General features: G+C 40.4%; 2 protein-coding genes across 2 annotated transcripts in view; one reads left to right on the top strand and one right to left on the bottom strand.

The window, feature by feature from the left end:
• Positions 1-11,930: 11,930 nt before the first annotated feature.
• Positions 11,931-40,937, bottom strand: SLC15A5 (solute carrier family 15 member 5). The gene is made up of 9 exons (XM_038154864.1): positions 40,574-40,937; positions 38,716-38,938; positions 34,575-34,744; positions 32,514-32,734; positions 29,593-29,779; positions 25,825-26,013; positions 21,413-21,544; positions 13,505-13,613; positions 11,931-12,349 (listed from the first exon to the last, which is right to left on the bottom strand). The coding sequence occupies exons 1-9, from the start codon at positions 40,935-40,937 to the stop codon at positions 12,205-12,207; spliced, it is 1,740 nt and encodes a 579-aa protein (XP_038010792.1). The 3' UTR covers positions 11,931-12,204.
• A 28,268-nt stretch (positions 40,938-69,205) lies between these two features.
• Positions 69,206-72,089, top strand: part of MGST1 (microsomal glutathione S-transferase 1) — a 6,987-nt gene continuing 4,103 nt past the window's right edge. The window contains exons 1-2 of the mRNA XM_038155140.1: positions 69,206-69,363; positions 71,471-71,620. Of these exons, the coding sequence (XP_038011068.1) occupies positions 71,495-71,620 (126 nt within the window). The 5' untranslated portion in view covers positions 69,206-69,363; positions 71,471-71,494. The remainder of the gene's footprint in view (positions 69,364-71,470; positions 71,621-72,089) is intronic.

A 72,089-nucleotide genomic window follows, 5' to 3' on the forward strand; every position in this document is an offset into this window, starting at 1 on the left:
ATTGGATAGTTTAGTCTGAAAAGCCCTTGGAACAAGAGATTGTTGGCCATTTTGTGCCTTCTAATGCAAAGCTGCTGAACTCACAGCAGTGAGACTGTTTCACTGATAAGAAATAATAAACACCTGAGTCTGAACATGAATTACTGACTCGAGTGCCTTCAATCCAGACCCAGAGAAACTGAAAACTGGGACCCTCACGCCACGCTTCCCTTTGGCAGGGCTGGAAATGCAGAGTCCTGAGGGTTGTTGGGAGACATGAAGCAGGAGCAGCAGCAGAAGGAAGTGGAGGAGGAAGCAGGTGAGCTGCCAGTGCTCTGCTCCGTGGCTGATTAATGGGCTGCTGCACAGGATGTGCAGCTTTCCTGACACCCCCTCGAATGTCCAGAATCCCAGTTTATTTTAAGGAAATGATAACAGTCTCCACTGCAGCGTCAGCAGCATGGAGAGGCTGCGTGCGTAATGTTTATTCAGAGCTGTGAAATGCGTTTCTTTCACAACTCGGAACAATTCGCCTTTTCCACCAGACAGTGAAAGGCACAGGGCTCTGGCCTAAAGACAGAGTGGTTTTTAAGAACTAGGCTTCGTAAATGCTCACTTCTGACATCAATTCAGTCACACACATCATTTAGCTTATGATGTTCATCCGTACTGAAGATGAATTTGCATGGGAAAATACCAGCAGGAAGAGGAGAAAAGGAGAGAGCACCACGGCTTTTCCAGTCTGGTATTCCCACCATCTCCATCACCCAGGAAAAGTTAGGGATTTGTTGAAATTTAACCACCACGGTACACTGGAAAAAGCCAGTTATTTCACAAATAAAGTGGAGGTAAATCAATATAATTTTCTTGAATATAAAATGCATTTTAGGTACTTTTTTTTCCCTTTATATAAGTTTGCCTTGTTGAAGTTGCCTTGTTTACTCTTCCGCAGAGGTAAAATTTAAAATCCATTACTTCTTTCCTGCTTCATTTTTGCATCACATTTTTTCCAAATGATCATTTTGGCTGGTCACTGCCACCGTGGTACCACATGCAAACCTGGGGAAAAGAATTGCTCTACCAATGTTGCAGTGCTCCTTCAAAAGGCTTTGTTCCAGAGCTTTTCCAGGAGGAATTATCACACTGCACTCCATTAAAAGATCATAAAACTTTTAAAGGCATTTTATGATTAGGCCAGTGACCTTTACTAGAATTTCTCTCGTGGCTTCCACAAATATTGTCTCATCATGGAAATGGTAAACAGCAGAGGAACAATCATATTGTTTAACTTAATTTGTAATTTGACAACAAAATAAAGGCAGTCTTTCTTGTATTGGATGGGCTAACAGAAATGTAGTAATATTGCACAAAATTATAATAAATTAATTTAAAAATAAGTTAGGATCTTTATGTGCTCTCTCAATCCCTGGAGGGTTCATACCCTTTTTTAATATTTCTAAAAAAAATGAGGGAGCAGATTTGACCACGCTGATGCAGAACAAAAAGACATTTTGCTGTTCTGATGCCAAGGTGAATTTATGCCATTTTTGGAGTCACCAAGAGAGCAAAAGATGGTTGGATCTTCTGCATAACTATACAACAAATTAAATATATATATATATATTCAATTAATTTAAATTGACTCAATTTAACAAATTAAATATATATATACACACATGTAGTACAAATTTAGCAGGACTGGATAAGAATCATCTCCCATCCTCTGATGGAAAGGTCTGGAATTCACAGTTATGCTATATTGTGACAACCACAGAACAGGTCTATTTTTATTTGTATATTTTAAAAATCTATCTTGTTCAGAATCATTCCAGAAAAAAAAAAAAACACTCAGTGGGGAAAATGGGAGGCTCTGCTTCCACGGTGAGCAGGGACTGAGTCTGATCACTGCCAAGTTCAGAAAAGGGAAGGAGACAGCTCCTCTCAGCCTCATTACAGACGCCAGATGAACCAAGGTGCACATGCATTATGCATGAGGTAATTTGAAAAAGTTGTATAAAAAGTTTAAGCTGTGATTATTTGTCATCACTTTAAAAAAAAAAACTCCCTGTCACCACTAGCAATAACATTTATTTACCAGTTATTCCGGTGTTGTGCATTCAAAAGAATAGCTCATATTTTCTTTACTCTTTCTTCCAAATCCTCAGTTTGAAAAGCAATTAAAAGATATCCCCAGATATTTGTCTGCGAGAGACTCAACTTCCTGATTTCTGTTGCTGATAGATACGAAGCAACATCACATAAGGGGAAGAAAAAGACGAGAGAAAACAAGTCATCCCAACCTTCTGTCAGGCGCTTTACAGCATAATGAGCTATGATGAAAAACAAGTCAAACGCTGGGAAAACAAGAAAGCTTGGAAATTTGATCTCCCTGACGGGATCGGGAGTAATTAATTATAACCCATGTGACCACTGGATGTCCCCACTGTTCCTGGAATGCAGCAATTCCCTGGCAGCTCCAAAACAGGGGCACCTGGCAGAGAGCTGTGAGTGTGCAAGGACACACGGACACGGGCATGGTGATGATTCCTACAGATTCCAACCAGATTCCTACAGAAATCCAATTCCCAACGCACTCAGGGGAGCAGAGCAGGGACCAGGGGAGCAGCAGGGCACACTCAGAAACACTCTTTGAATTCAGCCTCCTCCAGGTTCACTCGGTGTCTGCCTGATGGTTAATAATGCAGCAGCGAGTGGGGCTGGGTGACAGATCCTCAGAGGGAGCCAGGAAAGCAGAATTATTTCTGAGGAGATGTGAAGGAAGCCTGGATTAGAGCACGGGGCAGACAAAAAAGACCCTTGTGCCATAACAGGTGAGAGAAAAGGTGAGCAGGAGCAGGGATGCCAGCACAGGGCTGCTGAGAGCTGCCTGTCAAAAGCAGCCAAAAGAGCTGAAAAAACAAGGAGAACATCTGTAACACCCTGGGGTGCTCTTCGTATCAAAGCTTTGAGGGCATCGGTGGATGAAAGCTGGAGAAGGTAAAGGAAAACAAAAACAACCCCCAAAATACCCAGGAAGAGTATTGTGCACATCCTTCTTTGGAGGTCAGGCCATGGAAGGTTTAAGTTCATGTGAAGCTGTAGAAGCCAAGGTGTTAGCATCGACTCATTGCTGTTTATTTCCAAATGTGACAAAAAGCCAGACCTGGTTCTTCCATCAGAGAAGACCCAAGTGCCTTGCTCACTGTGATGGAGAGGAAAGATCTCATCCTGTTTGTAAAGGAAGGAACTTCCTACAAATAAATTCTACAGCTAACTTCAAATTAACCACGTGTCTGTTTTGTGGACTTAGAAAACTCAAGCTCCGGCAGCTTATGATTTATTTTGTTCTTGTAATGAGAAGTTACACCACAAAAAGCACCAGATCTCTCCCCACCTCCTGTCATTAGCACAGCTCCCTGATGTACTACAAAGCTATGGGAAGGGCAGCTGTGGCTCAGGCAAAATAATATTTGAAGAGTGTGCACTCTGAGAAGGTGATGTGCAGGTTTATTCTCCCTCCTCCCAAAATCCCCTTCCTACTACACATGGAAGCCTGACCAGGGAAGTGTCTGGCCCACAGCTGGTTTCACCTTGGACTTCACAAAGCAAGGCATAAAAACCCCACGAGCAGAAGTACTGGCAGAAAGATACAAAAGCCAAATGTAAACTGAAGGCAAGTACCTGAATTGAACATTAAACCAGAGCGTACCAAACTGGTAATTTGGATTTCGTTTAGCTATTGTTTGTATTCTGATTGGTTACAGAAGTTTTTGGGACAGCAGAAACACAGAAGTAAAAGGATCTCTTTCAGCCTGGGTTCCTCAAAGGGTTTACTCGGAAGGCTTTTGTGTTTTGTGCTTTATTTTTCCCCCCTCAGTAAAAGGATGAGTGGTCTGACACACTGTGGAAACTCTTTGTTCAGATTTCAGATGTTCACAAAACAGCTGCTCTGAAAAGGCAGGGGTTTTTAGGGGGAGAGCCCTGGGGGAGGGAAGTACATGAATATATTTGAATAATAAACTAATTTGAGGATTTAATGGTTTGCAATTAAATTAATTAGGCACTCGGAGTTACTGGACAGTGTCTTCAAGCTTGTTCCATTTGTTTTGAAGTGATGCATATGTACCAATGTGCCAGAAAACCTCCATAGCTTTTGTTCCCTCCCCTTGATCTCATCTGTACTTTCAGATCAGTGACTGACCACAATACAGACACTTCATATGGAGAATAAAATGGATAAAGTGATTTGCTGGGATTTCACAATAATAGCAGTAAAAAATGTTGTTACCTGTTAGGCTGACTCCTGGTAGTCACCACTCTCTTTTGCAGCATGTTGCCTGACAGACAGAATTCATTCTGTACACTTCAGCCTCCCAAAAAGTGGAGCTGCTATCGTGGCTCTTCATCCAGAGATCTGAGATTGCATGAAAATATCAGGGATGCTTTATGACAGCTGCTCAAACTCGGAGCAGTTTCTTTAGAGCTTTTGGCTCTCAGAGAGGATAAGTAACATATCTAATCCTGAGACCTGATTACCTTCCCAGGTGTGAAAGGGAGACTGTGCACTCTCCTTTTCAGACTCCCTGTTGGAAAGCTGGCACCTCCTCCACTCTCAAAACATCACAGCTCCACTTGACTCCAAGTTGAAGTCAAGTAAGAGGGCCCAGCACTCTTCAGTGCTCAGTTTTTGCATCTCAATCAGCTGCTGCAATTGCATGGGCCTTAATTATGGCTAACTTGTAAATTTAGCAGAAAATAGTAGCAAAAGCTTAATTGCAACAAACAGTTGAAATCCCTTGAGCCGAATATTTGGGACACAAGAGTTCAAGATCACATCCAGCCTCTTGGGCCTACAGCCCAGAGAAGGAAGAGTTTAATTGCACTCGTGTAAGCAAAACAGGGATTATTAAGGCATTGCTAAGGATCCTCTCCAGTGCCTCCACAGGAGAGGTTTTGCCCATGCAAGCCAAAGACAACTGAATGGAAAAGTATGAAAAGATGTCCACAAAAGACAATAAAGACAATATTTTGGCCAAGTTTTGTCATACCTGTATTCTGTGGCATTTTTTCTCCGTCAGTCATTAATTTAGCAGAGAAAAATTTGGTCCGGAGTTGCTACATGACTGATGCTGAATGCTCTGATGAATGTTTTAGCTAATCATCTGTGATATCTATAATTTGTGTCTGAAATGTAATCCAGCCTCAAACACTCACACTGCCTTCCTAGAGCCCTGATAAACCAGAACAAGGCTGCACAGTAAATCCTGTCTTGCACTAAGGAGTCTCACAAATTCAGTTTTGATTTTTATAAACAGATTGCTCCTTGAGTTGTTATTATTAGTGTGAGCTGGACAGCTTGAATTAGAGAATAATTTATTCCCTGTGCATTTCTAATTACAGAAAAGAGGTTCACTCACTGACACACTTGTCCATCTTGTTTTTTCCTGTCTTTCAGGCATGGCTGATTGCAGCTAAATAGACAGACCAGCACAAACTGCACGAGAAACACAACTCTGTCAAAAAAGGACTGAAGTGTTACCATTAATTATTCTGGACCATGTGCTCATTTACAACAGATCTAACACGAGAAATATTCTCAGAAGTGTCAAACAGCCTCAGTTTCATAGGTGCATGGGGGTAGCACTGACTAAATGTTTGACTGACTGGTAGGATGTGACCTGCCAGAGACCCTTGAAGCTTGGGGATTTCATGTGCAATTTGTGTTTCAGCATTCGATAGATAATTTAAATTGGGCCGCTCTCTCTCTGAGCATTTCTGAAGGATCTACATGCCTGAGCCTGTGTCAGAACTGCACAAATATCTAAAAAAAAACCCCCAATAACCCCCCCTGAAAAGCAAACAAACAAACAAACCCACCCCAAAACACTCATGAACATCTGTGCAAGTGATAGTTTGGAGCTCGCTGCATCTCAAAAAGGCTTGAAGAAAGTGAAAATGCCATTTACTAAAGAATGTTGAAAGGTAGGTGCAACAATCACTGGGTGCACAGGAAGAAAGCTTGAAAATGCCAGCTGGGGGAAAAGAACAAACCCCAAATCACCTTGCTTTAGTTAACCCCTGCTACAGCAGAGGCTGTTTTAAATAATTGAACAGAGAATAATTCATTTCTGCCACTGATCAGATAACAAACTTTGCAAAGGCAAGAATCCATTGGCTGCCAATTCACACTTGAACTGTCAGGAGAAGCAGCACTGGATTTTCTAAGTTAAACCCTTCAGCTACTTGAGCCAGAACTGCAAAAGCAGCATTTTCTGGCAATTTTAAAAATAATAATAATAAACAAACAGATACTTTAGGTGTGCCCTTACTGCCACTGTATTCAGATTTTTTAACACCTGTGCAATCTTACAGACAAGACGTTCCTCCACTCTCACAGATTCTCATAAACATGAATTTCCTACCCCAAGGAGCAGCAATCAAAAGCTTCAAGGAATAAAGTAACACCATTTTCAAATGGCTAATAATCACCTCCTTCCCCTCTTCATGCAGTTTGCTGTTCTCTGTTCTTGAAACTGTTTGCTTATTTTTGCAAGGCCTGCATAATTTCTGTACTTGTATCCCTGCGATGAAATTTCTTCCTTAGAGTCACAGACATTCCCCAGTTCTTTTTTTACAGAATGTTTAAGGCTGCATAATATTTTTGCTGTTAAGGTTTTACACAATATTCTCGCCTTTAAAGTTTAGTTTACAAACAGCTTAAGTTTAAAGAGCGTTCCCATTAAATGACAGCTCTTTATAACCAGTGGCACAGCTTGTTGAGGGGGTTATCATCTGTCAGCATGATGTTAAAATCTCTCAGGTTTTTTCCCCTGAACACTTTAAAAGGGAACAATTTCAAGACAACAGCAAAACTCTGCGAACTGAGGTGAAGAAATTCAGAATTGCATGTAATGCTGGATTTGCTTTCAAGCAGCATCCTCTTGCAACCTTGGGTTTACTATTCAGCATTAGTTTTGAATTAACAATTTGGCTTGTTATCAAAGATTGCCCCATCCTGCCAGCTGAACAGGCAGCATCTTCACATCACAGCCATTGACCATGCAAAAAAATGAAACTGAGAAAACTCACTGTGCCTTTTCATCCAGTGCTACTGTGACTACTACCCCCAACCTCATGGCAACCTTGCTTCTGAAGTTCACACAACAAGACAATAAAAGCATTTGGGATCTGCTTTCAAAAGATGCTTTTTACCAGGCTACAAAGCAGGTAGGACAAACATCCTCTGCTTTAAGGTTTGTTTTTCTGTGCATGTCCCCACTGATTCCTCCTGGGTGATTGGGTTTTTCGGATTGTTTGCTAAGAGTTTCAGCTTTCAAAACATTTCCTCTGATCCCAAAGGAAAAAAGAAAAAATATTTTTAAATAATAAAAGGAGAATCTAGAAAATATGCATGACCTGCATTCAGCTCCAACTGGTCAGCACACTCTGCTGGGTATTCAAAAGGAAAATTCAGTTTCAAAACCTCTGCTCAAAGCTGAGCTGTGACAGTGCAACCACTCCAACAGGAGTTTCCCACATTAACAGGAAAGAGGCTTAACCCACAAAAATGCAAAGCTGATATCTGCAGTATTTCCTAGACTTGGGCATTTTCTCAGAAGCAAGATAGGAACGAGAACATTTTGGCTCTACATAAAATTGTGGTGATGGTAAGGTCATGGACTACCCCCAAGTCAACTGTAGATGCACAGACTCCTATTCCTTTATTTAGCTAAGGAGAACAAACAAACAAAAATTCAGCCTCAAAAGAAACAAACAAAATCAAACTAGGAAAATATGTTGGTCATGCAGTATTTTTAAAAAAGCTTCTGCCAATTTTATTTTTGAAATAAAAAAAAAAAATCATAGACTGTATTTACAACTTGGTGCAATATCCAGTACTCTAGAGATGAAATATCTTTAAAACACTGAAAAATCCCCATCAGAGCAGTTTCTTTCACTCTTATTACCACCGAGTATTAGACCTGATTAACTTTAAAGAGCCATCACCAATACTAGTAGATTTCAGAAGGTTTAGATGCCAACCTTCTCTGATTCATGGAAATCTATATTTAAAGTTACAGACAGAGATTGAAACTAGAATAATTTAAATTACCACATCACCAGAACATGACTTCTATGGTGACACTTTCTAGAGACCAGGTAGATAGAAAGGAAAAGGTAATTTTTATTCTATTAAGAGCAGAGAAATCATGAGGAGACTTGTGAATTTCCTTTTCCAGATGAAAAAAAAAAAAAAGCAGACTTTCAAAGCATCCTCTGGAAGGCAGCTGCCTTGCCCTCGCCAAGACAAATCTAATACCTGTTATAGCAAACAGACTCCAAGCTTAAGTTAAAAGCTGTAGTTCTGCTCTGCAGTTCTCCTCTGTAATGCCACAGGGAAGGGATTCTCCTACCTGACCTTTCCAACTCACAGCTCCCGCAGGAACTGAACAAGACTGGTTTTCATGTCTAGTGGATCATGCACCCCTTTCCTCCATCCCTGGCAGCAAACAAGTGACTCTAGAAAATTTACAAGAATTTTCAAGGTGCTTCAAGCATTTTCAAGTAGCTCCCACTAAAGGAAGGGAAAAGAAATCCAACATAGAACAAGACATCTCAGTTTAGTGCTGTAAAATTACCTCCAGGGTACTTTGATCAGACATTCTCAGAGGTCTTCACAAAAAAAAAAATAATTAAAAATTACAAATGTTATTCTGTTTTTCCTGTTTTAGGGAAACTGATTGAAACGAATGAAGTAAGTTGCACAAGGATATTCAAAGCCTGTGTATAATTGTCTAATCTGGGTTTTGCCTTCTGACTACCACTGCTGAGCCTTAACAACTCCCTCTTTCCTCCACAAAGCTGCAGGCTTCAGCAAACAAAGCATTCCTTATAGCTAATTGGTATTGCACAGAAACTCAACTGCTCTTATTTACAAAACTACAGATTTATGTCAAGCAAAGGCAATTATGCTTAATGTTTAAACTATTGCAGGTGCTCAATGACATTGTGCTAGGCAGTGGAAGTGAAATTGCTCTTTTAATGCATCTCGTTCCAACTGGGAGCATGTGTTTTTTAATCAGTGCAAACTTAACAGATGGAGATCTTAATCCTCTCCATCAAGTTTTTCTTTAACCCCCCCACCCAAAAAAAAAAAAAAGTGTCCCATGCATTTAGACTTAACTGAGGTGGTCTATGAATTGTCTGGGACAGAACTTGCATTTTTTTGTGTGTGTGTCCATGAATACAGTACAAAACACACATTTAACCATTAAAAAGACACCCCCAAAATGTTCCAGCAGTAATGAGGAATCCATCTGGCTATGCAAGGCTAGTAATGACCTCTGATGAGCACAGCACCTACTCAGTTAAAACCAGGCTTGTACAAAAGCAGCTTCTTCCCAAGTCAGGTCTGAATCTGGAGTCCTTCACATTAATTCCAAGAGAGAACAATTAGAAAACTTAGGCAGTAATCAAAGAGAAAACTGAACTGGGATCTTTTTGGCCACTCCTAATCTCATCTAGGAGGCAACTTTTTCCACAATGTGTTTCAGAACTACAAAGCTTTATGGGGAGGATTAAAACACGAGTATCCTAAATTTACTTTGTGCAAAGCAATCCAGAATGGCAACAGGTGACCTCAAACACAAGCAGTCAGATCTGAGTGCTTGGTGAAAACTGCCACAGATCAACAAAAGGCTGAACAAAAGCAGGCTTTCCTCACGTTTTCCTGCTGTTTATTGCATCATTTTGTATGCATACACAAACATCCTTATTTTTTTCTGTCCTCCAACATTTTTTACTGTAAAAAATCACTCAATTTTTTCAGAAGTGAAAAGCAGCTTCCTTCAAAGACCAAACCTTTAGAATCTTTTACACTGATTTCACTGTGTGCTGGCACAAGATTTATATAATTTAGGCAGTGCCCTGGATGCACAAAGGATTCCATCAGCTTTGAATGGAGTCCTGGATGCTGCAGTTCAAGAAAAATTCCTGTCTGTTGGTTTTGAGTGCTAAATTGCTCTGTCATAACTGCGAGATTGATTGATTGATAGATTTTTGCATGTAGATTCCTCTGCTCCACCAACTGAACTAAGGCCAAATTCAGCATCCACTGCCCCCTTTTCTTCTGCCATCCATCTGAAAGCCAAACTCTTCATTAAACCTGATGGAAAAGGCATTTCTCCTCTGCATGTGAGTATACTCAATATTCAACTCTTCATCCCAAAGCCCATTCTAAGGAAGTCCTATCCAGGGAGTTAACTAATCCTCTTTTTTCTTGCAGAATTCTCTTCATCAGACAATTCAACTCAAAAGGCTGCATTCTGTAATGTGCTGTCATCTATTCTCATGTTTCAATTTCTGAGGAAATAAAAAAAGAAGAAAGAGGTCTTGGGAAGTGTGAGGCCATTCAGCCTGAGAATGCAGCAGGCTAAATATTTTACCTTAAAATAGGGTTAAGTTTCTTGTCCTCTTGTTCTTGGTGTAAATGGTTCCAAACTTCTGTTACTTTTGCAGTTAAAAAAAATTAATTAACTTTAGTTAATAAAACATCTGCAGCCCAATCATATTCATCTGCCCAAAATTTAAACTTTAACCTTCTGTTACAGAGTTTTTCTCCTTTTGTGCATAACTCAAATGCATTGAGAGCAATCACATCCCTCCTGTCAGCAGGCTCCAACCACCATTTTTGAAGCTTTTCTGTGCAAGGACAGAGGTCAAGTATTCAAGAATTTCTCAGGAAAGAAACTAATATTTTTCATGGCTTCAACCTGGGTCTATTGCAGTACAAGCACAATTTAGAAAATAACACCTTCCAAGCTAATAACTGTCAGGTGTCATGGATAAATTCACCCAAATATGTGGAAATTAGCTTGTCTCACACTTTCCAGTGCCCTCAGAGAAGAGATCCTTCAGCCTTTTGCTGCCTCTCCTCTCACAGCCCCATCTCATGCAGCCACTTTTGGGGAAATAATCTGTTCCTTGCTGGGAAGGGGTGCATCCACTGCATTTTTCTCCCACTCCCACAATGCCCACCCTAAAGTTACAGCCTCAAGTGTGGTTATTGGTGCAGAAGAGATTTCCTTTACCAGCTCTTGCACAGTTTCAGCTCACAAACTGTGCCACTTCAGTGAATTCCATCCTTTTAGGGGAGCTTCTCCTGTGCTAGAGCAGTCCTCATATCTAGCAAGCATTCTGACTTCACCGCTCCTTCCATCACGAACACCTTGATATCAAAGTGCTCCTCCAGTTCTTTTGGGTTTGATGTTCCTTTATCACATAAAGACCCCACTTCTCTCATCACCTTTTTAGTTCTATGACTTTTAAATAGAAATGTTAAGGGTTAGATGAACTCTCACAATAATTAAATCAGCCCATTTTGGGAGTGTTTAACACTGTGTAGATCTTTCAACCGGAAAGCATTTCACTTATAATTATTTCCCCACATCTCCAGCTGCATCTACCCTTTCCCAATCTTCTTTTCCTGATTCCCTTCACCCCCCTTCAGCCGGGCTGCAGTTAGTAATTTTGGTGCTAATATTTCCAGTCTCCCATTCTCCCACTAGCAATTCTCTTCAGATCATCCTCAGCAATGACAAATCTCCCAGTGGTGCTGCCAAGTGAGACTGGATGCCCCAGCATCCACGTTTCATGGCACACCTTATGGACTGATGGCTGGTCTCTGGGGTCCAGTTTTTAGTTTTATTTTTGGTAGATCTCAAAGCAATTTGCAAGGAATGCTTGTGTCCATTTCACTGAGAGAGAAACTAAAGAGCCAAGAGCAGTGCACAAGACTCCCACCACTGCAAACATCAAGCAGCCAACAGCAGATTCCAAAATCTCCTGTAAATTATACTGCCACAAAGTAATTTGCTAAACAAAAAAAAAAAAATTAGCATGTTTATTAATTTCTGACCACTCCTAAATACAAATAAATGTGGCTACCTATTTCCATATAAAGATTAAAAGCCTCTCTCCAACTGTGGCAAGCAGTGAGCTCCCCTTGGCCTCCATGTGAATTATGACAGTGCAGCCTCCTTCAAGGCCAAATCCTATGAAGAATGCTGTGTTGTTACCTTCTAAATAATATTATTATTCACCAGATAATTCATAAATACCAGAACATAGTTCCACTTAAGTGTGCTGGGTAATTTATCCTTAGAGAGCTGGTGGATAAAAATCTGCCAAAATGTAGGGGTGAAATTTTATCAGGGTGAAATTTTATCAGGTTTTCTCCACAGGAGACAAAATGGGAGAACTTTCCAGGACAGAATTATAATGCTTGATGGCTTTTTGGTGCTTCAAAAGTTTTTCTCCAGGAAGACTTCCTCTGAACCCATTGGTGCAATCCTCATGCAGATTGTTGTATCTGGGAGAGATCGAGAAGGAAAATAAAATAATCATCATTTAAGATATTAGCTTCACCTGTTGTCTTTATATCACTTTTTATATAATATATAAATACCTATATGATACTTTTTAAGTGACAGTGCCTTCCAAGTCCTGGACTTCAAGGCAACCAAAAAAATAGGAAAATGCAAGTATGCATTTTCCTAGAGCCTTTCAGAACTTCAGGATGAGAAATATCAAACTGGGTGCAGATGTTAATAATACCTGCACTGTGTCCTTAAAAAAAAAAAAAAAAAAAGAGCTTTGTTCCCACAGAGAAATTTTAGTGTATTTTTCCTTATTCCCAGTTTTAAAGTCTGTTTTCCCCCTCTGCCTAAATCAGTGTTTATCTGCATAGTCTTAACTCTTTTTCCTCTCTGAATAGTCTTAACTCTTTTTCCTCCCTGCTCAGAGAATTCTTATTCTTCAAAAAAAGAAATAATTACAATTGATTTCAAAAAGACATATTTCTAGTAAGTCAAAACTTGTATTATTGGAAAATGAGGCACCTCAATTCTGAAGTGAACTGCTGGTTTGAAACAAACTTTTTAAAATATTTTGTTTTATATTTTTAGAAGGATTAGAGATCAAAAAAATTCTTCATAAAAATGTTAAGCTGCAGCAGAATTTTTTTTTAGTTTAAACCAATTTTACGTTCACATTTTGACAACCAAACCCTCGTAGTTTTCAGCAGTAAATGCCAGAGATGAAAATTTCAATTTATAGTAGAATAAAATCTCATATGAGGAGTACAAAGTCCACTCAGGGGAAATGTTTTTGGTCGTGGCACAGTTCACATTAAAAAAAAAGAGAATCACATTGGAATAATCAACAAGATTAAACTTTGGTTCCATGGCCAGCATAGCTTTGTGTTCCCATCTGAACTCCCTGCCAAAAAATTAACACCCTTCTAGAAAGAGTGTGATGCTCTTCTTTCTTTAGGGCTTTTTACATTAATAAGACCCTTTAACTATTCAAAGGTTCATTACATCAGTTTGGTTTAGGATTTTTCTTTACCTCTCCACATGTGATCTCTCACTACCAGTTCTTTATTACACACTGGCCCACAGATTTTAGTAGAATTTCTACCTGCACCTACAAGCAAAACACCAAGTGTTCATTTTCTCACACGTACCTGTGTGCAATGGCCCAGAACCCCAGCGTGTTCACCATCATTAAGGAAGCCAAGAAGAAGAAGAACCTCTCCAATTTACCTTCATGCAGCAAGTGTGGGAACCAGATGCCTGGTGAAGGAGACATTTGCAGCAGAATTAGGTTTCTTTTTAGCAGAATTAGCCTTGCAGCACGAGATGTGGCTCGTGTGGAAGACACGAGGGCGGCTCAAGTGAAACCAAATCCCCACAGGTGCTCTGACCCCCCCTGTGGCTGTTTTCACTCTCACAGCATCCATGGGGGTTTTTGAGTCTACTCTTGCTTTGCAGACAGGCAGTAGAGACCTAAAGGGACTAAAGAACTTCCCTAATAAACCTGGAGTGTACTGGAGAACCTAATCCTGCACAGCTGTAGTGACTGGAGCATCTTCCACCTGCAGCATCCTGTTCCCCAGCTAAACCTAAGGCAGCTGTGAAAATCTTAGCAAGAGCTACAATTAAGGCAGGCTGTAGAAATCCTCACTTGTATCCCTCATGCTTATAATAGTCTCTTTTTAATAGAAAGAAATGAAGAAATAGTTTTAAAAATCAAAATATTAAAAGCATTCACTTGGATGGTGCTCCATTTCCAAGGTGCCACCTGACATTTTACTTTGCCTTTCTTTACAGCTGCCTTTACCCATGAGCCTGTAAGGTGTCCTTTTCTTCCACTCAGTGTTTATTTGAACAAATCAGACCTTTTCCAGCCAAGGTTTTGGAGCAATGTCTGGGCCATTTTGGCACTCCTTTCAGCAGAGGACAGCACATGCACACAGATTTCCCTGCCTGTGCATTCCTGTGCACCCCAGTTTGTGGCTGTATTGCTTTCAGTGTTGTTCACTGCAACCAGTCTGCAAACAAGCTCAGTTGGCAAATAGCTCTAGAAATCAAAATTTAAAGAAAAAACCAGCCCCAGTGAGTCTGCAACTGAAGGCAATCATTACCTGAAGTGCCAGAATCAACTGCAGCAAAACCATCGAACCAAGGTGAAAAAAAAAGTCCAGTAGAAGCTGAAGTTACAGAATATCAGAGACCTGCACAGTGCTGTAATGACCGTGCACTTTATTTGGGAATACAGGATATTTATTGCCTTTGAGGAAGGCAGAAAGACTGTCTTCATTAGCAGTTAATGAAGGAATGCAGAGTGTGAAAGTGCTGGTGCTGAGAATGTGACGTCCACACCCTCCACAGCTCAGGGGGGTTCACATCAGAGCAGTTCCCATTAACAGCTGGAACATATCAGACATGAGCTTGTTATTTTGTTGTTTAGTTCCCTCTAAAGAGAATTCAGTTGCTTTCATGCTCCAAGATCATTCTGTGATGCAAATCAGAGATTATTGGGAGACTGAGATTAAGAGCATACCCCTGATCTGAACCACACCTGCACCAGTGTGCCAAAGTCACCTTTCCCCTGCATGAGAGTCTGGTAGCAGATCCTGCCCATCTCAATAATGGGGCTATCCACCCCTTGAATGAGCTGATGGGGAATGAAGGGAAAGCAGACTTCTTACCACAGCTATATTGTAAAAACCTGGTGGCCTTAACAGATCTTTTGGCCACTAATGCCACTTTTACACATTGATTGCCATCCTCAGATTGTAAATATTGTTCTAATCAGAGACAAAGAGCAGTTCCACAGCATGGGAGAGACACCAGTCAAAGGATTACACCCTGCCAAACGTGCATTCATATATTTACATTTTTCTCTTCCCTTCACATCTTAGAGCTATAAACACATTTCTTTCCGGAGCTCTTGCCTTTAGCTCTCCTGGGACTGACAGAGAACAAGTGCCATCAGTTTTCCTAAGCTCCCGCACAGTTCTCTCCATGCCACGTTCCCTTTCTGCTCATCACAGAGCAGCACAACCACACCTCTGCCTGCTCCCTTCCTTTCACAGCATTATCTCAGAGCCAGTTTTAAAAACCTATCATCCAACGCTGCAAATGACTGAGCTCCTAGGTGCTGTAACTTCCATTTTAGTAGCTTATAAACTTTTACTGTCATCATTCACAATCAGGTAGTTTTTCATTTTGCATCATTTTGCATCCCCCCCAGGGGCCGATGGAAGGCAGAGACAGAGCATGGGGATGGGATGAAAGAGAAATCATGCTTGGGGGGTCTGCACTGCAGCTTGTCAAAGCAGAGTTCACCCTCTCTGCTGGGTTATTCACCTTGGCTAAGCTAACTGCAGGAGCAGCAGGAGCTTCCTCGTGGGATGGCATTTCCAGTGGAACCTGAACAGAAAACATACTTAAAAATTAATAAAAACAATCCATTTGCACCATTCTCTGTGTTATCACTATAAAGGCACCAGAGGAAAAGCACTGAAACTGGGGCTGCTTGGTCCTGGGAGGGCAGGATGGCAGCCTGGCCAGCAGATCTGGATTCCACTCCCACTTCTCTTTGGTCAAAGATCCTTGCTCTGTCTCCTCCCTGATTCTTTTAGGAGTTGCCAGTGTTCAAACAGTGAGGCCAGGATAATGACAGAGAGCCTTTGGAAAATCCAAATGACCAACAGCATGGGCAGGGACAAAATCAGGCAGGATATGGAGAGGCTTCAGCTGCTGTACAGCACACTTTTTCTCTCTAGTTTCCTGCTCTGTCCAAAGCAAGAGCTGGGATCAAGGCTTTCTTTTCCTCTCAGAGAGGGACAAACAAGGCTTGTTGTCTCTTCCTTTACAGAGGAGCAAGGATGGCAGCAGCCCAAAGGATATGCAGACTATAATCCTTCCAGTATACATTTTCATCATTGGATGCAGCAAAAATTAATAAAACCCTTTTCTACTTACAGCCAAAAAAAAGTTACTTCTCACTCTTTTTTCTTTCATTATTTTTTCCTTTTAATTTTTTTTCTCCCCATGAAATAGGGGATAAACCTGGACTATATTTACATCTACTTATAGTCACTCCAGAGAGAATCCTCTCCTCTGCTTGGTGGTAGTCTTGAGAGAAAAGTCATCAGTGCTAGGACTTCACCCACGTGTTTCAGGCACCAAAACTCCCTTCAGATGCTCTCACCTCTGACCCCACTAACATCTCCCCCAAGCTGTCTGCAGGCTCCAGCACCCTCCACTGACTGCCTTTGGGCTTCACACTCTCAGGATTTCACTCTCAGCCATCAACATCAGGGACTCCCTGGGCCAGTTTTTGGTTTTGCTGGAATTAGGCACCCTGGGCACTGCTGGGATTGACGAGCCCAGCACTTTCCCACCCTTGCCTCAGCACGCAACATGCTAACGATTCACTTTTCCCCAAAAGGTACTGCCTGTGGGCTCTGTGCATCTTTTTCTTTTCTGTGGAGATTGCCAAGAGAAGTGGCAATTACAAGGTTGGCTTGTCACACAGATAATTGCTCACTGGGAATTAACTTTCTGCAACAAGCTCCTGATTTCCATTTTTATTCCAACAATAGAAATACTTAGTAGCATGAATCACCACAAAGAAACAGAAGTTTCCTTCAGGTGCATTATTTTAAATAGACTTTCTCTACTGGTTAGAGGTGAATCGCTTATGAGTTTTAAGGCAAATTTAGAACAAGTTAGGAAATGAAGCCTAGGCAGAGTCTGTTCCTCAAGTCTGCTCTGCAATCATGGAAATAAAGCACCTGGTAAACTTGCACTGACATTTTGGAGTCCTTTTGTATCAATTTTGCATCAAAAATCGCTCAGTTAGTCCAAGAAGAAGGAATAATTTACAATACCAAGAGGAAACAACTGATCCTACCAAAGCTGGCGGAGGTGGAGGTGAAGCAGAGATTAGGACATGGACAAACTTTCCCGGGCTGTTTCTGGTGGGTGACTGACAGCAAGGAGCTGCTGGCAACACCAGCCCTTGAACAGAACCTGAAAAGGGCCAGGCTTTGATAAATATTAGTGCACACAACATTTCTGCTCAGAGAGCTCAAGGGAAAGAGGCACAGGGGGCATCCAGGATTTTTGGCACTACCCTATTTGATTATGGGGAAAACCTTGAAGAAAAAACAAATGCCAGAAGTTACTCTATCCCATACCATTGCTGCATTTTTGCAACTATCCTGCAACCTATGCCGTGATTATAAAAAAATTAATTCATATTTTAAAAAGGTTTGTACTGCCTCCCTTCATTTCATCAACTTAGTGGGCATGTATTTAGTGTTTGATCATATCCAAATTAAAGTCTCACTCTGCCTCTAATCCCTATTAGCTAAGTAGGCACCAGTGGCCACCACCATCTGGACTGCAAGAAATATCCTTTAGCTTTATAATTTTTGGTATTTAGAATCACACAAGACTGAAATGATAAAAAGAACCAAAAAAGCCTGAACTCAAACCACAAACCCTCCCCCCAGTGATTCTCTAAATACAAGCAGGAAAACTCTGTCTGGGACAGTTTCCTTCCTTCGACCTTTTTTATTTTTATTTCTTACATATTTATATTAATATTTTTAGAGAAATATATTCTGAAATGATTGGCATAAGAGGACAGGTTTTGTCTTGCATCTTCTTCCGTTAAAATGTTAGGAGAGGTAAGAGATCCAAAAGAAAGCAGTTTCCCAGCTTGTACTGAAAATATCACTGTCACCCATCATCTGTTTGCACTCGTCAGATTTTTTAAAAAAAGTCTTATTTTATCATATTCACACCATCCTCCATGGATGCGTTAAAAATGATTAATGCAGCTTTGACTGTGACTGATATCCGATCAACTCTGCCAATAAAAACCCAAATAAAATCCTAAACTAGTGGCATAAAATAGGACATAAAAATGTTTAAATTTTGTCAACACCCTCTGTGCTTCAACACTTCAAAATACACAGTGGAGGATCTACTTCCCTGCAGGAACATGGAAAAACATGGGCTCAGTGCTTCGAGATGGGAGAACCAGAAATAGTCTTGGCTCAGGTTTCAGTGAAACAAGAATCATGGGACAAGACAAAAGCATTCATAGCCCAGGAGTCACTCACTCAGCCTTGTTAAATCTCACAGAACCATTTCATTAACACTGTCTTCTCTTGCTGCAAAAGAGAAAGAACTTGCTCTTCCAATATAAATAAATTAGTAAATTAGCTGAGCCTTTTTTTTTAGGAAGAAAAAAAAAAAGAGTTCTGGTTGGTTTGCTTTACTCCCAGTTTCATAAATTGTCCAGATACTGAATATTTACAAGCTCTTTAAACACATCTGAAAAAAAAATCTTAATTTGTGTCATTGGAATTTAATTTGACTTAGGAGAGGCCACAAATTCTTTCCCTACAGCAGTCATCTTTAGTGGGTTCATTAGGCAACCACTAGGTTTTAATAAATTAAAAAAAAAATATTATTTTGCTGATTGTAATGAGCACCAAAGTCCACTGTGAGAAGCTGCCCACTGTAAAAATTGTGTGTATAACATTTCCCACCAAACGAAGAGAAAACCAAAAGGGAGTCTAAAATTCATTTTTTTGTTTTGCTATAGTCTATCCCCACCTCCAAAATTCTGATCCTAAACCTACTCTGATCCAGGACAACAGCCTGGGACGAGCAGAGGAGGGTTACAACACAAATGAACTCCCAGAACCATCACCATTTGCAAGCTGTGAATTGTGTGGTAACTTGGAATTATTAATCTTACTCAAGCAAGAGATACCCAGCGAGATCCTAATTATTTTTAAAAATAAAAAGTGAGAGCCCAGTAATATGTTGTTTACATATTAATAGGGCAAGTAATCTCCAACACTCTCCTAACTAGAGCAACAGAGCAATCACTTAGCATTTTTCACTTGATTTTCCCTGAAGCTTTTCAAGTACTGCAGAGGACTTTTCCTGCTTAGCAGTAGTTATTCCCATCACAGCATCTTAATCTGAACGCAGAGTGTCACCGATTCCCTTGGAAATTCCAGAGTGGCTTTTGCTCAGGATAATGGTGCAGTCAATTCCACCTACAGGAACAGCAGGTCTGACAAAGTTAAACAAAGACAGCTTTGGAAAAAGAAAAAGAAAAAAAAAAAAGAAGAAAAGAAAAGCTTAGTTGAGAAGTTTGCCACCCAACTTCCTAAGAGTGAGGAATATTTGAGCCAGGAAACTTTTCAGTTTGCTCAAGAATCCTGAGCAAAAGGGGTTAGAATGTGACAACTGCAGCCTGTGGAGAATTTGGAGTTCAGCCTTGCTCTCACACAGGATAAAAACTCACAATCTCTGTTAAAACAGTTTTCTGGCAAGGAAAAAACTTTTTATGAATCAATTAAATGATTTCATAAAGACTCACAAAAAAAGGATGAATCACCTTGATAGAAAACCAGACAAACCTACTGAATTACAAATCAAATGCCAAAATTGGTTTCCTCTACTGCAGAATACAGAAATACTCAGAAAAGAAATTAATTACATAATAGTGACACAAAATGGGCAAAATATTTTGGTGTTGCCATTATGCTTGATTATTTTGCAATTGTTTAATTATTTCCAAAGTCAAACTGCAGTAAAATGTCAGTTTTACTAAATATTTCAGTCTCATAAAAAAATAATAGTTTCCATATTTTGGAGGGGGGGAGAGAAAGAAAAAAAAATCAGCAACATAGTCTGTCTTAAACTGTTTAGTTAACCCATATTACACTGAACTCACAATAATGAAAAACAACCTTTTCCACCAGGGGATATTCAAGGAGCTCAGTTCTCCACAGTGGATGGCTTGGGGCTTAATAGTTCTTTGCCTGCTTTGTTTGTGCAAATATTCCTGGTTTTTACCCATCTCCAGGTGATGTTTTATACCTTGTAATAAAATTTTAAATGGATTTTTAACTTAAAAACAGGTCTGCGTGTCAAAGCATCATTTGTTTGTTCAGATCTTCTGAGTAGGAATAAAAAAAAATCCTGTCACACTTTCAAAACACCCACTTCTGCTCAGTTTTAAATTACACGATTCCTTATGCAGGAAAGAGAAGAACCCAAAACTTTAACCCTAAACAGTTACAAAATCCTGCACCAGTTGCAGTGGTGTCATGCATTAGGGCCAGCAGTTGTGGTCTCTGATGAACAGTTCTCTGTAACTGTTCCACCAGAGCTTGGCAAGGGCATCTTCAGAAATACTCCTTCAGCAAGTGGGACCGTTCCAAATTTGTGAACAAATTTGGGATGCCTGTCCCTCAGTTCAAGAACTCGAGTGATCTGCTTGTTAAATTTACTTGTGAAAAAAGTCTTTTCTGAATTGAACAAAGATTCAGCAGCAAAGGAAAAACGACTTTAAGAAATTCCTGGCTTATTTTGAAAGTCATTAACCCAGGAACAACTGCAGTTCAGAGCTCCCACTAAATACACCTCCACAAGCTGAACCTGCAGTAACTCCTTTTGAAACAGGAAGTTTTCTGGGAATTGCAGCATTCATCTGCAAAAGGAGAAGCCCAGAGTGAGACAGCATTGTCATGGAATCTGGCTGTTCCAAAAGCTGGGCAAAGTCAGAGGAGTGGGTCCAGGAGAGTGAGCCCCACAGACAGCTTTGGAACCCTCAGCCCTGAAAGCTCAATCCTGTCCCACACTGGGACAGACAGGAAGGAAAATTCCCCATTCTTTACATCTGAGATCTTGCTCTCAAGGCCAGAGGCTTCCATGTCAGTGTGAATAACATGAATGTACTTCTTCATGAACACAAAAAGGTGCTTCCTCGCCAATTTATTTTCAGTCTTCCAGAACAGAAGTACAGATATTGGACAGGAGGACTTCCTGCAAGATGCCATCCTCTAATTACTCTGACTATCAAAACTAAGATGACTCATTAAAATTGGATGAATACAGCTGGAAGGCTATTTCCTATCTTAATTCCATCTTAATTGTGAGAGCAAATCAATAAAACTTTGGCATCCCTTTTAATTCTGCTGCCTGATTCTCCAAATCAATAATATTAGAAAACTGCTCAGGAGCACCCATCATGAGCATACTCTTACCTTGAGTGCCTGTGTGGGCTGTCTGAACAAAGAGAGCTCCCATAAAGCAGCCAGCTCCATTAAAGAGAGCTAAAAAATGCATGGAAATCCCTCTCATTCTTTCAGGCACAAGCCAGAATGAAAGTAAGGAACCTTAGGAAGGAAGCAGATACAGTTACAAGTTAAAAAAAACAAAAAACAAACAAACAACAAAAAAAACCAAACAAAAAACCAAACCCCAAACAAACAAAAAAAATCCCCAACAACCAACCAACCAAAAAAAAAAAAAAACCCAAAAAACCAAAACCAACAACAACAAAAAAAAACCAAAAAAACAAAAACACAGTTAAATGATAGTAGGACATAGACAAAAAAATTTCAAAGCATCTCTATTAGGGAATTTCCATATTTTTTTGCAGAGAATTACTTGCTGCAGAGGGGCAATCAGACGTACCCTATAACATGTTAATATGTTCCCTGTAGCAAAGCATTAGCTAAAACTGCTTAAATGAATATCTGTAATAAACTACCCACACACAGCTCTCCATATTCCACAAGCACAGGAAGATCTTTCACCCGGACATTTGCTTGCACCTTTTAAAACCTCAGGCATGAGCAAGAGCAGAGAAACACCACCACAGCCAGTAAGCATAAAGACAAAGGATGAGATATTTAACTGCGGAAGAGCAGGACCTCCCATCTCAGAGCCAGTGCAGCACAGCCACCAGTAAATACTTCCAAAATCTAGAGCTCTGCCTTAATTTGGGCAGTTAGCTTGCTTTACCTTAAGGCTGGACAGTTTCCCTGTTCCCTGGGGTGCAGTCCCCAAACTCACTGGCTCATTTTTAAGACCTCATTCCTCACTTTCCTGCCAGAAGGCTGAACCAGAAGCAGCAACAGCTTTGGTGGAGAGGGGAAGCTGTAGCATGCTGCTGGAGCATGGATGCCTATAAATAATCCCACCAGCTGTAATTTGGCTGTAACAGCAAGACTTTATGATAGCTGTGCTTTTTGTGCAATTTTCACTGATCACCAAAAACTTTTCTTTCCTAATTTCACTCCTTGAGTTCTCCTCCACACTTATTTTCTCCCAACCCCAGAGTGCCCCCACCTGCTTTATTTGTTGAATTAGAATGACCTCCAGCTTGAGCAGAGGGTCCTGTTTGGATGCTGAGTTGCCTGAAGCGCCTCTGAATACAAGTGAAACTTTGCAATCACCATCTTTTACCATTCTTAATTGGGATGTCCAAATGAGAGCTTTGAAAACATATGAAAGAAAAAAAAGTACCACAGGCAGTGTTTTCTTCCTCCCTCACAATAGGAACAAGAAGCCTGAGGGCAGGAGAAAGCAGGTGAGCCTGGGTCACCATCTGTAGGTGCAACAGCCTGAAGCATTGTACAGCTAACTGGAGACTCGAAAATACTTAAATACTTAAAAGTTTCTGGTTGTTCCTCCCTTCTAAAAGCAAGGTGCAAAACATGCATCTTGGTCAAATTCAGCCTGGATAATTGCATCCTACTTACCTAAATTACCCCTGCTGTTTCAATAGCCTGCTCCACTCCTGCCTTTCCCCACAGTGCTGCTGGGAGCTGTTAAACAGCTGCTGCATTTCCCCCTGGAGACCATTGCAATTTATTGGTGGGCAAAGCCATCCCCAATATATCCTCTAACTAACAGAGCTGTAGCTTCCTGCTTTAAACCAAGCTGGGGTTACAAATTCAGCCTGTCAAAGGCCCGTGAGAACTTTGTAGCACTGTTGAGGAGAGCAATGCCATTGTTTGATTTTATTTTGATTTTATTTTTCAGATTTCCTTAGTGGCATATATTATTCCAAGAGATGCTTGTGCCACCCGAAGCAGATTATTCAAAACTCCTATCAACAAGATAATGAAAAATATTGTATAAATAAATATAAGTATCAGGGACCAAATTATAGAATAGCTTGGGTTGGGAGGGACTTTAAAGGTCCTCCAGTTCCAACCCCACTGCTATGGGCAAGGACACCTTCCACTCAACAGGGCTACTGAGAGCCCAGCCTGGCCTTGAGCACTGCCAGGGATGGGAGAGTCACAGCTTCTCTGGGTGACCTGTGCCAGAGCCTCAGCACCCTCACAGTAAAGAATTTCCTCCCGATATCTAATCTGAGCCTGCTCTCAGTCTGAAGCTGCTCCCCTTTGTCCTGTCTCTACATGCCCTTGTAAATAATTTCTCTCTCTCTCATAGGTTCTTGTCAAGTACTGAAATGACACAATTAAGTCACCTTAAAGCCTTCACTTTTCCAGGCTGAACAACCTCAATAAGAGAGGTCCTAATGAAAATAAAGAGTTCAGTGTGCCAAACCTAACATCTTTAACCAATCTCCTTTCCTCCCTCTGCTTCAGAGAGTGAACCTCTCCCTCCTCAGCTTGGATCATGGACTTTGAGGTCCAGTGAATTATTGTAATGACTGAATTTGACCTTCTGCCTAAGAAAGGCAGTGAAATGTCAGGAAAGGTGAGACAGCTCTGTAAGGGTCTAGGCTGTCACTGACATCCACAGAGAGTCACGGAACGGTTCCTGAACAGCAATTCAGTTCAAACTGAAGTGGAAGGCCAGAGCTCAGCTCAGAAGCCTGAATGCAGAGGCTGGAGACGATTGAGTGGACCTCAGCCAGTGCAAGACCTGGGGGAAAACCAGGCTCCTCTCCAGCAGCAGCTGGAAGTGCCAGACTGCAGAGAGCTGGCTTGCCCTGCCTGCACAGCCAGGACATCCGTGACAAACAGGGCCAGGCACCAATTTTTACCACGAATGCAGACCTTCTTCCCCATCAGCTACAGCAACATCTTAGTTTAGGCTCCTCCCTTTAGCTTTTTATCTGCAAGTCTTTAGATTTAGTGGTTCTTAAGTCTCACCTCTCACTGCAGCCCTCAGCACAATGCTTAATCCCTATTTAAATGGGGAAGGACAGCTTTTCTTCCTGAGAAATTATAACCACAATCCTTCAAAAAGGTCTTAAATAAAAAAAAAAAAAAAGGAAGACAATCCCTAAGATGGAGTTTTATTTCTTTTCTAAAGGCTAATGTAATCTTCCAGTCACTGGACACCAGTTGTGTCCCAATGTGCTAGATTAAAAGGCCTTATTCTACCAGCAATATTCTTCTCCTGCTTTCGCATGAGAAGACTGTAAGCAAGTCACCTCCTAACCTTTTTTTTTGTTAAGCTAAACAGAGAAGGTCACAGTTTTCAGTTACACTTAGCCTGTAACCTAGAAACCAAATTACCTGCCTAGAAACCTGTCTCAGTTAAGTACTTGAGAGCTATCAGATGAAGAGGCATTATGAAAGTGCTAAGTATTTAAAACTAGGGAAAATTACCTTTTTAATGACAGACTGTGACCCATAGCTCTGATAGTCTCGGAGTATAAGAATGAAGCTGAGACACTAAAGTTATTTCCTGCTCTTAAACAAAAACCTGAACATTTCTGGGGTTGTACTGGAACAAGAGACACTCAACCCAGAGAATTAAATGCCTGCAGAGATCAGCCAGTCAATTACTTTACCTGTGTCTCTAAGTGAATATTACTTAGATTATTTTTACAATACTAACTTTTTTTTTTTTTTAAGCTCTACAAGGTAAAACACTGGTAAGCACTCTGCATGCTCCTCAGAAGAAAACAAGCCTCAAAAATGTCAGTGCAGACACAGAAAAGTAAATTATGGAAAGCAGAAAAGGTTCAGACTCACAATCAAGAGTATGACTACATAATGTGTGGATGGCAGGCACAAGCTGAGCTCTGAAAAACAGAGGTGTTTATCTCTGGCTCCATGTCACAAGCTAAGACATGATGATCTGGGGAGGCATGTTCTCATGCCTCCTGATTGGAGCACTAACAAAAGCCTTGCAGCTGCCTACACCCTTCTCCAGGTTAACCTGTCCCTTTTACCCGCCCACATACGCTCGGTGCCAGTGAAAAAACATGTCATAATTCCATTAGCTGGGCCCAAAAATCAAAACTGCTTCACCTTACTCTGGCTGAGGCCTTTATGGTAGTCCCAGAGCATAACCACAGCTAAGCTCTCACGTGTGTTTTTATTCCATCTCAACAAAACCATCACAGGAGACTCCAGCTCAGGAGGGGCCTCGGCTAGTCCAGTCCAGCCCCTGCCTGAAGCAGGTTCAGCTTCAAGACCAAACAGGGGACTGTGCCTCCCAGGGACCCCCCTGGGCTGTGCTCCCTTCTCATTGATCTGGAACATCGCTGCTCATCCTGAGCTACAGCCAGCAAGGCAAATTATGCTTCTCTGAAGCAGGTAAAGCACAGATCTGCTCATTAAGCCCGTGGAAGAGAGCCAGGGATAAAATATCAGATGACAGTAATTATTTTTAGGAAGCTGATACAGTTCTCTGAGAATCAGGACACCCTTCCTCTTTTAGCCTATTTGACTTTACTTACAGGAGGGGGTCACCAAGGCTTCAGCCACTCCAAGCAGGATGTACTGAGGAGCCAAGTGGAAGCAAGGCATGGAGGAGACCAGGAGAAGCTCCTCGGAGAGAGTCTGCTCCACCTGCGGGAAGCGCTTGCGGTGGATTTCGGAGAAGCCAGCAGCCATCACGGAAAGAGCAGCAGAGAAGTGACCTACAACTGGGTGAAGAGCACAGAGCATTCACCAAGGCCACGCTCACGGGATCATCCTGTGTTTAAAGCGCAGCAAACTCCTAAGAAATGCAAAAAGAAGCTTCCCACCCCCACCCCAAATCATTTTTTCTGGACACCTCAACACGAACAAAGAGTGCTTGCTATGTATATATGGCAAAAGCACCAGCTCAGCACACACACAATTTCAGAGTTCAGAATAAATGAGAGAGGAAAAACTTAAAACTTCTCTGAAGACCAAAGTCACAAAGAAGAAGATTTTTGAAGATTGAGGGAGAAAAGGAAGGAGAAAAGAAAGAAGAGGCAAAGGATTATCTGTCCTTCCAGATAATCCAACAGAAAGGGTCGAAACAAAACCAACAGGTTACTAGGTTAACCTTCCAAAACTCAGATGTAATACAACTACCCCACACTTCACCCATTGCTTAGAGGATACTATTAAAACATATTATTGTATTTCTTGATCTTGGCAGTGTGAAAAGGTTGTATCCTCTCACAAAAGAAAAACACAAAGAGAGCAAGGTTTCCAAGTCTCTGAACCTGAATTATCTATAATTCTTGTGGTTTGAGCTCCCAGTGATTTTTGACTAAATTTCTGATTTGCCAGCATTTGTAAGCTATGATGTGAGGAGAACTTGGTTGCTTTTGACAGTTTTAGCTCAAAAGCTTAGACTATGTTTTTCTTATCAAGTCTTCATGACTGGCAACGGCTACACTTATTAGATTGGACACCAAAAGCTTTTGTTTCATATCATATTTATAGAATATATACACTTTGTCTTTTTTAGTGCCACTGTTTTTCAGCAGAGATGAAAAACTCAAATAGCTGAGTGGCCTTAGCCTTGTTGTGTTCTTGCAGGCCTCTGTGTTTCTTCCCTCAGCACCAAACTCTCACAGTCTTCTCCCAGCGCACTTTTCCTGTATGTTCACAGCTTTAAATATCCCACCCCCCCTGCCTAACCTGAGCCTTGGAAGCTGTTTAGGCTCCTCTAGTGCTTCATGAGAATATCAGTGAATTATTGCTCGAAAATTGATGATAGGAGGGAATTCAACAACATTTTCTGGCCAATGCCCCTTATTAAAGCCAGGTATGAAGCCCTCAAGGAGTTTCTTGTAGTCATCCAAAGCAAGAGTTCTCCTAGTGAAAAATTATGTTGGTACTGAAGAAACCTCCAGCAGTTCAGTATTCCTAACAGTGCAACAAACTTGAAGCATTTTCCTTTGCTGAAAGCCAATACATTTCAAAAAAAGGAGCTGCTGGGTGCCCAAAAATTTTGGCTTTTTTTTTCTCAAGACTTTTTGTGGCAAAGGAAGAAACCAAGAGGTACGGTTTTCATCTGTACTCTTCTTCTTTCAGTCCTCTTTAAAATGAGAGGCTTGGAATGACTCGTCTGAGGTTTTGGTTTTACAGGAGAACAAGCTGCTTTAGTAATATTTAGGGGTGATTCTGGGACAAGGTTCTTTATATTATCTAGAAACTGTACTGGACCTTTATAAATAAACCAACAACTATAGAGAGAGTAACAGATTACAGTTTTCATGTAGACCCTTAATACAGAGCAACCAGGTATTTCAGTTGTCTATGTGGTTCATCCTTGAAAACTGCTATTCTTAACATGCTGAAAATTTCCAGAAAACTATTTAAATTTCTCCTTCTTACAAGAGTTGAATTAAAAATATAGTTATAGGCTGGCTTAACACCAACTGCCTATTTATACTTCCAATTTTGTTGCTGAAAATAATTGAGAACCTAATTAACTGTTGGCAAAAATATTGGCACTTAGAGGTCTGCCATACTTGCAGGTGCAATCATATACTTGGATATCTAAAGCCATTGCCTGTACTCACAGGTATTTTTATGCCTCAGGTAGTTTATCACCCCTAACAGGAGGCTATTTTGATAAATGAACCTATTAAGAACAAACCACTGCATATATTCTACTGCTGTTCAACATAACAGGATAGAGCATTAATACTAACTTGAAATTTCCATGGTTTAAGGGAAAATGATTATCTGAATGTGCTTTTTGTGTTTTAATGCAGATGTTATTTTAAAAACTAGGCTAATTGCAACCTGCTGCGTTATATGCTTCTGGTTTGTATAAAACTTAATAACACTCTTAATTAGGCTAATTTAGTCAGATTAATACCTCTGTGTGTGTCAGTACTCACTGTGCTGCCTGCCATGGGGCACTGAATTAATAGCAGCACACTGCGAAAATAGCGGTTTATAAATATTTTCATCTGAGGTTTGCAATGCAGACTGAAAGATAAAAAATGCAGGAAGTTTAATGAGAGTATCTATGAAAGGGAATAGTTTTAAGTGAATGCAGAATGGAAGCTGCTTTACTGCTGGTACTACAAGTAGCTGACATCTGAAGAGTGTAGCAGAGGATCCCTCCAGATCCTAGAACTTAAGAGGTTTGGGAGTTATTAAAAAACAAATAAATAAAAGAAACCACATCAGTGTCAAGAGAAGGCAGCCCAACTCTTATTAAAGTTATCATTGCTTCTAGGCTGAGAATTTCTCTGGAATAAATGTCAATCTACAACAGAGAAGACTTCCTTTTACCACTTCTGTGAGAAAGAGGTAACACTTCACCTTTGAAGATCCCTTCATGCTGTGACTGGGGGTACAATAAGGATTTTAATAATGAAAATACAAAACACTTGAACATTTGCCTCATATTAGACATTCTAATGAAAGCTAATTCTAATTAAAATGCTGGGGAGGAAGGCTGTACCTTTCCAGGTAACCTCCACCTGTGAAATATTCAGCCTGTTCAAAGGGAACAGTAGACAGTTGTCGCACACATTTATTTTGCATGGCATTCTGCATGTTTTCTTTTGCTCATCCATTCTAAACCAAAAGCTTTTGCACATACAGAATTAGCCTAGATACTTTTATTTCATTCATGATGCAGAGTCTGGAAGAAACTGTTCTAATGGTAATACAATTTCCCTCTCATGAGCTGCAGTCCTAACAATAATGCACTTAGAGCATAAAAACCACAGGAAAACAGAGCCTTGATTCCTTACAGAGTTATCTGAATCCAAACTCATCAATCTGGGCAACACATTTCTCCAGTATCAGAGAGCAACTAACTGAAGGGATTTTTAACTTCTGAAAAAGACTCGGATTGTAAGTTAACTTTCCAAAAGCTAATGGATAAAGAAACATATAGAAGAACCAAGTCAAAGTAACTCTCAGGCATAAATAGTTAAAACTGCTTCTCTCCAATACCAATTCCACAGGATGACCCCTAGTTATTTGTGAGCGTGCCTCAAAATTTTTATCTTTTAGAGAGGTCTGTCCTACACAAAACCTATACTTTTTTTTTTACTGTCTTGTAAGTGTTTCAGAACTGTTTTTTTGGTTTTTTTTCCCAACAATTCCCTTGAAGCATTTTTACTTCTGAGAATCATTCCCAAACAAATCCATGTTAACATTTCTGGTCAGATATAATTGTCTGGGACCATCCATCACACTGAAATTTCTCTTTCAAAACCAGAAAACATATTAAAGCTGTATAAAATCATGTTTGTTTGTTTTTTTTTTTTACATACCAATGTAAATTGTTGGAGAATGTCCAGTGTCCTTGGAGCTAAAGAGCCAGGAGTTAATGCACTCCAAAATAGGAACAAGAATCAGTAGGGGGACAATGCTTATCACGTTCATTGCTGCAACTGGCAAGACAAATCCACCAAAGTGCAGGTTGGAATTCATGGTTTGGAGATAATATCCTGAAGGAATCTGTATTGAAGGATAAAACCACAATCCATGGATAAGATTTTCATTATATTTGGAACCTTCTCCAAGTTTTTTCCTTCTGAAGAAGTCACATTAAACCAAATACCTGCTGGCAAAAAAGGAATGAGCATTCATGAAGAAAGCCTTTCAGATAATGACAAGATCATTCTCTGCCAGAACATAACATTTCCCTTTTATAAGATTTTTCTCTGACATTTAACAAATTAAGCAACAGTCTAAAAGTTTGTTTGATCACCCCTATTCAGAGCAATCAGCCAACATACTAGATAATTCCACCCAAAACTTCAGTCACTTCACCCAGACAGTGTTTAACAGATCAGAAGCTTGAAATAGCAAAATGCAGAGTGATTTAATTTTAGAATTGCAAGGCACAGGGTGATTTTGGACTTGTGATTGTGTGCTCAAGGTAGGAGCACTTGAAAAGCTACAAGGAATGAAAATCTTGGTACAGCCTTAGAACCAGCTTGATGCAACTCAGGGCACCTATAGGGGATTTCCTTTTACCAGGGGAAACTGAAAACCAGAGACAAAGATGAGGAACCCAGTGGCAGTCAACTGGGTACACAATTAAGTAAGACTGTCTCACTACAAAAACAAATAATTCCTCCTGCTTGTGTGAGGCTATACAGAAGAGCTGTTGAGTTTATAAAGAAGTGTAAAATCACAATACTGATGGCTTCTACCAACAGATTTACAGATTTTTTTTCAGTGGGGTTTTTTGTTTGTTTGGGATTTTTTGTAGGAAGCTCGATTAACTCAATTCATGTGCAGCAGGGAGCTATAATCCACTGTATTTTATAGACTGGGAAACTCCAACTTGAGCAATTCACAGAGTACAGTCATGACAGAACTCAACCTAGAACTGGTTTCTTTACTCTGTTTCTACTGAGCTCTGGATTCCTGCACACTCTTCACTATGATCACTGATTTCAAACCCAGGGAGAATATTGCTGCTTTACAGCAGTCTGAAAATCAATGTATAGTTGTTAACTAAGCTCATGTAGGGTTTCTTCTCAATGGTTAGAGTCAACCCTACCCACCTTGAGTCTGTTCAGGGCTCAAGAATTACTCAAATCCTAGCTCTTCAAGCTCTTCACAAAAATCTTTTTCACCTACATTCTACCTCCAAAAGGACATATAAATTGTAAAAGAGAATAAATAGTAACAGAACTATGTATGTTTAGAACTGAGTCAAATTTTGTTGGTTCCATTTTTCCAATGCCTGTTGCAAATAAGAATTCACTTCTTAATAGGAATTAAAATATCATCAACATGAATCGCAGGCACTGAAATCTGTTAACTTAATAATATGAAGAAAATACTATTAATCTTTACAAAAAAAGATACTGATCTATCTCTGAGTTTAAGAAAGAGCCTTAAACTTCTTGGAAATTCTGCCAAAGGATTAACTTCTTTCAGCAGGGAAAAGAAATCTGTATTTTCTAGATAAATACTTTATAATCAACTGGATAAATTATAATATCTCTTTGATTTTCATGTGATCACTAATGCATAACTTGGGTCATGTATGTGATTTTGTTGGTTTTGAATTTTTTTATTTCATTTGCTTGGGATTTCTTTTGCTTTTGCATTGGGACACACAAGGCAGATGATGGACTTTGGACCTGGTTAGCATAAGAGATTTGATAACAGGAAGTCTTGTCAAGAACAAACAGCTTTGAAGATTGCAGGAAGATTCAATCAGACTGACTTACCAGAAAAAGAAAAATTACACCAACCTCTGACAAGCAAGAGATGTTGCAATATGTATCAGTTTGTTCATGTGATAATTAACCCAATCATGTAATAAAACATTACTAGCCTTCCTAAAATACTAAATAAGCGTTTGTACTCCATAATAAATTTGGATTCTTTGACCATCTCAAAGTCTTCCTTGTCTCTCCAATTGTGGTACTTTTGGGGGGAAGGGAGGAACTGGGGAGGAAAGAGGAAAAAAGAATGAGGCAGATGGATGGGACACGGAATGATGGCATGAGGAAGTGTCAGTGAAGCAGTGTATGCCACGTTATCTGTAAGAATTTCCTTAAACAGCATTTTAACACCAATGAATAAAAATGAATTTCTGAGCCGGCTCATAAACTCGTCATCCCAGTTGCCACCAACCCCAGGATCATCCAGAAAGGAATCTGAAGGAATTGTGTCATCTTAAGGAGCTGCTTGACATTTTACATTTACATCACACACACCTGCTCAGGGCAGCCTGACAGAGGGGCTGTGAAAGGATTGGAAACTCACCCACTCCCAGTGTAGGTACAGCAGCCACACAAGCCTGTCAAAACTGTAGGAGAAATGTGCAACCAAAACAGCAAATAAAGATTTGCTATCTGCCCCCAAAAGTGAGGGAACACATTGGAAAATGGCATTTTTCAAGAGCACTGAGCCTGAGTCTCAGTGTTGGTAACCGTGCCACGGCATCACAACGAGAGCAGGACTCGCCCACAAGATGGTTCAGCCAGAGAAAAGGTTCCAAGACAGCAGCAAGCACGCACACAAGCTTCTTAATCAGTCTTGACCAAGTCAATTCTCATTACTTGAGGGGATCAGAAGCTAGAGCAAGGTATATTCTTAGGCAATTAGAGCTGCTTTGCAAGGCTGCTCAGCTGGCAAAGCAACAGTTAGAAAAACACACCTGGAGAAATGGTGCTAAACACACGTCAGAGCTTCAAAGATTTTTGTTCAAAAGCTGTGTACCCACCTGCATGATGCACGCTCTGTAGAGAATCTGGAAAGTGAACAAGGGGAAGAGTCTGGCCAGTGACTTGGTGCCCTCCACCTGAGTCTCACTGTAGTGACCGCCGTGGTTTTCCTTGGCGTGGTCCAGCCAGCTGGCCACGGCTGTGCTGAGGTAGCGGTAGCGCACGCAGCCCGTCTTCAGGGCGCTGAAAATCACCCCAAAAGTCGTCAGCAGGGAGCTGTCTGCAAAAAAAAAATCAGACAAGTTAGACATGTCTAAACATGGATATGTTTTTACCTGCTGTCAAGGTAAACATCAGCCAAGACAAAACACTTTGGGAGGGAAAGCACAAGCTGGTATATTCATCTTTAGGTCTTTTTAGGGAGGGGAGAGGTAATAACTCTGGATTTGTTTTGAAAAATTCTCTTTTGAACCCAGTTGGTTCACAACCCAGTTGTTACAGAAGCAATCCTGTCCAACAGCCGTGGAGAAGAGTTCCTTTTATTACCAGTTATTTAACACACCACAATGTGTTTCTCTGGTTGAGCAGGCAAAAAACAAAGGAAATTCATACTTTATTTCCATTTATTGAATGTCTGTTGAATGCCTGCTGAAGTCCAGTAGCAAGAGAAGGGCAGTAGTGAAGTGAGAAAGAAAAGGAGTTTAAAAAATTGTTGAAGATTAAAGGAAATTTTAATGGATGAATTTCAAGGCTGGAATTATCTCAGGTCTTCCAAGTAGCATGCAGGACAAAAGAGGAGTTTCCAGTTTAGTACTTGGCATATTAAAACTTATTGACTGGTTACTGGGTTCAGGAATTGCTAACTTGTTTCTCAGATGAAATGAAAGTGGAATGAGCACAAAACTGTCAGCTTCAGGCTTGGGAATGAAAGTTCATTTACCTTTGGCAAATTGCCATCCATACAAATGGGGGTTGTGGCACTTCTATGTTTTTCTGAGTGCTGAAGCACTATAATAAGTTGAATATCTATAAATAAATACTTTCCAAGCCCCAAAATGAACTAAGATTGCAGAATGAAAATGTCTCCCTACTATCTCTGATGTGGAAATAATTTTCTAGAAATATCCATTGGCACCTAGAGGAAGCACTTGCTTTAAAGAACTAAGTAAGGGCATTTTATAAGACAAACTTATATTTAAAACTCCCTGGCTGTGTGGAATTAACCTGCAGAATGTTGTCACTGTAAAATAAAATCTGAACTAGCATATCAAAACCTGAAAACAGAGAGTTGGTAGAGTTTTTATTGTTCTGTGGGACTGTACTTGGCAAGTATTCTCTCCACTCATTGCAAATGATGTTGACATTTCACACTTAGATTATTTTAGGAGCAAATCTGAAGACTAAAAGAAAAAAATAGTGCAGAATTCCAGAGAGAATTGACTAAGAAGCTAAATAGAAAATAAGTGGGACTTGGGGCTCTTCTCAAAGCAGAGTTAGTTTCAGGAGTAAATAACAGATAACAGGAAATTTGGTATTTGCTCAATTCATTGGCAGAGATGTTTAAAGTTAGAGAGAGGTTGTTTTGCTTTGCACTGGAGGTTGGACATTGACAAAAAGAGACTAAGAAGCAGTAATGGGGTGCTACTGCTCTGCAAGGGTTTGAATCCAGAAGATGCACTGAGTGCCCTGTGAGGAGCCCAGCAGAGAGTCAGTAAAGCAGCAGCACACCTGTGTCCTGGCTTATCTGACCTTGTCTCCAAGATGGCCATGGCCCTCTCCTTTCCTTTGGAATGTGAAGAGTTGGGCAGAAAAAAGGTTGGATGAAACGTGACAAGATCAATGCCACCAGCAGCAGGCATATGACACCCCTTCCTGCAAAGGCTGTGACACGACAGGGAACAACCATGAGTTTACCAGAGACTGCTTCCCACTTTTACAGTCTACCCAGAATCTCTAAAGGATGGATAGAATTTCTCACAGGCAGATTTTGGAGGGCTAAACCCCGAGGATCTGCCAGCAAACAGGGCAGAGTTGTAGAAGAAATAGTTTAGATATGCAAATTGATTTCTTCTGTGAAAGTAATCTCTGAAGATGTTTCCTAACACAGAGCTGCCTCTCACCTGTTTTGGGTTTGTAAATCATTTCACCCCGAACCATGTGAATTGTGATCATAGCCATAAGCCCAGACACAAATGGGATAAGAAAGCCAAGGTTCCTGGCCACGGACTGCTGGATGTAAGAAATGCTGACAAAGACCACTGCTGAATTCAAGTTAACCAGCCAGTGAAACCTGGAACACAGAGACAAGAGAGAGAAAAGTGGAGAGGCTGAGTAATATAAAAGGTTTTACAGAAGATTAAAACATCCAATTAAAGGCATGGTTAAGTATAGTAATCATGGACAGCATCAGTACCATGCACACATTAGCACAGCAATTAAAACAGATTTTCACTCAAATGTCTCAGCTCCAAGAGGTATATGATTAAAGTAAGTGTACTAAGGCAGCAGAGCTGAACAAATTATCAGTCTGGTACTGGAAATATTCTTGTGGGTGACATTAATTAAATACATCAACATTTACCATTTACACATTTAATATCTGGTAACAAGTTTTGCGTGTGAAATATCATCCAATCATATGCTTCAAGATTAAGAGAGAAATGTCTTAATGCCACCACTCTTTGGTTAAGAAATATTAAATGTTAAAAAAATGCAAGAAATATTAACATTTGATTTATCAGTTATTAGTTGCCAGGCTCAGCTTGAATTTTTGTTGGCTTCTGGAATATCTTGATAAGGAGCTTCCCCACCATAATTTTCTCTGAGACTGTCATTTGTAGTAGGGGTGCTTCCCAAGTAAGTACTGAGCCCCTGCTAATCACAGAAGACATCCAAAGGATAAATCACACACTCCTGGAAGCAGATGGCATACCACTAGTGGCAGGCCTACTGCAGCTTGGAACCCCTGAAAAGAGCACAATTACTGAGCAGCACTGTCCCAATGTGTCAAAGATTACACTCTGGAAGCAACTGCAAGAAGAGATTCCTCTGCCTTTGCTGGAGCCATGGCAAAATGGTTTCATTTAAAGGTGAAATGCACAATTATAAAGCTTAATACATATTACTGGAAGAAGAAAAGCTCATTTTCTTGTTCAGTGCCACTTCTGCATCACGCATGCTGTTTGAACTTGAGTATTTGGGCTAATGAATCTAGAATTATCGTCTCAGTGACAAAAGATTTGGAATTATGTTACTCGATGATGATACAGTTGAAGGGATTTTGTACATAAAAATATTGACCCATCCAACCAAAGCTTTTAAAAAATATAATTACATGACTCATTTGGATAGAACTTGTGTAAAAGTTTTGAATCAATTCTTCACTGACAATTATTAAGTCAGAAGCTTCAGTGGCTGTTTTCCAAACTTTTTAAAGAGTTGTGCCTGAGCTACCCAAGGTCCTGACATTTCTCATGACTCTGTGAGTGTTTGGTGAAAAAAGGAGAGTCCAAAGAAACCCTGAAGAGCAGGAAAAACAGAGCACTTTCATTTTTCACTGCTTCATAGCAACATACTCTATGACAGAAATGTAAAGTTCCTCTTACAAAATTGAGAAGAAAAAAAAAAAAACCAACCAATGTGTTCAGCAATCCCTACGTCCAAAACAAGAAATATAAACTAACCTCAACACCCATACCAGAATTCTGGGCTGTGCTCATGCTGTACTGACAGCAACAGATCAGTATTCAGGCCTTTATTACATAAAGAGTCTCAGAGCCCACACTGGGGCACGGCAGATTAGTCAGATACATCAGGCTGAATATTCTGCCTAGTTTTGCAGGGAAGAGCACCTTCCTGAAAGGCCTCTTCACAATGAGAGCCAAAAGCCAGCTTGAGAGGCTCATTTCAAGAATGCAGAGCAGATACAAACTTAAATGCTCCAAGCCCACTTAAACCCAATACTCTTCTTAAAACATTTTACAGGAATGCATTTGTGGTGAAAACTTTAAAGAAGTAACATCCATCCAGGTGGTTCTTATTGAAAATTATTGGTAATGTTTATACATCTTCGTAGGAGGAGGTCAGTTTTCTCAGAATGATTATGGAGTTCTCTGCAAAAACAAAGTGGGGGAAAAGAATCCCAAAGAGGTAGAAAAAGTTTTAAAAGTTGAAGAGTAAAGTGTATTGAGGAAATGGCAGAAATTGATCTGCAATATGTGGAAACAAAACAGAGAGAGTGAGGGTGGAAAGCACCATTGGTCTCACATTCTCTGCAGTTTTTTACAAGTCTGTAAGACAAGATACAGCTCTGCCCATTCTCACTGTACCCTTTGCTCTCATTCTCTGCCCCCACAGACAGAACAGATTTCTCCTCCTGCAAAACAGAACCAGTCCATAACCTTAACCCTGCAAATGCAGAAGGCCCTAGAAAAACCTAATCCAACAGAATCCAAGCTTCTTCTTCACTTAGTATTGTATATTCTATTTGTTTATAAGGTCAGAGCCACAGCACATACTGCAGCTTAGAACCAGTCTGTAAGGTGTGCCAAGCAATCTTCTTGAAGGATTGAATTAGAAAACAGGTAACTACCAGGACTTTTAACCCAATCTTTAATTCAGTAGTTCTGCTTGTTTAAACAGGACTTGGTAAGACCAGACTCAAACTCATCAAGAGTATGCCATCCCATTTGATATCATTTTAAGATTCAGTCCCATGAAAAACACCCACCAAGAGGGAACAGACTGCCAAGAAAAAGTGATTATATTCTGAGGGGTTTAATGAGATTAGAAATGCTTAGAATGAGCCCTCCAATTTTCTAAATTTTGAGATGGCATTCCAGAGCCCCTCCTTGGGTGCCAGTACAAAAATTAAATTTTTTTGAATTGCACATGTGCTTTACTTGATATTTCCAAAGTTCCAAGAACTGACCCATTTGGATTCCCCCAAGGAACTTTTTATTCCTATTATATCTCCTTTGTAATCAACACTGAGAAATGTCACTTTGATTAAACACAATTCTGAATGGCTAAGACCACAGTACAATAAACTCTCCAGAGCTATCCTTCAGAACAACTGATTGCTCTCCAGTCTTAATCCCCCAGAGTCTTATTTAATCAAAATGATGTTGCTAATTAAGGATTAAAACTCAGAATAGAGTAAAAAGGAAGGATTTTTTTTTTCCTCTTCTCTGCTATGGGCAGGTCAAGGAGGCAAAATCTGCTCTAAGGAACTAAACAGTCTCATCCACCTTTGGTAAAGCTACTTTATTCACTGAAGTTTGGATTTAATTCAAAACTCCTCGATATTAACATAATTAGAGGAAAAAAGAATAGCCAGGAAAGCCATCCCCAAAGGAGGAGAGATCTGATTCACCAAGATCTTCATTGATTCTTCAGCATTGCATTATTAATATGCAAATGTGCTCAGTTTTTATTTTAATAACCATGCATGTAAAGGAGAAAAAAAAAAGAGCAGTTTAGGGCTTTCTTACACTCTGGGTTGAAGCAGAAATATGGGGAGTCCCACTGCATGGTTTAACCAGAGAATATAGCACTCTCTATAGGGCTACAGAAGGGGAAAATAAGGGCAAACAAACCATCAAAAATTACCTCCCTGATGCACAGAGAAAAAAAAATTAATACAAAAAAAATAAAAAAATTCAAACCCTGATTTTAAGAACCATTTTAAGAGCAATTATTCCTAAAGAATGAAAAAAAAAATCAACCAAAATACAAATGACAAGTGGTTTATCAGATGCCAGAACTTCTCAGCAACAAAGGTGAAATAATATAGCAGATCCCTACCACTGAGTTTAGCATAACTCACAGTCCTGACTTCCAGCAAACCAGCAGTCTACTGCCAAAAATTTACCCTGATGTAAATCTCAATATATCATTGAATTTTGACACTGTTAGGGAGCAACAGCAAAATATCCTAAAGGCATAGCCATGTTAAAGGCAGAAAACCAAACGGAGTATGTTATTCCAACAGCAAAAATGTTAGCAAGTCTTTTGAGTATTTGGGCAAATTGTTTAATCCTGAAAACTAACTGAGCACTTCTGTAGGTGGCCAAAACAGATTATCATCTATGAGCAAAAGGATGAAGTCAGGAAGAGTTTTAACTCTTGGAAACTCTTCCAAAATCTCAAAGTTCTGCCATTAAAAACAAAACATGAAACCTATCATTCACAGAATGTTTGACTTTCAAAGCAATTCTCTACCACTCCCGACAGATATTTAGCCAACATTAAATTACCAACCAGTTGAAAAATGAAAGCAGCTCCTTTGGCCCACAGTCCTCGAGGCTGTAGGCACTCAGAGGGCACACAATGGCTCTGATGCCTCCTATTCCCAGGCTGGCTGTGAGGAGTGCAAAGTAGAACACGATTTTCTGCTCCCTTTTGGGCAGGGTGAGGAGAACGTGTCGTCTGTCGATGTGGATGTCTTCGAAGGGGAATGACACCACGGGCAACAGTGCTGTGCCTGGAATGGAAAGAAAATTGTCATTGGAAAGGAATTAGAACCAGATCAATAAGACTTGTATGTCTTAGAGCGGGTGTGTTCTGTGCAGGTATGAAAAGACAGGTGGAACATCAAAGATAAACAACAGAAAAGCGTAGAGGCAGAATTCTGTAGAGAGGCAGAAAATTTTTTGGTGTTATGCAAAGCAATACTACTATGAACCTCTGAGAAACCAAACCTCCTCTGAAGTGCTTGCAAGGGTTCAGGTTCTTCTATCAACTGAACCACCAATTAACCAAAAGCACCCACAAAACATCCCACAGGGGAGTGCAGAATTTTTTTCTTCTAAAATCCCAGAATTGTAATAGGAATCATAATTTAAGAAATAAATTTTCAAAACTTCTGTGGAAAAATTCTTTTTTCTGTAGCAGAAAGCATGATTTTTCAGAAAATCTCATAGAAAACAGGATTTTCAGAATATTTAACTATAGAAGCTCTGCCACAAATTGCATTTGCTTTTTCTAGTCTGCAAAGCAAGTCTTTCAGATTTAGTCATCTGTAGATTTTTCAAGTTTTAATGGACTTAAAGCTTAAAATATATCGCTGTTTCAACAACACCAGCATTAGCCACTACCATGACTGTGCATTCAACTTTAATATATCAGGAATGTTTAATGATTTATCTCCAAAGGAAGAAATGCTCTAGTTAAAACAATGCCCAAATGCATCAAATGGTGTTTGTGTCTCCAATCTTCTACTTTAAGAAAAGCACTGAAAGGACAAGCGGCAGAAAGAGATTTAAACCAGAATACCAGGGGAGAAGCAGTGGAACACAACAGCAAACATTTTTCCAGACTGCTTGAATAATGGTTTTGCAATCAGCTCAAGAACATTTCAGGAGTGTTCTGATTTTTTCTTTTTTCACTTGCTCTGTCGTGTGTCTAAATAACAATGTGTCTGGCTATTGTAGAAATCAGACTTGCTCAACAACTGGTCCAAGCAAGAAGCATTTCTATCAGCTTGGTTTAATTTGACAGAGTAACCAGCAGGTTGTGCTGGGAGATGCCCAACAGTAGGAGGCCAAAATAGCACATGGGAGATGCCCTACCTGCTGCAGGACAGGTGGATTTTGTTTGAGCAGTGCTTTTTCTGTAAAAAGTGCTCAAAATAATAACCAGGGAAGATCCAGATTGTGCCAACAGCAGGCAGGCCCTCAGTGCAGGTGTTAAGATACACAAAGTTTGCGTATACTGGTGTGTTCTTAAATACTTTTCTTGCCCAAATACAAAACTCCTTTGTACCTTTATATACAATCTTACTCCTAACAGCAGGGAAGCAGTTCCTAAATTCTCCTTGACTGAAGCCTGGCATTTGTGCCAAACACGAATAACCTTAGAGATCAATTTTAAGAGTTGAGCATCCATGCTCTGAGCCACTTCGGAGGAGCCAAGCTTGTGTACCAGCTACACAAGACGCACACACAAACGTTGCTTTGTCTCGCTGAAAGCTGCCAAGGTGAAAACACTGCAGTGCATTTTGCAGAGGGGGAGCTCAGTAATGAGCTGTTAGAGGAGCTTGGGGAATACAGATGCCAAACCCCACGCTCTAGAGCACATTCCCACAAGAGAAGGAGCAAAACACGACGCTGTCACCTACCTAGGAAGTGCAGGAACATGCAGATGCACACCAGCTTGGTCCTGCCCACCAGGTACTCTGCCAGCCAGCCCACCAGCACGGGGGTGAGCGTGGAGGTGCCCACGAAGCCCATGTTGACCATGGCTGCCTGGTGGCTGCAGTAGCCCAGCTTGGCCGTGCAGAAGAGGATCATGTTGCACACGATGCCGAAGAAGGTGAAGCGCTCGCACAGCTCCACCAGCAGCACGCACACGGCCTCGTGCAGCTTCTTCTCAGCCTCAGGCAGCTTCCCAGCACGGCTGCTTCTCCCAGGGCCCTGCTCCTTGTCAGCCATGTGGTTCAAAAATCCCTTCTCCTGCGTGTCTCTTCTGTCTGCATCAGGCATGCCTGTCTTTTTTATTTTTTATTTTTTTAATTTTTTTTGAGTAGATCAGCTTGAGTTACAGGTGCTCTGTGCTCCTCCACTGTCATTAGCAGACTGGTAAGAGTCTCGCTTTGAATTCCACACTCTGCTACTACAATTTCTGAGGGCACCTGTCACTTTTGAGATATTACATATAGGATCAAAGAATATTTAAAAAAACCCAACAAACAAACAAACAAAAAAAAGAATCAAAGAACTACATGAACATTTCAGCTTCTGAATAGAGCAACACCAGGAAGTTAAGTAGTTTATTTAATTAGTTCACTTGGGGGTGAACGAGATTTTTTTTTCCCCCAGAATTATATTACCTATTAAATTATGTGAATCCAATACTGGATGCTAAACACAATCTGTATGTTAAAGATAAAGGTTTAAACACACATGAAAGCTAACATTTTCAGCAGAATTCAAATAACAGATTGAGAAAATAATTTGGTTAAAACCATCCAATACTTTAATTAGGCAACAAGTGAAAAACAGCAAGTAGATAAAGACAGGAATTTTTTTTTTTTTAGGTTAACATTATCAAATGATTGTGCTATTTCTTTCTATTTCTGGTTGAATTTCAGATAAAGGTAATTATAAAAATTAAGTAACGCTACTAGGTTTAAGTTAGAAAAACAAATTTTAAAATAAAGTAAGTTGGATTTATAATCAAAAGAAAAAAGAGGAACCTAAAAACAGCCTAGTCCACAGCTGTTTCTTAAGGCAGATTCTGCTCTGTAGCTACAATGCACCAGAAGGGGAAGGGGCACAGGCAAGGTTTTATGTTTTCTTTCATATCAAACAAAAGCTATTACAGCCTTGAAAGGGAATTAGAAAGAGCCAAACTCACAGTGCTTTATAACATTCCTGCTACTTTATCCACAGCAAAGTCTGCTGAGTTCCCAGACCAGCTTCTCCATTTAGTGGAGCTCATTAAGATCACTAACACCTGATCAAAATGCTCCCACCTACAACTGGAAGCATCCCACACCTGTCTTGTGCAAATGTAAATGCATGCACATGTTACAAGGAAGTGGGACACCAGGTCAGCTTCTCTAAACAGAGCTCTCACTGTTTCTGATGGCATTTTTTGAGACATGGGTTCTGCTGTTTTCTTCCATCTGTCCTTATAACTACTCAAATTTGGCCTCTTCAGATCAATTTAGAAGATGATAACTACTATATCACAAAACAGAAGCACAGTATGGATAAAGATTATGTTATGGTATAACCAGTATGGATAAAGATTCCAAGATTACTACAAAAAAAAAAAAAAAGCAACTGTGATTCAAACACAAAGCCTAGAAACTCTGAAGCTTAAGTCTAAGTAGTAATAGGTTGTTTCCTAAAATTAAATATACTTTTAAACTATTGCAAGTCTAAAACAAGAGCTCAGACAGCAAAAACCTCACAATTTTCAGAGACATTCAATTGGGGATGAAAAGAGCTGTGAAGCTGTGACTTATACCAAGAACTACTTCTGTTATCTCATCCATGATAGCTAAAATGATCCTCCTTTGAGCAAACCAACCAGAGAAGTCAAAAGTATACCTCAGTTTCTTCATCAAAGCCTAAAGAAGCCAATCTCAAACTAACACAGGACAGATAAAAGTATTTTAACTCAGAGGTGCACATATCTTCTGTATCATGAACAGAACAACTTCATGTTTTATCTAACTGCTCATAAATAAAATAATTTTTCCTTTTTCTTTAAGCAAAAATAACTGTATCTTAATATCAGCCAGCAAACAGAAGGACAAATAAACTCTTGCTCCAATAGACATTTGGATGTAAAATGCTCTGTTTTCCTTCAGAGTGCCAAGTTTACCTGTTCTCATGGGTGCTGGCAGCTCACAGGGAATCACATCACAGGAAGCAGCACAGAGAGCAGGGCTCCTAGCTGGGATGGCTCTTACTTCTCATGTGGTTTCATTTACCCAAATTTGGGGTTACAAGCTGGGAAAAGGGCACAATTGACCAAGCCTTATAAATGCCCTAGAAAGCAGGAATTGGGTGATTTTCATGATTAATTTTGAATTGCCTTTGCATGTGATCAATAAGGGTGTGGTGCTGACAGTCCCGGATCAATCAGCACACGATTAACATGTGCAGTGCCAAGAGAGTGTACAGCTTCATGTAACAATAGGATCTTTATCGATTTACTTTTTTAATCACTTCTGCAGCAATTACAGGTGGTCAGTCTATTTACTTGACATGTTTGCTAGTGAATTCTAGTTGAATCATCTGGCATTCAGTTGGCTTGTTCTTACCCAAGGTAATAAAACTGCATAAAGCCTGATGAAAAACCTCTATTATTTGCATTAACATATGTAGAGCTTTATATATATACTGAAACTGGACACATAAAATAACTGCTATTTCAAAATCCAGCCCTTCTGGCAGTGCTTCTGTCTGCCAACAAGGGCTTTGTGTGTTTTTTTAAACAAATCTTCTTTAAAGATCTGAAAATGTGGCAGTCACATCTTGGGGAGAGGTTTATAAAAATACGTGTTTCTCACACGGAGGTGTCAGCCCTGGAGAGGTCTGGCTGTTAATAAAAGAGTTGCTCTTTGGTGCCCTATCACCCCAGGTTAAAGGTTACTTTTCTCAAACTAGAACCCACGCATTGACATTAGGCAAGTGAATTAAGCTGCTCAGGTTGGAACTGAAATTTTCTACTAATTTCCTCCGACAAGGGATAATAATTGTCAGTGTTTTTATTGTAGAGGTAATTTACTGAAATTGAAGAGGCAGAATTTCAGTGTCCAGCACAACAGTTCTAGCTAAAAGTTCAGAGAGGCTTTAGACCTCTGTTTGTGTTCTAGAAAGGTCGGTCTCTCTAACTTTTTTTAGTAAATTTAATTCAGCTTTATTCTCTTTTAAAAAACATGTGAAAGGTGTTACCCATCATCATAGCAGTGGCTGTGGTTCCTGCTAAATATCCAGGGTGGAAACATAATTGATATGGACAAGGCTAACAGTGCAACACAAGAATTTTGACACTTGTAAATAAAACCTTATGTGGGTCAAATCCTTCCAGTCAGCACCAGGATTCCCATTAACTTGCATGGTTTGAGAAGCTGGCTCAATGACCACTGACTTGATGACTAAAAATTTAAAACACAGAAGAAATGCAGAGCAAAAAGTTCATGGTTAAAAAAAAGTAATTTACTAATACTAATTTAGCTTCTAGGGTGAACTTTGTCTTTTTCTATTAATATTTTTATTCTTTTGTAGGCCAATGTGTTAATTCCTATTCCCTACATCTTATTTTACAGGTGAATAATGAAACTTCTTTTGTTGGAATTGTTACCTCAGACAACTATTTCGGTGATTTCTGCACTGCCTGTCTCTGGAGTCTCAGAGTACTCTGGCCTAAGAGAGAACTGTGACAGATTATGGCAGTGCTTCTCTTGGAGTTCCCAGAATTTCAAACCCATATCTGATGCTTCTGAGAAACTTCATCAGCATCAGTAAAAATGCTGCCTAGTCTTTGTCTGACTGCATACCAGAAGAATGAATACTGCAAACCCCAAGTGCTTGTGGAGCATGTAAAAGGTCAATTAAGAAACTGAAATGTAGTCATCATGAGTTTGAGAATGCCAATTTATGAAATCTGTTACGTTAGCAAATCTACTAAAAATAAAATTGTTTTATATTTTATAAAGATCTCTCAATTTTTTTAAAAGGCTACTTTAAAGGCTGAAGAATGGCATCTATGAAATAACCAGTTCTTAAAATCACTGATTATATGAGAAATTCTCTGAGAAGTTCTGGAACTATGCTACTACATCAGCTTTGAATAATTTTATTTTCCTTTTGGTAAGTATTTTTGCAAGTTTCAACACTTTAGCCAGATGGTAACTGGAAACCTCACCCACTTCTGCCTTGCTGCAGGAGGGATGTTATGTCTGTCTTTTTCCATGGCCACTTTTGTCTGTGAAAGTGCAAGATCAAGTTGAGACTTTGAATTTATGGGAAAGCTGTATTTTAAGCTTTAAAGCTGTGTTTTTTTCTAATATAATAATAATCAAAAATAGTGATTAAGTGATTAATAATAGTGAATAGTGATTAATAATCAAAAATAGTGAAAAAGCCATTTTCTTTATTCTGCTGAAATGCAGCAGACCAAGAAAGAGACTTAAATCCCTCTCCCAAGATGTCCTGGGGGAGAGTGTAGGCAGGAAATCTTCTATAACCCTTATTTTCTCTGCTTGTCCTGCAAAAGCCTTCTCCCTGAATCCCACTTCCCCCCCAGTGTAATTTTTGTCCCTCTCTTTTTCTTATTTAAGCAGGGAGTGTGGCAAAAGCACAGAAGTGGCACGAAGCATGAATTTCATGGCTTTTTCCACGGCACCTGAAGCAGGACAAGGATGTACAAGATGTGAACACACTGGAGTGAGTGCAGTGAAGAACCATGAAGATGCTGAGGGCACTGAAGCATCCCTGACACGACCAGGGGCTGGGAGAGCTGGCACTGCTCAGCCTGGAGCAGAGAAGGCTCAGGAGGTTCTTATTGATGTATAAAAATACTTGAAGGGAAGGTGCAAAGAGGGCAGAGACAGGCTCTCCTCAGTGCTGCCCTGTGACAGGACAAGAGGCAACTCAATTTAGGGATAATTAAAAACTTGTGAGGTTGCCAAATACCGAAAGAGGTTGCCCAGAGAGGATGAGGTGGAATCTTCATTCCTGAAGGTATTAAAAACCTGGCTGGAGACAGTGGTGAGCCAGCTGCTGCAGGTGACTCTGCTCTGAGAAGGTAGGGTAGAGTAGAAAATTGCCAGAGGTTCCTTCCAACCTCAACCATTCTGTGATGCTGAGCAGCACCACTAAATACTTTGGCAAAGTAGACTCTAAGTGAGATGAGAGAAGAAAAAAGTTTCTTTCCCAGTAGCAGGGCATGACCTCTGTGAGTGAGGAATTCACTTTACACTCTATGAGTGCTAATTTATTTTGATAATTTTTTTTTTCCAGGGAGATGGTTTTAAAATTGCTGATCCTCAAACCTTTACTATAAACGAGAATTATTTTGGCATGATTACCCAGTTCCTTCAAACTGCACATGTTTTATTTTGGGGATTTTGTTCAAACATATATAATTATCTATGCTAAGCAGTTTATCATATGTTCTAAGGCTTTTGTCTTTATTGCACCTAGCTGACGGTTTTATAATTCAGGAGTAATTGAACTGCAATTATTTTTCATGATGCATGGTATGGTTTTATATCATGTTGTTGGCAGATATTCTTTATGGTGTCGTTTGGTCTAATGGGAAAATTAGAAGTAGCTCTATCATACAGAAAGATGGCTTTTTTGTGTCATGTTATAGTTTGTAGATGGCACCCAGGATATTTTCTTTTGACATATAGATTTTTAGGTAGAGGCTGAAATGAGATTCTAAAGCAGAGTTCACAGTTGAGACAATATTATCTGTACATCCAAGATGATTTCAACTATTCTCCCATAGTGACAGTTCATTTATATTCGAGTCCATGTAGTAGACTGTGGTTAGTATTCTAAAATACATATATAAGTGCTGAGTTTCTGCTCTAAATTCATCCCTCACCCAACAGAACTGGTTTCTGAGAAGCCAGGAAAAGGTGTCAGCATCTTTTCTAGAAGCAAATCTCCATCAGAGCAGGGGATTGACAACAGATCCCACCTCAGCTGAGAGATTTCCAGCCACTGCAGTGCCCAGGTATCTTTAATCTGTCCTGCTGGAGTTTCACATTGTGTCAAGCTTTGTGAGCTGTATGGGAGCTGATTTTCTTAACCTAGAGATTAGGGCTGCTCCCCTGGAATTTGGGAAGAGGCAAATGCAAGGCTCCATGTCAATGAATAGTTAATTATGTCTACAGGAGAGAAATTCTTCAACAGACAAGAGAGAGAAAAGTCCAGTTTTGGCCCAAGATTGGCAGAAAATGAGAGCTGAATGCTGGACCCAGCAGAGCATCCTTTTACAAAGGAAAAAGTATTCAAAAAAGTACTCAAAGTTTTTGGTTTTATCCACAGAATAATATCTGGAATCTCACAAATTTGCATGGGATGTGTCAATGGTCATTTGAACCCCAGATTGCCTGCCCATATAAAATCGCACAGATGATCACATAACAGTTCATGACAGGAACTTTCAGACAGTCCTCTTGAAACCTTTCCTCTTTCCCTTATATGTTCATACACATTTCTGCCTTGTAAGCTAGTACAGAAAGAAGTGTAAAATAATTTTATTTATCTATCTGCAAACTTGAACATCCACAAGCTGAGAACTGTGTGAGTCGCCCCAGACCCTGTCTGCAGTGCCCTGTGTGGCTTGATTGAGGGAGAAGCTGGCAGAATTTAAAATGTTTCTCCTGTAATGGCCAATATTTTCTCATTAAATCTGATTTTTGATCGAGGTTTTGTTCTTCATGACAGGTGTCAGCATGGTCAGCAGGTAAAGGGAGGTGATGCTTTCAGGTACAATGTCCTTTATTGTCAGCGGTGTGCCTAAAATGTGAGAAACTGAAGTTACACTCCTAATCTGGGGGTGTTACAAAATTAGCTTCAACTGAAATACATCAGATTAACTTTTCCAACTCCATTTACTGTTAAACCTGTCTGATTTGGACCAAAACAGATGACAGGAGTCTCACACAATCCTTTCCACTGATGGAATGGGTGGGTGCTGGGTGCTTTCAGCTGCAGGGGTTTAGGAAGGAAGGGGAGGTTTTCCCATGTCTCACACACTGATAAAAACACATCACCTCACTTTAGAGCTGGCTGCACCTCTGGGCCTCTGCTATTTGATGATGTGAATACACCTTTTGCTAACTGCATTTGGCTCTTTAGAGACATCACTGAATTTCCCAAAGCACGGTTGCTCTCAGTTGGATTGCAGTCTATGAGATCAAATTCCTATTTGGAAATGCTATTTTCAATTTCCACTTAAAAATCACACTTACAGCCTTCAGTGGCTCTTCCACCTGCTATTCAGTGCTCACATAGAATATTTGTCATGTTCAATACAAGAAATGTCTGCAACATCTGCCCAGGCAGTTTTGAAAGCATGGAAGCAATTTAAGAGAAATAGAAACTACAAAAATTATTACCTTTATTTATATTTGATACATCTTTAAGATTCGGAGTTATTGGTTTTTAAACACTGGACTTTAAATTTCAGTTTAAGTGCTGGTGTGTGAATTTCAGGACAGAAATACAATTGTTTACATGGAATACACTGAGTTTAAAAATAATCCTTCTCCATTTTGAGGCATGCAATATACTACATTTTGAAAAATTATTTTTTTTTTTTTTTAGAGAGGTGCACCTGAATGTGTGGTTCCAAAACAATATAATCAGACCAAATAGCTTTATCAAAGATAGCAATTCAAAGCTTTTAGTGCAAATGCATCACAAATGCTTGCACTCAGAAATTCTCTTTCTAAGGTCGTGTTTACAGACTCTGCCACAATAAAAGAACAAAAATATCTTTGATGATTTAGCAGAGAAAAGGGTGGTACTGAAAAAGAGATGAGAAAGAATGGGATGTGAGACACTATTGAAAAATAATTGATACCGTTACAGGAAGAGAGCCTAAACTCAAAAAGAAAGAAAGGGAATAACAGAGAAATAAATTTGGCATTAGGTGCTCACATTTTACAGTTAGATGCATAAGTGTTTGTACATCAGTAGTTTAGTCACATTCATAATGCACATTGACCTAAACCTACATTTGAGTTTCTCAGCTTTTCTCCCTATTGCTTTCTCCTTGACAGACTCTTTGAAGATCTTAGATATGAAATCTCTTAGCGAGACGAGCATCAAGTAATTGTATTTGTGGCAGAAGAGATGAAGGTGGAGGAATGCAAACCAAATTTTGGCTATCACACTAGGATCTGACAGGAAAAGAAAAACACAAGGACACCCTAATTTCCTCCCCCAGCTGAGCTGGAATGGTGGAGGAGAAGCCTATGTGCCAAGTGATGCACAAGGAGAGCACATGGGCTGCAGGGTTTCACGGTGGTACAGCCACACCACCAAAATATTTGCTTTTTCCATGTGTAACAGTGGGCATCAATTTCAGAGAGAAGACTTCAAGTTTTAACTGAAAAAAAAAAAAGTCTGGCAAGCGTTCCAAGGGGTGAGGAAGACACCTTTGGTTCTAGTGTCTTTTCACAATTTCAAGTTCCCATTCCATGGGAGACTTTCAATGAGTTTATGTCTCTCAGATTATCACACTGCACTACCTGAAAATAAACACTGAATTCAGATCAGTTCTTACACTTACTTATGGATGACAGAGCACACAAATTGGTCTGGCTCCTTCCAAGAGAAAAGAATCATGCTTCCTGCTAAAAAAAAAATGGCAGGGAGATGTTTAATGTGATTGCAACTAACTGTTAAAATCCAGGCAGCTGTCAGGAGAAAAAAATAGCAGAGTTATATTGTCCCACTGCAGAGATGTTACATTTATAAGATAATCTCCAGCACAGTGCTCGTAGCTCATGTTTGTTCACATCCTTCAGAGGAATGTTTTCTAATCATCCAGAGAGGTTTACAGTGTTGTGTTGAGTTAACACCAGTGGAAATCAGGCCAGCAAGCAGGAGATCCATCATCAACAGCTGTACAGCACCTGTGTGTGCTCTGCGAGTGGCTGCTGCCTCCAGTTTGGTGAAGAAATCACAACACATATTTTTCACAGTGAAGGATTTTGGCAGTCACACAAGCACACTTTCATGGAGTTGTAAAATCCTGATGGAGCTGTAAAATCCCGAGCAGATCTAAGCTTAAAATTGAAGTTTTAAAATTGTTTCTTCTCATGGTCTGTAGTGTGTTTCACCTCTGGGTTTTGCAGGTGGGATGGACAGAGTTTGTCCTTCTCTGCTCGACAAAATGGAATACACCAACCAAGAGTGTATTGGAGTTCCAGTCTTTGGCATTGAATAAGGGAAAGAAATAGGTTTCAAAATATGTGCATGAAAGTATCCATTAATATATTTGCTGTGATACGCAGTAATGTGTTTAAAATGCATCTTATCAGTGCGCCAACTGTTTTCCGAGTAATTTGTGAATTTTCAGTGTGAATATGCATCCAGAGGCTCAACCTGATAGCCTTGAAGAGCGACAATTTTCACAGGATGTCTCTAACCAGTCACTTCTGAAAACATTTTCTGCTGCTAATTAAGTCTGGCACGTTTCTGTCAGATAGGCAAGGAATGTTTGCCATGCTAGAGATGGGTCAGTTATGGTACTGAGAATCTGTGGCTCCCTTGCAAATTAGCAGCAGGGCCAAATATAGAAATGAAGAATCCTAAAGAAGATCAGAGGAAAAACTAAGATCCCAAATAATGACCCTACTTACATAAGGTTGAATCAAAGCCACTCCAAATTTTACATAGGAGATGGAAAAAAAAATAAAGAAACCTTTACAAAATATTCAACAGTGTGAAAATCAGACCGTGGGCTTTACATGTGGGGCACAACATTTAAAGCCCTTCTGTCATGATACTGAACATTATGTTGATATTTGTCTTGCTGGGAGAATAACCCACAGAACCCACAGAAATTTTCTAGATATTCTAGATTTAATATTTACTCTGTATTTTCTAGAGATACTATTTCACATAGACTCTAAATTGCTCTGCCTTGCAAAAAGACAGTTAATTTAAGTTAATCTGATTTTTTGAAATCAGACATTAAAATAAATTTTACCCAGCTGCAATTCTTATTGGAAACCCTTGGCAAGAATAGTGCTTACTTGTTAAGTAAGCACTTACTTATTTCAGTGCTTACTTGAAATCAGAAAACAAATACTGTACTCCAGGTATTTCAAGTTATTTGGCAATTTTCTACCACGGCCCAGACTTCAGTTCTACTTTGTAAAGTAGGGTGACAATGTGACTGCTGATAGAAAACATAAAATGGTCTTAATTCTGCACACGAGTTGGATGCTGAGAAATCCTTCTGTGCTCATTGGTAAGGCTGCTGGTGCTACTGCCACAAACCTTGTGTTTTCTATCTTGGGGAAATGTTTTTGCCCCACTCTTCTTATTATTAATGGTATTTAATGCAGACTATAATGTGCCACCATTATCCCTGACCACGGAAAAATATAGTTTGTACCTGAAACTGCTCACAATCTCTCTGATTTAGACTTTATCTACACTCAAGATCTCTCCCAGCATAACATTTTAGTAGCTTTTTTTTTCTTTTTTTTTTTTCTTTTGGATGTAACTGTAACATCAATAAAAAGCTTCAGTGTGCAATACGGTACAAAATCACCCTGCTCCCCTTGCTGCACAGGGACAAGTACATGACAGAATGATGTTTTACAGGGCTCTAACAACAGCCAATGGGTTGTAGCACTTTAATTACAGCGGTATATTTAAAGTGGCACAATTTTGGAGTGCAGACAAAGCCTTATTTACCACTTGAGGTATAACAGCTGCATAAAAAATTATACTCCATAGATAAATCACCCCGTGACGGTGGCAAAATACTGCATTTAGCATCTCTCTGTGCCAGCAGGAGTCTCAGCAAAGCCTCAGACACCTGCTAATGGAAAATAGAGAGGCTGCTTATTTTTATTACCTTCAAAGTTTTTGTGATACTAAGCTTTGGATGTATCAGAAATTACTGATTTTATTCTCCCTTTGGAAATTTGAACTTTGCTGAAAAAGAAAGAAAACACTCCTAGTGATTTCCTGTTTATTTTTTTAACAAGCTGTGATACTGAGCTTTTGTATTCCCCAACCCAGCTCTGTGCTGACCATATCTCAGGAGACATTAATGTGGGGAAGAAAATTGAGCTGCGCTGTCCCCACTCAGTGGGAATTTTTTGCCACAGAGAGACAGAATATTTGTCACCTGGCTACTTCTCCCTGAGTCTCAGGTAGGTCCCTCAAGCAGTCAGGTTCCCAAAGTAAATACAAAGTTCCCGAGGGTTTGATAGTGTCTATCATCTGGGAACAGCTGCAGTATGAAAAGATATCTTAATTTTCCCTGTTTTTTCCTTCTTTTTCAAAAATTCAAAGGGGATTTTGGGGTATCCTGGAGATTCATTTTCTTTTATCTACCATCTGTCCCAGCAGTTAGTTACTTAAACAGACAAAGCTTAAGAAAATACTGCCCAAGAACGTTTCTTTTGTTTTTTGAAAGCAGTTTAGACTCTGTTCTGTTTTTCACTAAGAAAAGTGAGCTGAAATCATGTGACACAATGGAAAGCACAGCTATACTTCCTCTTTTTTTAACTCCTTGTGTCTCCAGGCTATTCAATATCTTTGTGTAGGTGTACAGCTTGCACTTTGAAAGAGAAATAAGGGGATCAAATTAATATTTCTGCTAATTATGGAAGTTCAGCAGGGCAGAACTCCAGAGCAAGTGCATGGCAGTGGCACCTATTCTTGCTGGCTGTGAACACTTCTGCACAACTCACACCAACTTTATCAAACCACCAGAAGGAATTTTTTGTCAATTCCTGATTACATTCAATATTGCTTCTTCCAGGTCATAATCATTCCAATGATGTCCCCCTGAAAAGTTCCAGGTTTCCACTGAGGAGTTTGCCACAGGCCTGTTGTCCCCTTTCCCACCTGGCTGGGGATGGCTGGGCCACCAAGGCAAAGACCAGCATGGAAATTCTGAATCCCAGGAGCCAAAACCACCTCATTTCCAACCAGGCGTGTGCCCCAAAGCTGGCACAACAAGGGAGCTCCCTGTTAATACAAGGCTTCAAGGTGAGATATGTCTTCAGGAAGTAAGGCTAATAAACAGAATTTAGGCGTTTTTAGAGCTTTGTTAAAGTTTTAGTTCACTTTCCATTTTTACTCAGCTTTGGCTGACAGCAAGGATGTAGTGTAACTCTAGCCTTGAGACAGAAAGGTGCTGACTAGAAAGTGAAAAGCTATCAGCCTCAGCAAGCCTGCAGACACTATGGTTCACTGCCTAAATTGCATTCATACAGCTCTCATCACAAGAAATATGCTGGGTAAGTTCAGGGGTAGGCTAACCTGCCAGTGATGGATAAACTTTCTAATTAGTTGTTGTTTTTGTTTTGCATGTAACTGTTTCTAGAAAAGGGTTTGATTTTGTTTTTAAAGCAGTTCTGAAGTGAGCTAGATAGCAATGAGAGCTGTCAAATGCCCAGTAATTGATGCCTTTTTTTTTTTTTTTTTTTTAACAGAATGGGAAGAAATAAGTTCTGCAATAAATTGTCATTTGGTGGTTTTAAATGCTGGTCAGGACAAGCCTCCTCCAGCAGTTTAAATTCCTGTAGCCCATTCAGCCTTCTGCCTGTTGGCCACAGCTGCCAACCAAGGGTTATTTACTGAGTGCCAATTGTGACAGGACATTTTGCAATGCTGAAGGACCAAAGGGCACAGCTCAACGTGCCACGAGAAAAATGCCTCATCTTATTAGGGAAGCTTGTGAAGGAAAAAAAAAAACAACTCAGCCACCAAAAAACAACTGGTATTGAGGACCTTCTGCCTGATAAAGACTGAAAAAATATTTCAAACCTCATTAGAAAAATAAAGTTTGCCTATTTCTCCTGTTTCATACACTGTGCAGGGAAGGAACACATATGCTGTCACATTCATATTTTACGGCCTCTTTTTTCCCCCCCAACCTTCGTACCTCAGATTTGAACTTTAAACTTGTGACAGTGTTATGTTCATTAGAATAAAAATCACTTGCTATTTCCATTGCAAAGCTCCCCCCCAGAGGTTATCTTAGCTGTTTTATAAATCATATCAGGGGAAAGCTGGCATAAAGGTTGACAGCTCACTCTAGATAATCACTTTCCCTTCTCTTAAGTGACTTTAAGCAGAAAGGAGCATGTAGCTTGCCAGTTCAGTTTTTAGTGGTCAAGCATCCACATCTAACCACCACCAACACACTGACTAAATTAGCTTGTAAGTATTTTACTGAAATGCAGGAGGATCACAGGAGAAGGAATCTCAAACATTCATCAGCTATCAAGCCATATTTTCTCTGTCCTTCCAGGGCAGAGCTCATTACACAGAAGGACATGAACACCAAAGCCCTTTGACACAGGGTCCTTGAAGGGAACCCAGGGTTCAGATTACTGTTATTTATCAGCTTCCTCAAGAGCTGGACTGATTAGACTAATGGCTTATAGGGGATATGATTTCAACATTAAAGTCCTGTATTGTGGAGGCAGACAAATGAAGCAAGTTAGATCTTGTAGTAAACAGAACCTACAACTCAAGGCAACAACCCATTAAGTAGAATCTTAAAGGGAAAAAACACACACCAAAAGAATCCTGGGTTTAGGAGAAAATGTCAGCTTATGTATTATAATTTTTCTATATAAACTAACAAAACTAAATCCTAATCCTCTCTCAGGGAGACTGAAACAGTCTGGAAATGGTGCCACATCTTCCCAGGCCGAGTCAGAAGAGAAAAATAATCAAGAAAATTTTCCCTTTAACACCTCACTTCCCCACCACCTGATTACAGGCATTTTGCAATCAATAGGGACCTCACACTGTTTCTATTGGGCTTTACAGGCAGAGAGCTTGGAAGACAAAGTGTTAACTGTAGCAGGTAAAGAGGAAAGGCACAGGAAGCAGATGGAAAACCTTTCTTGGAAGTTGGTTGTGATAGAAGCAAATATTAAGGAAGGAAAAACCTGAGAATATTAGCCTGAAACATAAGTATGATTCAACTGCTAATCACTCCATCTAGCCCTGAAACTGTTGTCTCTTAGTTCAATGAGGATAATAAGCCTGCCCTTTATAAAAAGAGTAATCCTGAAAGTGAGTATCAGTAAAAAAGATACAGGGAGCTTATTTTCCCACTGTTTCAGAACACATAATCAGAAGACAAATTCAGCTCAACACCATTAGGAAGAATAAAATCCAACCCTGAGAAAACAATACTTTTTTTACTCAGCTTATGATTGCACTTTGCCATTCATTGCTCTTGGAAGCCAAGAACTTGACAAGGTACAAAAAGGAGCTGGATATTTATGCAGACAACTAAAATTGTCTATAGGATTATTGGTTTTGAGGAAGAAATGTTAGGAAAATATATTAAATTTCATATTTCAGATATTTGGCAACTATAAACTGAGCAGCTTAAACTGACAAAGAGTAGATAACTAGGTTCCCCCAAATAAATAGTTAACCGAAGTGTTGTGGACTTGAAGGAACTTCTGAAAGTAGAAAAAAAATCTGAATATTTGGCAATAACTTGCATGAAAATACTTCCAGTTAAGAGATGTTACACAAAGCACTACCCATTGCAGTTCTTACTGGTTCTCAGCCTTCCCAGTACTTTTATGAAGTTGATCTTAGCTTTTACAACATCCAGCTTTTGCAGGAACCAGATGAACCTTACATCTAGCACACCCTGGTAGCTTCAGAACTTGGCAGTCTCTTTACAATGATGAAAGATGTATGTATAGAAGTATTATTCAGTTATTTACACACACAAATCTAAAAAAGGAGAAGGAATACATGAGACACCACCCAGCAAAGAGGGTCAGAGTTGAGGGCGTGTTTGCAGGCAGGTGGGAGGACACTGAGCATCCTTCATTACCAGATTCTGGCAACATGGTACTGGTCCTCATTTTTCAGACCTGACAGGTTCCCTCAGGTCCACATGAAGGAGAGGCTGTAAAATGCAGAGATCCCTAGTCTGGGGCAAAACCACTGAGTAGTGGTTACCTGGCTTTTTGACATGGGAACTTGGCAGAGCTGGGTGTGCACTGGCTTATTGTGCCTTGCTCTCACCTGTCACTGGGTTCAACGCCTAGGAGCAGAACTGGGAGGCAGCTACAAAGTCAATAGTGTGCTTGCTCTAAAGGAAGAAAAGAGGTGAGGAAACTCAACCAAAACCTCTGCATTGTGTCTTCCATCTATCTTCACACTTAGTGCAAATATTTGGGAATGAAACATTAAACTAGTGTTACTATTCAACTATTAAAAAAGAGGCAATGACTGAGGGAAGAAGGACCCTATCTGATTTCTAGTGAAACTCCCTTTAGAAGAAAAGTAGTTAGAACTAGCTTAATTTTTAATGTAGCCATTAACTTCTTAAACGAGAATCTGCTGGAACAAAGCTGCAGCTATTCCAGAGCCTGGCTGAGGATTGTCATTGCATTTAAAACTGAGGCTGTGCTTTTAACTTTGCAGCTTGTGATGAAAGAGGTTGGTTGCATCAGTGGGAGTTCCTGGCAAGACTCAGTTTCCCAGAGAAGAACTTGCCTTGGGTAATCTCACAGAAAAAGAAACAGTGCAATGTGCCCGGGTGCCAAGGTCAGTGACAAGCTTAGGACACAAAATAAGAATTTACTGGGTCCATTGTCTCCAGGAGCCCAAGTGACATAAAGCATCTTTCAAGAAGCCAGATTATTTTTGTCCCATTGGGAAACCAGTTTTGCTGTGTTTTGCTGCTTATTTTAGCTTTGATCAGAGATGTGAAAAGGCATGGGGTGGTGCTTACTCCTGGCAGTGTCTCATGGCATGGTTTCATTTCACCGTGTACACTCCCTGAGGGACAGAGAGACCATTCATGGGTGCTGGGAATTGCTTGGGACAAGGAATGCCTTGGATGTAGCCAAGGTGTGTGTGTGTGTCTCCATTTCAACAAGAATTAATGGCCATTCCCACTTTGCCTTTGATTTGGACGCTAGAGATATTCTTACAAAAATGTAATTTCTGCAGAATGCTTTCTGAAAGCATCAACATGTGCTGTGGGATGAAGATATTGCCTTATTTACTCCAGACTCACCTTAACCTTGCCCCAATTTTACACAGTCCTTTTGCATTTTGCTGTTAGAGATGCTAAGCCATTAGTGTGACTACCCTGTTCTACTAACCTGAAATTATTAAATTACATGTTTATGAATCTGGCTGCATTTCCTGGCTCCTTGAATGGGGACAGTTCAATACAATTTCTAACCTGCACATGCTTGCAGCCTGGGGGCTGTGAGTCATGTTTGCTTTAGGAGAGGCAGCACTCCCAGACTGTCACTCACCTGGGTTATTAGAAACAGAGCACTTTAAGAATTACCCTGCCACCTCCTCGCCTCTAAATATAGCTGGTGTGCGTGGGTCTTAAGCGATTTAGCTAGTCTGAGAAAAGGTCTCATTCCAAATAATCAATTAAAAATCCATCATTTTAAGAACTCTGCGGGCCTCAGGCCAAATGCATCTTGGATGTAATACCTTTGACTGTTTAATGCTGGTATTAATTATTTGCATTACAGCTGCAGATCTGAACTCAGAATGAAATTTCTCTGCACTGCCCAGTAGCAAGTCCTGTTCCAAAGAGTGCGCCGCTTAAGCAGGCATGATGGACAAAGAGCAGCAGCAGAAAATCATCATTATTCCCTGCTTCACGGATGGGAAACTGAAAGACAGATTCAATGACCTGCCAAGGGTCACATAGGAAAAGGACTAATTCATAAATCCCACTACAAGGTCTTAAACCATGAGATTTCCTCTCGTTCTTTAATCAATAATAAAACACCACAGATGTCTAAGAATCTAATATCTGCAAAACTGCTCCAAGGTCTATAGGCATGATACAATTAATTTCCATTAAGAGCAATGTGATGTGAGGGCACTCTGCACTGACCAGGAAAGTAGGCCTTGCAGACTTTGCAGTTTTTAAATACTGTTTTAATAGACAATATAAAAATCAGGGATAGTCTCATTAAAATAAAAATATGGGGAAACAGTTGCCAAACCTTTGACCTAAGTTAAAACCAAAGTAACTGATTCAGGAAGTAAACCAATGTTTAAAAAAAAAAAAATCAAGTCTAGAAAAAGCAAAGTCTTTAAGTGAAAATATTTATAATGAAAAAAAAAATCAATTTCATTTAAATAAATTAAATGAAAATATGTATAATTTTCCCTTTCTGAATGAGTATTATGTTTCTTAGTGTTGTTGTGGGACCTTTAGGGCTGTACTCAGCCACTCCTTCCTCCCCTACTAGCACAAAGGATTACCAAGAGAAACTCTCAGAGATTCACCTGCCTGAAGGACTCAGATTTCAGGAGAAACACTGAGTATCAAAGGACTTGCAACATGACCACAAGCACCAGCAATGCTGAGTTGCATGAGACAACACCTGCAGGTTACAAGGAAGAAGTTAAGGAAAAGTTCACCTCACTCAGCCCCCATAAGGCCAGCACAAGGAACATCCATAAACACCTCAGCTCCTTCTACACAAATCCCTCTGCAGTTTCTTTCAAGTATTTCCACAAATCTAACTGGAATCATCACCAGGTTGTGCAATACATAATCAGACTCTACCAGGTATTACTTTTGAATCTTCCCGTCACCCTCTCTTATTGTTTGTTAAATGAGTAGAAAAAATAAAATTAAAAAATTATTGCTGCTCCAACAAGCCTGAACGTTGCAGTGAGATATGGTCATGTCTAAATTTTTGTGCAATGTACACATTACTGACATTAATGCAATTGCACAGTTAAGCATGTATATCCATTTTTAGGTGTTGTGACAGGCCTGGCTTTTATTTTATGCTTTTGAAGCATGTAGCTAGACTGGAACCTGTAGCTACTGCTCCAGTTAAAAAAATCAAACAACAGCACTCATTTTAATACAGCATGCTACCTGTAGCATTTGATACCACCAAAAAAATAGAGAAATTAAACTTGTTTCTTTACAACCAGTCATAAACCTCCAACATTCCCAATACATAAATCAAACTGACAAAACATGAAGAAAACCTTTGGCTAGCACATTTTAACCACCATTCTGGAGAAATGCAGAAATTCTGGTTTAACCATTCATTCTGTAGAAAGACATTACAATACAGTAGAGTACAATACAGTACAATTCAACGCAATACAATACTATTTTCCTTCCTTGCAGCGCTACACAATGAACTTTGATTCTCTAAGGAATTTGCACAGGGAGCCACCCACTATTCTTTGTTAAAACTATTGCACAGAAGAGCAAAAGTGAAAAATCAAGTTCACTGCTTTATCAGAGGTGCCAAATTTACTGGCTGGCATGGACTAACTAGCTGGAAACTTTGGCCCATCAGTGTTTATTCTGATAAGGTATCTCCAGCTGTTGCAGGGTAAAATTCTCAGAAAATACATGCCATTGCTGTTGCTTTCTGCACTTGTGAGAGGTGAGCTGCAGATAGGCTGTACTCATTCAACATCTAATCTTAATCTTCTTCATCACCAAGAAAATTCAGCTTTAAAGGAGGTGCCACTACTTGTGACTGCGGTTATTTTTCAAAATCATGAAAATGAGTGAAATCTTTTGTGTGTCACTGAAGCTGGATGTGAGCCATGTCTCAAAAATTAGGAAAAAAAATCTGTTTGGTTTCATAGGACTTGGATTGGGTCTATTGCAGTGGAAGAAACAAATCAACTACATTTATTTCTGCAAGAATAGTAGTCAAAAAACTTGAATTCAAATCAGTACAGCTCATCAAGCAATAGCGATATTTTAGGTGTTTCTGAACATATTGTAAAAGGTCATGAATCTTTGTAGGTGGCTTGTTTATTCAATAAAATTTAGTGAAGGAAGGAAACTTGCACTCCTCCTCACGGAATTAATGGAATGTCCACAGATTTTAGCAGCACCTTCTGTGGAAAGCCAGTAGCAGAAAGATTGCATTCAGGCAAATCTGGCAACTCTGATGTGCCCTTGACCTCCCTTATGTAGCATTAATATCAATTTATCTGCCTTGTCAAGGGAAGAGTAGAGGGAATACTGAGTGGCAAGAATGAGTGATAAGAGTCCCTGAACTGGTTTCCAAAGTAGAGGAGGCACAACTTCAGAGAGGATTTTCAGAGGCTAAAATGAGATGGTGCACCTGAAATTTCAGAACTAAATGACTCAAGTAACTTCATGAAAGTTTTAAAGAAAACACGAATGAAATGTATTGGTGACCTTATATAAAATCTAAGAATGTGTGGCTAGAATTTGCCCTTGGCTTGGAAGGTTATGCAGGGCAGCTAAAGGGGCTCATTTATACTGCTGAGCAGCTTTTTGTTTTGGCTGCTCTGGACTGGGAAGGCAATGCCATGTCTGAGTGTATCATGCAGTGCAAAGTTAACAGCTGGAAAAAAAAAAAGATAGAAAGATGGAAAAAACCACTTCCAAACCAATAATAATCACTTAACTTTTAACAAAGTTAATTAAGTACATTACAAAGTTAAGGGGCAAATCCTGCAGTCTTGCCCAGGAGGAACAGTCATCTCCAGCACAAGGAAAAGACAGAACTTGCCTTCCATCCTTCATCTGAAGCTTCCTTTTCAAGGCTTCTCTCACCTCTTCTTGTAGATCATTCAGGTCATTGCTGAGGTAGAGTCCAGGTTGTGATCTGCATACTCTGGGAGAGTTTTGCCAAGGCAGTATGGCATGGACTGGGAGGAGGTGGTGTGTCAGGGATATTTTCTTGGGATACAGTCAAGCACATTTCTCCAACTCTCTTCGACCTGTAATACCATGAAAATCCTTTTTTCTGCTTCACTAGAAAGTAGTTTTTCTTGTAAGAAGGCAGTTAATGCTACCATCAGAGGCCAACATTGCCTTTTGCAATAGGGACCCGTGTGGAAATTAGGATAGGGTGAAAAGCACCAAGATCTCAATTCCAAAAAGTTTTGGTGCAGCCACCAAGATGGAAAGCCAGTCTTCCACAGAAAGGAAAAAATCCTGCTGTTCTTAAAGTGGGAAGATGCTCACTTTCGTTTTAGGAACTCATTGTCTCTTGCTGCACAGCTCCTACACTCACTCTGTACATATGCATATATTGATGATTCACTAGAGCTACTGTCAAGGACACATTTTCCCCTCAGTTTCAGCACACCCAAATATGTAGTAAAATGCCTTCTCCTGCAGGAAAGTGGCTCATTCCTCCTGGAACAAGGTAAGGTTACTGCTTTGCCATCCCTGCCACGTAAGGAGGCACATGGCTTTTCAAGGCTCAGAAAAGCAGTGTGTTTTGCACCAAGAGGAAGTGGCCTGCCTCCGATCTGTAACATCTGCTTTTACAGATCTGTGTGCGACTTCTCTCCAGCTCTGAATTCAACACTCCTTGTCAGAGGGCTGGAGGTGGGAATAGAAAGGGGTGAATTCAAGGTCTTTCCCTGCTGCATGGTAAAAAGAGGCTCTGTTCCTCCTGCTTGCCTTCACCCCAGGCAAGGCCTGTGGATGCCTTCCCTGCAGAAGGGCACAAGGAAATATTTCAGAGCTCCTGTGTGCAGCGCACACAGGTAAGAAAAACCTTGCCTACGTGTGAAAAGACAGATTACAGTGAAGAAAAAACAACAACCCAACAAAACTTGCACAGCTCCCAGAATTACGTTATTGAGGATGCTATTTGTCATCTGCTGTGTAACAGAGGCTACATTTTGAAACAGGCTGGCAATTCCATTTCATTCACTCTTCTCTTTCCTATTCCACAAGTGTCATTGAAGGTAAGCAGCAAAGTCACCCTCTTCATGAATTTCTCAAACTGAAATGCTCTCCTGAGGATTGTTATCCTGCTGCTATGTGATCTAGTCTGGAAGGCTGCATGTACCAAATTAAAGAGAGCTCTATGAATCAAAGCTGAGAGTCTTGGTGCTGAGATATATAATGAGCACAAGAGCACATGAGGCCCAGTCCTGCTCCCACAGAAATGAGCAGCAAGGGTCTGATTCTGATTTTGCTGATCCAGCTATAAATCAAGAGCAACTTCACTGAAGCACACATGAGTAAAAAGTGAACAAGCAGTCTTTCAGCCACTAAATTCCCAACATATCATGCACTGTATTTTGTACAAAACATTGTCCCAGCTTGACTTTGCATGGCCATCCTGGGACAAAATGGCCAGGATATATTCAAAGTGTGTCTTAGGAGGAAAGCAGTTATGAAGCAGCAGAGGAGTGGGTCAGCAGAGCCCTCTGAGCCCCCACCAACTGCCCAGCTGGATTAAAAAGAAACAGAGAGCTTCTCAGAGTCTAAACAAAGCAAGTGTACTTCTCTTCCCCTGCTGTACTTCAGATCCTCCTGAGTCCTGAGCTGGAGGCAGGTTTTGATGACCAGATACCTATTAAGAGATTCCATAAAATTTTATGTGTTTATGAGCACTCTTTATTCAAGCAAAATTGACAGTGCAGCTGAAAATCCTGTTGTATTTTAAGGCTTAAAACAACAGAGAGCATCAAGCCACAATATGTTGTAACAGCCAACAGATTTTCACCAGGACTAGTTAGAATTGCAATGGCAAGGAAATTAATAAGTTGCAGCAGAGTGGTTATAGTGGTTTGGAGGGGGAAAAATATAAATGGTATTTTTGTTAAGGCATGGTATTCTTCAGAATAGCAAGGCTGAAGCTTTGAGAAAAGAAATTGCCCATATTTACCAGAGGAATGTATGATTTTGTGATGTTCTTTGTAAATAGGATTGCACCAAAGAAGATCATTACTGAAGAGAATAATTGCACCTCTATCTTATCACCTTTTTATCTTTTTAATGAGAATTGCCTGGCAAAGAACCATACACTGGGTCACAACACTGCCCAAGGACGATTTATGTTTGAGTAGTGACTGAGTATTTGTATCCTATTATTACTGGACATTCTAAGTACTACTAAATGAAAAATGGTTCCTGTCCCAATTAACTTTTAAATCAATTACACAACTCCTTTTTTCTACAAGCTAAAGATGCTAGACAGACTCTTGTCTTGCTACAGCGGCTTGTTTGTTTTTATTTCCCATCCCAGGGCTTTAGGGAGTGTGTTTCTGCTAAGTATTTCTGCAGCTGTTCAAAAGCAATCTGACTGCACAATACAGTATCTGAATAATTGTCTCGGGTGACTATTAAAGTCTGCGGCTACCTCATAAAACCACGAGGAGCAATCTTGCACCACAGCAGAAAATATCCAAGAGCCAACCCTGCAGAGTGTCATTTCTGTTAGGAGAGAGCTGCTGCAACTGAGTGGAGATTCAGGAAGGCAGAAGGAGCACAGGGAAGGCTTTGGACCTTAAATTGTTTCTTTTCTTGCCGACTAAGCAAAGCTGCTGATTGCTAAAATTGTTTGTATTCATTCCTGGCCAACTGAAGCCAATGGACAGACATGGAGGAGGACTTTAGCCTGTTACACATGGAATGTTTGTCTTTCCCTTTGCCTCTCTGTCTCTCCTTAAAGCCTTTTATTCACTGCACTAAAGGAACCCCTTTAAAGCCTAAAGTATGGTAATACAGTTTAATTGTGGTTGGTTGGGCTGCTGGGGATAAATTGTACTGGTTCCAAGTAATTTTGCTGACTCTAAACTTGGCTTTTTACAGGGAGCTGGAGGAGGGGAGATTACTAATAAAAACAGCTGTGCTACCTGGGGAAGCTCTGATACTGCAAAGGTACTGTCAGACTAGACCCTATAGTTGCAGATAATTGATTTTTTAAAGCAGTGACATTTGCCTCACACTGACTACACAGCCTGCCTCTTAACCCTTCTGTAGGAACAACTCACACACAAATGTGACTCCCAGACAAGCACTCTCTGGGCACTCTTTTCTAACTTAGCAAAATCTACTCACTTTGCATTCATTACACAGCTCCTTTCAGTCTTGGAGTTGGACACAGCTGAATGGTTGGAGGCAGAAATTTCTTGTCTTCCTTTCCTGCAGGATGAAAATAGACACCCCAAATTTGGGGGGGCTGTTTCTTTTCCCCACATCCTCTGATGTAGAACTTCTGCTGAATCCTATGTGAAATCCACCAGGTAGTGATACCTGCCTGTTGGAAGGACAAGTGATTACTACTGATCAATATGTTACTTACATGTGTTGGGTCTCCAGCCCACCCAGGGACGCCAGATGTGGGGTTTCACCCCCGGATTGGGGTGACCCTGAAAGATGGAAAAGTCTCTCCTCCAACCCGTGCCTTCAAAGAAAGACTCAGTAGTCCTCTGTTGTCCGGTCCCAAGGTAGTTTATTGTTGGTTATCTAAAAGATTCTCTTCCTGAGCTGCTGTGGCCCGTTCAGCAGGTCAGACAAAGGCACACTGCCCTCCCAGGGGCTGGTGCCATCTTTTATATCACACATTACGTGTTACATGTTTATACTTTTTCCCCAATGCCTATTATCTATATTGAATGGTGACTTTCTACTCTAAACCAATCTGTGAGTGCCAACATCACCAAAGACATGGAGGCTAGGAAGGAGAAAGAAAGAGGACAGGGCACACCCAAATCCCTCCATCTTAGAACTCCTGACCCCCATGTACAAAACTTGGACCCCTGCGTACAAGGCTTAAAACCCCCCTGTACAGCACTCAAAAATCCTTCCTTTCACTTCGTGATTATCTCTACTACAATACCTAAACTTGTGTGTGTGGCTTGTGATTCTTCATACAGAGTTGGTAATTTGCTCCACGGGCTAAGATCCAAACCCCACGTGTGTCTTTGGCTGCATGCCAGAGTCTCAGAGCCCCCTGCCAGCGGCTCTGGCCATCCAGGGCACCCAGAGGGATGTCCTGGGTTCCCACAACATGGAACATTTAATTCTTTCAGACAGTTACTCCTCAAAAATAACCATCTGGGCAATAATATCCCTCTCCTTCCCTGCCTTCAGCTCTCACAATCATCACCAAAATGCCAGGCAGAAGCTGCTCTGTTAGCTAAGCATGGTTCACATCCCATTAGTGATATATATACGTACAAATAAAGTGTTAAGAAACTCCAATTTTAGATGACTAATAATGTGCAAGGATCATTTAGCCTATTGACATTCAACTGGGATATAAATCCAGTTAAGATTAACAGAAATCACAGGTTCAAACCATCCTGCAGTGGCATAGAAAACTCATGAGAAAATGAGCTTGCTGCAATCCCCAGAGCCAAGCTCTTTCACTGCCTTACATAAATAGGTGCATCTACACAAGCAGTACAATGCAGGATCTGGGAGAGCTTCAGGAATCAACTTTATAACTTTACCAATTTATCTATAGACATACTAGTCTGTTTACAGGTATTTCCAATAACTGTAAAGCTTTTGCTTGTTTACTTACAGAAATATCTTGTCTGCAGAGATAAGTTAGCAGCTCCTTGCTAGATACTTTTTATCATCTCTGTCTTCTCAGTAGCTCATTCAAGTCTTCCGTGTGCAGTTGGAGTGTCACTGTGGCAAGAAAACTTCCAGTTTGGTCTCCAGCTTTATAACCTCCTTGTGTCTCTGGAGCAGAGAAGTAGTACAATAACAACTAAAAACCCACTGGACTCGTATATAACTGATCAAAACCTCAATGTCTTAAAAGTCCTTTTGCCCTCTACACTCTGTCATTTCAATCTGTGAAGCGAAATTTGAAAAGCATTCTGCTTTCATATTTTATAGCGAATATTTTCTCCTTCTGCTACTTCTGTGTTATTTTAAAGGGTCAGATTTTGTTCTGTGAGCTGTGTGTAATAATGTTTAACAAATAACTCTCTCATTGCATTAGTTTAAAAGCAAGTTACTATAGTGGCTGCAAAATCTGTTCTATGGGCATATAACATCTTTCTTTTGTCTTTTAATGGTAATAATATTTTGCTTTCCTAACCAAAAAAAATTGTACAGTTCAAATAGCATCCCAAAAGCTGAGTGAAGCTTTCCCCTCCAGTTCAGCGTGGGGTTTTAAACACCTCACCTCACCACACATGCATTACTGCCAGCTGCAAAGGTGAGGTAAATCTGTGCTGCAGATTTATTTTCAGGAGCAACAGGGCTGTTGCAGTATTCTTATGCAGTGAAAAAGGAATCAAAGAAAAAAAAAAGTCTGTGTATAGACCTACTAAAAAGGTTTTCCTATATGCCCACCAATCCCTGAGTTTATTCTCAAGTGGGACATCAAGCTGGTAGGAATCACAGATTACAGATCATTTTCCTCTGTTGTACTATTTATTAAGATTGCTCTGCACCTGACTTTTGGTCTGGAAGTTTTTAAGCAACTTTAGATGACAACTTGATAATGATCAGTAAATGAGCTTTGTGGGGTCTCTGCACAATGTATAAATGATGTATATATCGTATACATATAGCCAGCAGATGTAACCACTCCTGTGCTTTGTGGAGTTTGTATCTTTTTCTCTCACTGGGGTCTCTCACTGCCTATTGATCACCACACACTGTGACTGGTCACTTCAACCATTTTTTCTTTCTGTCTCACAAGTGAGCATCTGGAATTCTGAAAAAAAAAAAAAAAAAGGCAAATTCCAATACTGAGAACATTGTCCTGTAAACAGTGGCATGGATAAAAGATTGGATGGGCACTGCTGTTTCGGTGTTAGAAGCTCTACCAAAAGGCAACTTGGGCCAGAGAAGTCTTCACTGAGCTATACCCAGCAGGAAGCATTCCCAAAGGATCCTTTCTTGCTGTTTTTGAAGCAGTTCCCCAAAGAAACCAGGGAGCAGCTTGAGGAAGGGGAAGTGTGTGAATCACAGTGAAATTACATAGGTGTCAACATTTAATGTAGTGAAAGTGCTTGCTAACCAGAAGGTACAGGTTTTAATAGAGTAGCACAAAAAATTACTGTAGTCCATCATACTAAACATTTTTGTAAGACTTTTCTTGTAGTATTTAAACAGCATTTCAGATTTTAAGTTAAAATATGGGTTGGATCTTAAGTGTTCATGATCTGATTAGTGTTCACCAGTGCTCTGCAAAGCACTGGTTTATTTAATGAAGCAGGCATAAACTGCCAGTTTTACTTGAAGAAAAAACTGATTTATACTATCAAGGGGGTGGCGAACAAAAGCTTGAAGTGTGGTGCAAATGTACTGCTGCTCCCTTCTTTACCACTCTAATTATGGTGAATAAATGGAGCCAGAGAAGGAGACAGGACAGAAAAAGTCTGATCAATACTTGCCTCTCTTTTGCCCTCCTTGCAGTTAAAAGAGAATGACTGCACTTATCTGGTCTTCTTGGGGAGTATCCATTCCTTGCTGGAGGTTAAATGAAAAACTCTTTTATTCCTACTTTTATGCTGACCCTAAACTCGTATCCTGATTCTACTGTCTCTCTGGCTACACAGATAGCTCTTCAAGTCGATGGGAAAATTGTCATGAAAAAGGGTTGCTGACATGAACGAGGCTCGCAAGATCAAGCCCTTCATGATCACTACAACCCTGGGCTCTGGGCTGATATGGCATCCCTGATTTACAGGAGTAATCCCATTAGCATCTGAGGGACAATTCACAGGAGTAAGGACTGTGGGAATGGGCCCCTCAGGAGCAACTACCACCACAGTTATGAATCCAGCCTCGTGTCCAAATGTTCTGCAGGCACTTTATGTTGAAGGAAAGAAAATAGACCTTGGGCACAAGTTCACTTCTGCTTTACTCATTATGGCCCCACTTTGGCACTCTTCTTATTCTCTGCCTCAAAGAGCCTTCCCTATAAGAACCTGAACCTTTTAAGTGGTTCAGGGTCTGCAAGAAGTCTTGGCTTCTCTCGTTACTTTCTTTTTCCCCCCTCTACTTTTCTTTTCCCCACCCTTTGTTTCAGTCCTGCTTTTATTTTTTTTTTTAATTTCTCTTTTTCTTCTCAGTTTTCTCTATTTTTTTCTGATTTTATTTCCCTTTCTAATATTTCCTTCTATTTTTTTAGTCTCTCTTTTCTTTTATCTTTTCTTTTTCTCCTTTCTCTTATCTTCTGTTGCCTTCTCCTTCTCATTTTTTAAAAATATTTTTCTCTCTTTTCTATTTTTTCCCTACCCTGCCTTTTTTTCCCCCTAATTCTTTCTCTTTTCTCCTTCTTTCTTCTTTTTCATCGCTTCCTGTCCTTCTCCCTTCCTCCTAATCTTCTTTCTCAGAATTAGGGGTATTCAGAGAGGGTAGGAAAAAATTAACAAAGTGTTTGCCTCAAGACTGGGAATATAGCAGCTTTCCCAGTTTCAGAAATGCTTTTTTAAAGTCACATAAATCAATCTGACTTTCCAGAATCTGAAAAACTGGAATGTAAAATCCACAGGAAAGCATGGAAATAACAGAATTTCTACATGCATTTCTGTTTCTTTTTATATCCTACCTACAAAGAATGAAAATAACCTTTTCCCTGGTTTTCTGTTCTTTCCAGGTATAGTTCTGAGAACTTGTGTAAATCAATTACCAGCTTTTCTACTCAAGTATAATAATGTGTGTTTAGTTTTACTGTTAACTTATTAGGTTTATCTGCTTTTTAAACTGGCTGTGGGTAAGGATTGGAAGGCCAAACAAACAAAAAGGTGGCAAGAGAAGGTAATTACAGTTTTATTTCAGTCACACCATGTGATCATGATATGTGTTAGGCGTGGTAAAAAAACTATGAAGACACAATTCCTGCCTTGAACTAAGGCATGAGCTGCAGAAATTCTTCCATGTTTTGGAAATAAATCCATTCCCTGGGATGGACTCACGCTCCTGTGAGTTTTTTGGTTGATTTCAGCAGAAGCACTATTTGCTGTGTTCTTTGCGAGAACAAAAGTTGTTGAACCCAACCTCTACCAGCATTTCAAAACAGTTTTGATACTACAGCTCTTGCTCAAATGAGTTTTGCTGTGGTTTATGATTTTAAGAAGAGTTACACAGAAATTTGATATGACATGACAGGACATGACATGAAGCACAGAAGCAACAAAGAAGTGAGCACTGAACATATGTACCTAAGAGTAGAGACTTTTCCATAAGAATGAAGCTTTAAAAATTGTATCCCTTTCCTACTGTGTACACATCTTTAGCTTTGAACTCTTTCCGGGCATCTGAGTACATTTATGTCTATTTTTTTCAGTCTTGATTATCATGAGCCGCTTAGTCACTAGCATTGCTGAAGAGGAGTGCTGTGTGGATAACATAATTCTCTCTGAAAAACCACCGGGAAGCTCGCACACCAGCTTCCCTCCATTCATCACACAGGAGAACTCTGTGGCCAGCTTCAAAGTTCCTTCATTTTCTGTTTCACTTTGCAAAGCAGCATGATGCGTATCCATTGGAACAGAGCTGATGGCTTGGCAATACAAGCAGCTTGGCAATACAAGTTTTACTAAAGGGCAAGAAAATTAAAGTTATGTAAGTAAGTATTTCGTTGCCCCACCAGCACAAGGGAGGGGACGAAGTGCTGAGACTTTTAAGTAAGCTTTGAGCCCTCTTGGGAATTTGCACAATGGCTGGACTTTGCTGTCACTACGAGCGCCTTTGTGGGTGACAGCCTTTGGCTTCCCGCTGTCTAAGGGTGTTCAGACAGCAGAGCTTTTCCTCGCTCCTTCTCACACCTTCTCCTTCCCTTTCTCCCAGCTCTGCCGGGCTCCGGGCCTGCCCCGCCGCTCCCGCCCCGAGCCCGCGGGGCTCCGTGAGGGCGGCCCGGGCGGGACCCGCCTCCGCGGCCGGCGGGGCGAGGCGGGGCCGGGCCGTGCCGAGCCGCAGTGTCCGCCGGGGAGCAGCGGGGCTCGGATCGCCGCGGGCACGGCCGAGGTGCGGGCACTGCGTGGGGGGACGGCGGGGCCCAGGGGCCGAGCCCGCCGGGGTGCGGGAGGGCGGTGAGGGGAGCGCTGCGTGAGGGGCCACGCGGGGAGGCGGCATCTCCCACAGGGCCGGGCCGGGAATCTGCAGCTGGATTGGGAGCGGAGCCTGCGGCCGCACGGAGAAGTCGCGTTTGAAACACGCACGAACAAGTGGCCCCCGTGGGCCTGCGGTTGCCCGCGGCGCCGGGACACGCGTGGCGGGGGCGGCGGGAGCGGCTGAGCCCGGCCGCTGCTCCGAGAGGAGTTGCGGAGCCACACCATTTTTATTATTATTATCACTATTACCCACGTGCATCAGGCCGTTTGTAGCCACCATGAGCATATCCCTTAAGACCCCGCGCTGTTTGCGCACTTGGGGTTTGTTTTTGCAGCTTCTGCTGGCGCTGAAATCCCGGGTGTTCCCGTGCCCTGCCATTTTGTGCTGCAGGCGGGTCTGGGCATTCTGGGAGCTCGGAGGGCAGCGAGGGGAGATGGATAAATGCTCCGAAAGTGCTGCCGAACAGTGTCCCGTGCCAATGGCTCGGCTTCGTTTTTGGGTGCATTTTCAGCAGAGCTTAGGGGAAAATGAAGCGACGCCGCGGATTTGCTTTATTTTTGCTGCGTGGCACACCGTGTGCTTTTTGGTGTGATACAAAGTTAAGAGTAGCGGGACAGTGCTGTTGTAACATGTTAACAGGATTGTTGAAATGAATGGGAACAGTTACTGTGGGAACTGAACCGTAATGAGAGAGGAGGGAGAGTTACATTGGATTAATTTCCCAGGGTGCACAGACGCTGTGCTGGGCCCAGTGACCCCAGCATTGTTTTAGAAAGGATAAAAGAGGGAGAAGAATCCAATCACCGCAGCAGGTCCAGGCAAGGCTAGCTTTGTTTTCACTGAGCAAACAGATGCTTGCCTCCATCCTGCCCACTTCCTCGCCAAGGACACGCCTTCAGAGCAAGTCTTCCATCGTGCTCTTTGCTCATCAAGATCCCCTGGTTTGGCAATAGCTGACTGTGCTGAAAGAGAGATGAGAGGTTGTTAAAAGCGTAGTCAAGTGAATATTAACATTTTTGTTGCTAGTGTTAAAATTATATCACAGGGAGTAAGCTAGCTGTAACAAAAAAAGAAAAAAAATTAATTTATTTCGTTCCCTGGTGAAGCTAAGACATCCTAATTGTATGGATTCCTAGTCACTAAATGCATGGTTGAAGCACTTGGTGAGGCAAAAACCTGGGTCTGTGCAGGGCAAAAATTGAATGTGCACGAAGATGTGCTTTTTGTTTCACCTGCATTCACTCCTCAGCACCTCTTAACTTTCTGCTGTTGATAAAAGGTACTGCCTCCATAGGATTGTGGATTTGCTACAGTCTCATTGGAAAGAGACTTCATTAGTTTAAACCTCCCATGATAAAAGCAGAAATAGTCCTCTCCTTTTTGTCATTACAACTTAATCTTTGCCTGTGAGTCATGCTAAAAGCAATTTTTAAGAACAAGGTCTCAGAGGGGAAAAATGCATGTTCAACTCGGTTTGATCACAAGTTACTGCTGGGTAGGAAGATACTGGTTAGTTTGAAAGCTGAAGTGCAATTATAATTGTGTCATTTTACACACAAAAAAGGGTAGGCAATACTAATTGTCCTCTTTACATTTCATAGTTCATAGTATTGTCACATACTCCTCCTCTCCTGGTAACTGCTTAGGGAAATTTGCTAATTCAAATGAATTGGTCTAAAATTGGTCTAAATCCTTGCGTTATTTCAGAAGAGTACTAATTTCTGTGACTAAGTGTTGTTTCTGCAATTACATTAAATATTTCGGTAGTTTGTACTTTGACAGTTTAATAAGCACTTATAATGGAAGCAAAATATTATAATTTATCATCTTAAGGTATTATATTATGCTATTAAAAAAAAAAAAGCGGGGGGGAGAAAATTGCTTAAAAAGAAACTTTCCACGGTGGCAAAATCATGCTGTCATTGCAGTGATGCTAAAAAACAAGGCTATTAACACAGTGTTGTTGTCAGAACTTGGGATCGAAATGATGTTAGCTTTAACTAACTTTAATGTTTTTTAGAGGTCGTCAGTGAGAAGGGGAGAAATGGCCAAATCGACCCAGTTAATTGACAATGAAGTCTTCCGGGCTTACGCTACTTACACAGCCATTGTTCTTCTAAAGATGATGCTAATGAGTCTGATAACAGCATACTACAGGATCACAAGGAAGGTAATCTTTTGGAAATTCTGTGCTGGGAGAACAGACTGACATTTATATTGAAATACAGAGATATCACAGCTATGTCCTTTCTCAGCTTCCAAATACTGCTGCTGTTCATTTTCTTCCTCGTCCCTGTTCTGGAGAGATTCTGAGTTTGGTGGTCTCAATTGGATGATGTTTTTAACCTAATTACGAGATCATTATGAGACTAAATTATACTTGCATTTTATGTACCCTGCTCTTCTAAAAATATTCTGTTGCTTTTAAATAAGAATTTTTCATGACTGTAATTTCCAGTGTCTTCTGCAGAAAGCTCATGTCCAGGGTACCCAATTTATAAAGCAACAAAAGAGCCAAATTACATTAATAACCAACTGGTAGGGTCACAAGAGGGGATAGATTTTTATTCACCTATAGCTCTTTCACCCAATAATTCAAAAGCTTTTTGCATTCCCTAATTATTATAGTGGGTTAGGTC

The sequence above is a fragment of the Motacilla alba genome, chromosome 1A (genome assembly GCF_015832195.1).
Source record: "Motacilla alba alba isolate MOTALB_02 chromosome 1A, Motacilla_alba_V1.0_pri, whole genome shotgun sequence".
In the NCBI taxonomy this organism is placed as follows: Eukaryota; Metazoa; Chordata; class Aves; order Passeriformes; family Motacillidae; genus Motacilla; species Motacilla alba.

What these genes read in the sequence shown, in the direction of transcription:
- SLC15A5 (XM_038154864.1), bottom strand. Translation starts at nt 40,937, where the DNA reads ATGCCTGATGCAGACAGAAGAGACACGCAGGAGAAGGGATTTTTGAAC. An exon ending in TTCTCCAACAATTTACATTG is followed by an intron (nt 26,014 to 29,592) that starts GTATGTAAAAAA and finishes CTCTTCACCCAG; the next exon opens with TTGTAGGTCACTTCTCTGCT. An exon ending in AGCCTTGGTGACCCCCTCCT is followed by an intron (nt 21,545 to 25,824) that starts GTAAGTAAAGTC and finishes TTCCTTCCTAAG; the next exon opens with GTTCCTTACTTTCATTCTGG.